We start from the raw sequence: 70,650 nt of genomic DNA, 5'->3' as shown, positions 1-70,650 counted from the left end.
GAGCAACGAGGTGTGAAGGGAGGGCAACCCGCCCCCCCCCCCGCCCGAGGGGGGTTCATCACTACGGCTTTTCAAGGGGAAACTACTGACGACTGAGGGAAGCTCAAACAATACGAAACCGCAGAAGGATCAAACGTGTGACGTCATCTTTATCTGTATCACATAAAAGTACTCAGCACGTTCCCCTGATGCCCAAAGATGAAGAGGTGGCTTCTTTTTAAAGCGTCCTGAATTAACCTTAACGCGGTTAATGACTCTTATTAGCCTGGATCTACTTTGGTTGAACAGTTTATTGTGGCAAAAGGACTGAAGTCACAGAGGACTGACATCCGCAGCGGTCGTGGGAAGATTCAAAGTGTCCAAATTTTGTTTTCGAAAAGATTTCGATGAAGCCCCAAAATGCCATTTGTTTGTCTGACAGCGCTCCGTGACGTCTTCATGTGGGAGACTTGACTTTGGGCTCGAGTGGACCAACTGGAGACTAACTTGTGTTGTGCATGACAACGACCTGGCGGTGAATAGGGAACGACGTTCCTCTGTCCAGCATCGCATCGTCCGTCCTTTCATATGAGAAGCCACTGACTCACAGATAAATACGGCTGCTGTCCGATTAAATGGGTGTTTCGAGCCCACAAAGTCGTAACAAAATGACCTCGGCGCCACCCGACGCGCTACCGCACTTCCTTTGTTTTCCCCGCTGCCTCCCGCGTGAACCCAACCCGGGAGGCCGGCCCTCATTACGTGTAAAATATCATTAATTAACTCCGTTGAGCGAGTCACAACGGGGTCTCCGACCACGTGGTTCCCTCGGGGGTCCCTCGCCCACGACCCCGCCTCGCCCCGCTCGTCCTTCACAGCGAGCCGCTGGTTGGAGGTGACTCTTCCCCCCCACCCCCCCCCCACCCCCTTGTCGCTGCCCGGTAATTTATAACGTTGGCAAATAAACACGGCCGCTGCCTGCCGGAGAGAGAAAAAGTCTTAAAAGCGCCCAATGCGGCGAGGAACGGGAGCAATCTGGGTGCGATCTGCTCCGGGCCCGGCTCATTTAAATCTGTTCAGGGCGACGGCTTACTGGGAGAGCGACATAATGAAGTCCATTATCATCAGTGGTGCAAATTCTAAAGAACGACAACTCTCATTATCAGCGCTTTGCTGTATACTAAGGAAATATGTTCCTCCGTTAGGGAATGTGCTGAGAGAACAAAAGGCGATTTGCCTCGGGGAAAAAAAGGCGAGCGAAGGAAGACGGGACGCGCCCCCGCTTCCGGTGTCTGATCCATGGACGGGGTGGCGGGGACGTCCCGCTCAGGGGACGAGGCCGCGCGTTGGATCGGCCCGATCGCTTCGATATCTCACAATGTGCTTCTTATTTACCGCGGTAATCTCACGTCCGGTCGAGCGGGGGCGGCGTCTCCCCCGAGCATTATCTCACAGAAACAGAGCCTCGATAGCGCCGCTCCGCTGGTCACTTTGGGCCAGAATGAACTGATAGACGGGGGAAATGAGGGAAGTGTCCAGATGTGTGACCCGCGATAACCGGAGCTCGACTAAACTCGGGACTTCAAGCCGCCTCCGTAATGTATTCACTTCAAATGTGCTGGCTGCCAAAATAATCACCAGGAGTGAGTTATGTGCCAGCGGAATGTGTTGTGGAATGAACTGGAGTGGAGGAATGGGGAAGCCAGGTGTTGTACACACACACACACACACACACACACACGCACACTAATGTGCTATTAAAAGTCAAGTGCACACACACAGGGACAGGAGACTGAATCAAACCCACAGCGCTCCGTCGTGTCCGTCTTTTTGTCCATTGTCTCGCTGTCTGATGTTACGCACCAACCGGCAAATCAAATTCCTCGTTTGTCCGACATGTTTTGGTGACAAATGTTCCTGGTTCCTGCAGCAACAATGACGGAACACCGATTTAAGAAATGCTCCGTCTGAAACAGTCAACATGTTTGGTGCCGCTGCGCCTCTCGCCATGGTAACGCAGGAATGGGACGCGCGTCAACGGGCGCCTCCGTGAGTCCACAGGTAGCAGACACGGAATGGACCAGAGCGCTTAACGTCGTACAGAGATCGGATCAAAGCGTCCGTGTCCCGCGAGCTCGTCCTGTTTTTGAAGCCTCCATTTTGCCGTGTTTTTTTTTTTTTTTGCAACCAATAAAAAGAAAGGGAAAAACATTTTCTTTTAAATGACAATTTCGTTTTTTCACAAGAGGTTAAGTGCTGTTCATCCTTATTGGACGGGAGCAGTGACTCCCTGCCATCGCCGCAGGTTGCCTGGCAACTCGGGGAGGCGGGTGTCGAGGTTTAAAAACCTTGACTCGGGCTTCCCCGGTCGCCTAAGTCACTGAAACACGTCAGGAGAAGTAGAAGATGGAGAAAAGGAAAGGGAGGTAGAGAATGTAGTAAGGAAACAGGCAAAGGGGATGAAGGCGGTACGAGCTAGCTGGAGCTAGCTGTTCGTTAGCACAGGGCCACGGTGGAAACAACCGGGCCCCCGAGAGCCGCGAGAGGTGATGAGATGTATTAAAGAAGAAGCATGAAGTCATTGTTGGTGGTTACCTCGGGCAACATTCATTTTAATATTTCATGACATTCCTGGGCCGGATTTGCCATTTGAAATGGTAGCAAACGTGTATTTGTGTCTATATCGGGCGCGGCGATGAAGCCATCCGCACACAGCCACGAATCCCACGAAAGGTGCTTGTTATTTTAACGGCTTTTGTGGTGAAATGTTTAAATATTTATGTGGAGCTCCTTGGTAGCGGCGCTGTGAAAACATTGTTAAAAAACTCGAAGGTGTCAAGATGTGCGTGTAAACAGAAGCACCAGGATAATAAAGGGCACTCGGGCCACACGTGTCCTCGCTGCTTCAGTGACGTTAGCGGCGGTTGTTAACCAGCGCTCCGTCCTTTTAGCCTTTCAATAATCTTTAATGTGATCCGGACGGCGGGCGGCAGAGGCGGGTGAGCGGGTGAGCGCCTGAAAGCCGCGAAAAGTCACCGGGACACAGGAGATGACATTTACCCCGCGAGGACACCCAGACCGCCGGATCCGAGGCCCCGCCCACATCGCCAATGCGCCGCGCCCGTTCAGCTGGTCACTCAAACTCAAGAGGCCAACAGAGCATCTCTGATGACATGATGTCACAAAGACACAAAGACATAAAGAATGAATGAAAGTGGGACAGCAAACAAAAAGTCTCCGATCCGAGTGAGAAAGACAAGAGACACGCGTGAGATGCGCTCGTCCTCTCACAGTCATTCCGTCCCGCTCCGTCTAGCTTCTGCCGCTCGATGCAATTTACCAAACCCGTAATAACGTGGAGTTAAAAGAACGCCCCCCCGTCCCCCCCCGTCCCCCCGGCTCTCTGCTTTTTGCTGTGCGGCACAAATAGGTCTTTAAACTGAGCCCCCGCCTGACTTTGAAAACATCGTAATTAGCGGCGACCCTCGCTGACATCGTGCGGCGTGCGGTCCAGCTCACTGCGGGGGGGCCGCCTGAGGTCGCCCACGGTTACCAGGTAAGAGCAGGATGACAGGACACACAAATGTACACCCAAGAAAGACAAAATGTATTTGATAAAAAATATATACAAATAAGTCGTGGAGCTGGGGAGGGGGGGGGGGGGGGGGGAGGGGGGGGCTACTTCCATTTCACCTCAAATACTATTTACTCTCAACAGATGATACCAACTCCATTACAGAAGGACAAATATAAGACAGCAGAGGACTGGGACAGGCGGTCAGAGAGGTGGGGGGGCGAGGTGTGGGGGGCGGGGGCGGGTCTCTGGGGGTCCATGGGGGAGTTGGGTATGATAAGGAATCACAGATAAAGCCTCGAGGGTGCAGACGTGTTCCAGAGAGAAGTGACCAATCAAGATAGAGTGAGAGGAGAGTGGTGGGGGGGGGGGGGGCTCTGTGATAAGAGTGATGACAGAGTGTAAAATGACTCAGAGGAGCAGTGCTGTTGGCTCTGGCCTCGCGTTCCTCATCCCTGGTCCAGCGGAGTCCGGGAGGGTTTTTGTGTGTGTGTGTGTGGGGGGGCAGCTGGTTGAGGGACATCCTCTAAACCTGCAGATTTGTGCTTTGAGTGGATCCAGTTCTCCTCTCAGGTCAGAAGAGCCCGAGGTCACGACGCTGAAGGCCCCTCGACCCAACGGAGCGCTTGTGAAACGCCGAGGAGCTCCGAGGTTCCATACACATCCGTCCCTCTCTGCAGACGTTGGGTCCAATGTCCTACAGGACGGGCCGGTACGGGGACGTGGTCCGTAACAAGGAGTGGGCGGAGTCTGAGCAGCCTGAAGAGCCCCGAAGGTGAAGGAAGCGTCCTCATTAGAACAATAAGCACAGTGTGAATCACAGGCAAACCAACTGAAGCTTTTTCTACCTGCATCATATATGATCACATGTGGGGGGGGGGCTGCTTTGGGAATACCTGACAGACATATCGAGGGGATTAGAACCTGAGGGGCTGAAGATGATTATTCACCAGCACCTGTTCTCTCAGATAGAGTCCTGAATTTCTGTTTAAATATCTGTATGTTTTTAATGTTCTAATGAATCAAAGTGCATCTTGAAAGATTCGTCCTACTTGATCATTTATTCTTATTCTCTCCTCTTAGACGGCGCCGACCTAAATTCTGCTCTCCCTGTGTCTGTGGTGCCGTTGAATGGGAGGAAACTTTTATTACAAAGCCGTTATGAAAGAACATGGAGGCAACTTGAGCTCTATACAATTGACCCGGACCGAGCAGGAGAAAATAAGGCAACCCCCCCCCCACCCCCCCCCCCCCCCCCCCCCCGTTTGGCGCAGCTTGCGATGAGTCACCGGAGCACCAAACAGGAACAGGCCAGACTGTGCCTGCGAAAACACAAAAACAGCCCAAAAACAAAAGCTCATCGGTGGAGGAGAATCACAGGCGGCGCCCCCCCCCCTCCAGGAGGAGGCGCACAGGACGCCGAGGGCTTCTCTCATTACGCAAGTTCAATTCCAAACGACTCATTTACGATGATACAAGCTGGTAAATATAGAGCCGTGTTTTGGATCCCCGCCTGACGCAGCCAGCTGCTTCAATTAAGTGTGCGGCGCTTCTCTGGCGGGCGCACAGCGGAGGAGCAGCTCTCGGGCTCCGGGGTGGATATCGCCGCGTTTGAGTAGACGTGGCGTTTGATAAACAAGGAGCGGGGCAAAACCAAAGTAAACTCCGGGGCATCGCATGTCCCATTTGTCGAGAGAATTACGTCTTACCACGTTGGGAAGGCGAGCGTTGGACCGCTGAGTGCATCAGCATCCGGACGCAGAGCATCTCTCTCGCAGCGCGCCCCGTAAATCAGATCATCATCAGCCCTCTGATGCAATTTAGCCGTTAACCACCATCATCTGGGGGGGGGTGCGGGGGCGGGGGGGCGGGGGGGGGCAGTGTTTTGTGTGAAGCCGCCGTAGAGGGGAGCTCTGTAACTATGGAAACAATAATGAGGTCACTGTGTTATTTTAGCAGGGTTTCATTCGGAGGCGTTGCTGACATGAAGTTTGTGGAAGTTCAGCGGCGTCGAGCCGGGGGGGGGGAGGGGGGGGCGGCGAGGGGGGGCTTGTCAGTCGGCTGTAACCTGGAGAGATCTCACACGGAGCTCATTAGTCAGTGCAAACGGTTCAATAAGCCGGAAAAACATCCACTCTTCTTGATTCGCGCTCGCAGCGCTTTTGTTTGGCCTTCGATCTTCTGAAGAACTCTTTCCTCCCCGATCGGCGTGAGGGATCACACCTGAGGGTGCTTTTTAATAAAGAAGGTTCCAATCAGCTTGCGTCGGCACTAAGAACCCTTAATCGAGATGTGAGCTCCCGACGGGCCGAGACGCGCCCCAGTTACTCCACGACATCACTCCAGACGGGCGAACCAGCCTCGCGCCGCTGACCGACGGGTTCACTGAACTTTGATGTCAAACACACGGCGGATTAAAGGTCGGGTGAGTACAAGGCCGGGTCACCGAGGGAGACGCCTTCTTCTAACAAGGCATTAAAAGGGTTACAGCATCAAAACGTCTGCTTGGCGTCGGTTGACTCTTTTCCGCTCGGTGTTTTCACAGCGCGGCACCGGTTGGACCGCCGGAGCTTTTCCCGTAGTCGCTCGTGCACTCGGTTAGATGTTAAAACAACGGACCGTTCGGTTTTGAGGACACACAGAATGAAGGAATGGGTTTAGTTCACACGCCTGCATTGACCTACATTCACATTTACCTGACGGGGACCTTGACGTTTACATGCAAATTGTGACGGATGGCGCTCCGGAGCTGAAGTGGAAGCGGAGGGCCGGGGCGGAGGGCCGGGGCGACGGTGGCGCCCCACCATTCGACGCGGTGTTTACGTTTATTAACCGTTTTCCCTTTTGAGGACGGACGTGTTGGACGTGATCACATTGTCTCTGCAAAGGACAGAAACGGCAAAGAGAGAAAAAGACCAGCGAAGAGCGACAGCAGTTACCCATAAATCAGAGTGCGCAGACACGTAGCTGTGAGTGGACGGCGGGCGCGAGGGCGAGAGGGCGCGAGGGTGAATAAAGAGGGACGAGGGGCTGTGTGGTGAGACGGGTAAATGGCCGCTGACTGGTTTGCACACATTCTCCCGTGTCTCCTCTCTGTCCTTAACCACTGGTACTCTGGTAATGACTCCAGCACGCTGTGTTCACCAGATCGAAAAGAACCCAGAGAAGATGAGGGGGGTTGTGTGTGCGCGGCGGCGGCGGAGAGGGGGGGGCGGTAAAGAGAGGAGGCTTATCGTACAGTTAAGCTGCAGCTGCAGTTTCCATAACAACTACCTGCAAAAAAGAGAAGCCCTGCTCCCTCGACCATCATTAGAATAACATTTTTCCCGGTAAAGCGAGCATTAGTGGAATCTACATGAGCAACGAGGAGGGAGTAACGCCGGGAAAGTGCCCGTGTCCGTCTGACAGCCCTGGCAGGCGGCTTCTTCTTCTCTCCGGTGTTTTTCTACTCTCGCGTCTAACCGTGTAATTGCAGAGTGGGAATCGTAAGTCGTGTGTCTTTCACCGCGGAGAACGTGCGCGGGTTGTAGTTGTTGCGCTCGGCGCGGGAGCGCGTGATTTATGCCCACGTCCCGGGCGCACCGAGGACGCGCGTGCGGCCCCCGGGGGCTCCGGAGGCCGGCTCTCCATCACGATCCGCCGCTTTCATTACGCTTCCCGGTTCCCGACGCGCGGCGAGGAGGGGGCTCGGCCTCCCCATGCGGTGGTGACCGGCGACGGGTTAAAACAACCACGAGTTTAAAGAAGAAGAAGAAGAAGAAGAACACATTAGGTGTTGGCTGGTACAGGGTATCATTTAGAATCAGCGCTGATGGCTCCATCGCTGCCAGGGCTGTATGGGCAGTAACCTTGACGAGGGCTGGTGGGGCCCTGGTGACCGGGGAGGGGACCGGGCGGGGGGGGCGGGGCAGGGGGGTCGGCTCTCTTCTGCATTCACATCCTGCTCGGCGGGCACCCGGGGGCTATAACCCTGAGAATCCGTATTAGGTGAGCCAAAGTCACCATTAATATAGAGCACTGGGCCGTGCTATGACCTTACACTTCACATCTCTGGGGTGTCCTGAACTGAGAGGCGGAGAAAAGAAATGGTGCTATCGAACAATCACCCGGGAGGACTTTTCAAAAGCGACCTCTTGCCAAAAGTCGATCCGTTTGCGCGTCCCGCTCGATTCTCCGGGCCGCGCGCTTTGTCCCTCCCGCCTCATCGCGGGCCTTCCGCGCGGCGCGCTGGAGGACGCCAATCGGCATCGGGGGATTTCGATGGTAAAATCTGAGCTGTGCTTCAGGAAATGAAGGGAAGGGGGGTCTGTATTTGGTGTCTTCAGAACGCACGAGGGCCGAGTAATCAATTCATGATAGCTGGAGAAATGCGTCATCTCAAATAACGGCACTTAAACTGATATAAATGTCGGCTGTGAAGCGGCGCGTCGTCACGGTGTTTAGGAACGAGTCACCGCCAATAACAGGTAGAAATACAACGAAACCTGCGCGTCCTGACCTTTTTAAAGGTTGTTTAATTCTTCATCCCCGGGAGAGAGAAGAAGAACTCTTTCTTTTATAAAGTGTGAGTCAGATTGTGTGTAAGTCATCTGTCACACAATGAAACACTGTTTTGTACCCGGCGCACGCCAAACCAGACCGAAATGTTCCATAAACTATTTGCAGAAATGAGGGGAAGCAAACGGAGCTGTGAAGCTGTAATGAGTCGTTTCCAACCTTCTGATGAAGCACAGGGATGAAACCGGCTGAGCGGAGGCTTCTCGTTCACCTTTAGGCATCAAACGGACTCGCTCTCCCGATAGGCGGACGGTCCCGGCGCTTCTGGAACGCGCGCCGGCGATTCGGGTCCCCTGGCGCCGGGAAGGTAGACGCAAAGCCTCCGCTGGCCTTCACAACACACCGTGTGGAATTTGGATCGAAAGCACCTGGATGTTTTTTTGGTTTTAGGCACACATAGAAAAGAAAGCAGAGGGAGAGGGGGGGGGGGTCTTCTGCTTTACAGCATAAAAACTGAGGATGATGCCAGGAAAAGCAGACTAAAGCTTTTTAGAGCTCCTGACAGTAGCAGATGGTAGTAGGGAAGTCTCCGGGGGGGGTAGAAACAGGCAAAGACTTTACCAGGAAGTAAAATGAATGTGATTGGACGTCACGGTCATGAAAGGGGAAGGAAGGACCTTCGGAGGACTCGTTTGTTTCAATGTTTTGATGTCTTGCTGTCCTACGGTGTCCTATAGGGCACAGCCGGGACATCGGACAACAGAGACGTCCATGAAATGTTTGTTTTTTTAGTGGGAGAGCGGCAAAGGTCTCAGGCTCTTGGTCTAAATTGGTCAATATTTAAAGGTGACTATGGTTCCATTGGTGAGATCCGGTCGGCTTGTCCGTGGCTCCATGAACTGAGAAGCCGCATGTACATTTCACGTGAACGAATACCTCATCCCGACTTTCTTGTATGGTTTGCTCATTGAAATACTTTCATATTTGCTGTTAAACAAAGGCTACTTTAAAGAGAAGGACGACTTTGTGACAGATAGTGGAAACCTTTCCCACGTTGCATGGAGAGTACAAGCCGAGCCATATGATGGGCAGCCCTGGGCAGCAATGAATACATGAATAAATAAATGAACAAGCAGTCCTCTGGTGATGTGATATGTTGTACATTGTGCATGGAATTCTGAGGGACCTGGTCCGGCTTGTTGCTACAGAACGTGTAGGCGTGGAGTTTAATATTTGAGAGGCTTCCCTGTCGCAGTGTTCACTGTGAAAAGGGCCGACTCGCCCCGCGTTCCTCTCGCCGTGCGGATGCCGCAGCCCCGCTTCGACGTGGCAGGCAGAGCGCGGCCGTGCACAGAAACATGAAAAGCAAATGTACTCGGCCTGATTCCGGCAGCCTTGAAGAAGTCAAAATTAACACAGTGTCCAGGACTGACTTTAAAACCTGTACCAACCTCTTAACAAGAGCTTTGAGTGAGAAAACCTTCCTCTTATAACACGGCAGGATTTTGGAAGAAAACCAGTGTGGGTGTTTTGTTAATAAGTTGTTGGGAACAACTCTGAGGGTTTGAGGTTTATTTCAGTGGTGTGTAAGTGCAATATTTGTTATAATAGAGAAGAGGAGACGACACACTAACGCGACACAGCGGCAACCTGACAACCCGACACGTGCAGCGCTGTGACCTCGCCAGCCGGCTGCGTTCCGTAATCTCGCCACTTCTTCTGAAACGCAAAAAAAAAAAAAAAAAAAAAAAGAGCAATCAGCTGGTCTGCAATTTTTCATTAAAGGTGAAGTTGCCTTTGGCGTCTGTTGCCTTGATTTGATCCCGAGTTCAATTTGATTTCTGTCCCGCTGTCATTGGTTTAACACTGACCGGCCCGTCGGGGGTGGGTGTGGGGGGGGGGGGGGCAATGAAGTTAGTAATTCATCTCAGAAAAGGGCAGTGTCAGACCCAGCCAATCGCCAAATATAATGTGCTGCCGGCAATTCATGGGATGTGGAAAGCCGGCTCACCTCTGACCTTTGGCCTTTTAGAAATGGGCAACCTTTACCTGGTGACCCGTTTGAATCTCGACACCTGGGAAATGTGTGCGGGGTACGTGAGCTGGGGGGGGGGGCATTAGCTGCTGCTGTCCCCATGCCCTTGCACAAAGCAGTTGCTTTAGGATGACAGCATCGGGTACCCAAGAAATATTCCACGGAGCAGAGAAATAACGGGAATGACCTCCGACCGAGGAAAAAATATACTTTTTGCATGGTTCTTGATGGCAGCCAATTGTCACCATTGACTCTTTTTTAAGCGTTTATCCTGCTCGGCGGTTGCAGGCGGGCGGGGCGGGCGTGGGGGGGGGGGGGGGCACTGGTTGCTATCCCAGTTGACAGTGGGGGAAGGACTGGTGCACCACGGACCACATTGCTGCCATGTAGAGACCAGTTAACGGCCACATCCACACCTACGGGCAAATGAAAAGCGATCAATGGACCTGAGCTGCCCGTCTTTGGCGGGTGGGGGGAAGCTACAGAACAGACCCCGGCTCGGGGCCCCCTCTTGCTGTGAATGGTGGGATTTGCACCTACGACCATAAAGACGTCTGATTCAGCAGCACTAATGGTACCAGCACCGGCACCGGTATCACACTAGAAGAAACGAGGGACTGTATTTTGAAGAAAGCTTTGAGAGTCCAACCGGTGTCAGCAAGGGTCAGAGAATACGGAACAGGGGGCAGATTAAACTCTCCTCTCCTTCAACGCACCCACCGTGACGCCACCGCGCGCCCTCTGGGGGGGAGTTGGTGTTCCGAGGCAGGGGGGCTTGACTGTAGTGATTGGCACCTGTGAAAGAGGGTTTGGGCAAGTGCACGGACCATATCAGAGAGGATCAGCCGGGCCACGGTGTGACCTGACTTTTATTAGGTGCCAAAATGAAATGGTCGCTCTATAGCCTTCGAGAAATCATTTAACCAGCCTCAGCCGGGAGAAACACACGCACACACGTGTTGTGGAATGAGGAGCAAAGCTTACTAGTATACTGTTAGCATGTATGCATTGATGAGTTGTGTTAATGTGGATCACGCTAAATCAAATCTGAATCCAGACATTTAAAATGATGTTCCATATGTTCTCGCTCGATGTGCTTTGTAAAACTAAGTGAGGAGGGATCAGCTCAGAGCAGCTGATGAAAAGGTAAAAGGTCAGATGGTTAAATATTAGGGGTGTAACGATTCATCCACTGAATCGATTAATCGATTTATGTTCCTGCGATCCAACTGAATCGATCTGTGCTCCGCAAATCGGCATTCCGGACGACATATATCGATTACAAATCGATTGAAATGGTACATAATCGATTGTATCGATACTTGGAAACTGCACATTGGATTTAAGCACAAACACGTTGTGGATGTGTGTTTGTTTGTTTGTTTTTTAGCACTTTAGACACGTTAAACGTTACTGGATTCAGGCTGCCTGTCTGTGACGTCATCAGTACGCAGCGGCAGAACAACAACAACACAAGGCGTGGAGGAGACGACTGCGAGCGAGACATTTACAAACCAACTCAACGATCCAGTGGAAATATTTTGGCTTTTGCAAACACGGAGGTGTTCTAAATAAGTCGCTCGCTGTTTGTAGAATATGTAGAAGACAAATAAAAACCACAGAGACACGGCGAATCTTTCCGGCCGTCTACTAAGGCGCCGTGGGATTAAACAACGGCGACAGTCAGGACCTCGAGCAGCGTCACCGCTGCAGCAGCAGCAGGTAACTCAGCTCTGCAGACGCTCAGGCCTCGCCAGCACCAAACTCATCACAGTAACAAGTTTATCTGTAACGACGTGCGACCCTACGATGTGGTTGAACATCCGGGGTTCTGTGAATTGATCCAAACATTGTGTAATTATTGTCTAATGTTTACATTGAAAATGGCACCTGATTCAAATAAAAGGTTCATACATTTGCCATTAATTGTTGTTTGCTTGTTTACAATTAATTTAAACCTGATTTCCTTACAAGAAACAACAGGGATCTCAGAAACTTTGCCTGCACTGTCTGAATCGATTTCAAGTCACTGAATCAAATCGAATCGAATCGTTCTAAATCAACCCAGATCGTCCATGAATCGAATCGGCGACCATGAATCGCGATTCGAATCGAATCGTTGTTAAAATGAATCCTTACACCCCTAATAAATATAAATAAGTAGCTGACAGTCGAGTCTCAAAGTTCCATACGTACATTAAATGTTCCCCTCCTCTCCTGGAGGAGATGGAACATGCCAACGCATTTCTCAGCATTTGGTCGATTGTCAATCTGGTTACAGGAAGTCTGGACTTCACAACAAACACTTCCTGTCACTTAGCAGCCCCCCCCCCCCCCCTCACCTGGCCATCTCTCTGAGCCGAGCCTCTCGAGGGACCGCTTCACTAGCGACTTCCACTGTAGTGTGTCGGCAGTCCTCCTTTCTGCACAAACATATCGACCCCCCCCCTCTTTGTCCTTTGTCACCTTTTCTCCGTCTTGGGCTACAAATACACTTTCTTGACCCCTTGGTGCCTTTGACGACCACCTCTAATCGCCCCCCCCCCCCCTCCATGCTTTGACCCGGCCTCCTTCAGGCTTCTGTCCTCTTCATATTTATGTTGCGGTGGTGAATGAGCAGCCCTCTAATAAATGCTGATTGCTGTGTTATTAGGTCCCTACAGCTCATAAAACCACGACAGCACCTCAATGTTTACAGAGCCGGGGACTTAAGAGGGGGGGGGGGGCAATAATAGGAAATTGCTGCTGAAAGCAGATGCGGGATTAAGACTCATGAGTATGGAGCAGGACTCGAGTATGAGACATAAACGGCGATCGACGACCTGATCAGGAACCGGCCCTTTGCCTTTGGGATGACGAGAGTCCATCCAGGCTCAGTCCTGCGCCCCAAAAGAGTCTGAGCCCCGCCCCACGTTTACCCCCCTGCCCCCCCCGTTGATGAAATCTCACATGTGATCCTCTTATCTCGTTGACAGGGCCGACAATAACAAGCGCCAAGGTCACCGCAAAGACGCGGGTTTACTCCCAAAATAACAGGTTGGGTTTCATAAGGCAGGAGAAGTGGCAATTAAGTTCAGACTGGTGGGAGGGGGGGGGGGGGGGGTCGAAAAACACCAAAGTGTCTCGATCAAAGGCCGCACAGAGGCGGGGTCATCCAGGGCGCATTCACCTGGGTTGTTTAAATAGCGCCCCCCATGGCCCCCCATGGCCCCCCATGAGCACGGAGGCTGCGGAGTTGCCAAGACAGAGAATGTGGGCGGAGTCAGGGGGCCGGACTGAAAGAAATACGTTTTTTTGTAAAATTTTCAAAGAATAATCCGAGAATTGCTCTGAAAAAACATGCATTAGAAAAAGAAAAAAATATATATATATATATTTCTATACGGGACAAGGTATTAAACGTGACGCGGCGTAACGAAAAGCGAGCAGTGATAATAACACGCTGTGATGGGGGGGCCTCTTATGGCCCATCGATTTCCAATAGTTGAGATCATAGAAAGCCGGCCGGGGTAATTACACCGTGCAAGCAGAGGTCGTCCTGAGCAAATATCATTATCATCAGATTAGAATGAAAGGCTGGAGGGGGGTGTTGGGGTTTTTTGTGGGGGGGCAGAGGAGAGGCCGCTCTGCACACGGCCCTGACCCTTCATCCGTCTCAATGTCCCCACCTTGCTCTGGCCCGACTCCACGGGTCAGCCCTACATCACCCTGACACAAACAGGGAGGGGGGGGGGGGCAGGTCACCCATTCATCAGCGAGGGACAAGGCGTATGATGAGAATGATGCTTCGGGGGGTCGGCGGCGGCGTTTTTTATTTCATTTGTGATAAAAAGTTATCAAGTGACATCTCTGTTACGGATGATGGTGAATGAGTGATTATTATAAGTGTGTGTATGATTATAACTGTGGTAATAAACGTTAACAAACTTCCCTTTGAATGATCATTTTATTGTTTAATAAAACCATAAACATTAAAACAATCACTAGATAGTTTGTGTTAAAGTAATACTTGATGATTCCAGCCTGTGTTATATTTCTATTGCTTCCATTAAAGAGAAGTTTCTTTTAAAGTTTCTTTTAAAGTCTGAAGCCCCCTGAAGGCATCAGCTTCCTGGAAGAGGTTTGGTACATCGGTGTCACTTTATGAATAACACAACACATGCATATTGAAAACAGGCATCATTTCAATATAGATGGAAACTGTGACGCTTCTGACCCGATCAGAACGAACAAAACAAGGAGGTGCCAAAGGAATGCAGGGAGGTCTGGGAGGGGGGGGTTAAAAGTCTCCCCCTCTCTCTGAGAAGTGACTGCTCAGCGGTGATGGGAGGGCATCGCCCAGCAGGCCTCAAGGCCGCCGCATGCGTCTGCGTCGACGCACTTGTTTCAATTCATGCTTCTAAAGTCTTGCGTGTGTTACAGGGACGTTTGTCCCGTATTTTCCTCCACAACTTTGTTCCTCTCGACCGGCAAACCGGCGATCTCCCTCCGTGGATCCAACCTCCTTCTGCAACCCGCCAATGACGGCTTGTAGAAGCGCTCATATTTACGCATTTCTTCCGACAAAAGTTCTTAAATCTGATCCGTTCTCTCGTTTTAATAATGGCGACGCTCTGAAAACGCAGAAGCATAAACTAGGCTTGAATAAACCCTCCAACAGGAATTCAATTTCTCCCTCAATAAACTTTTTGGTTAAATGCGAACACCGCGTTCAGCCGCGGCTTTTCAAAAGATTGTGAGAGAGCGCAAACGACTTTGAGAAACACAATGAACTCTCCTCAACAGAAAGCTACCAGAGGAACCTTGAGGAGAAGATTTGTTATCGTGGCCGAGGTCAGAGGTGAACTTTGGCACTCTGCATTGTGGAACTTTCTTTTGCTTCCCTGTTTACCCGACGGCGCCGCGAGCCGACAATAAATCACTAAATCACTTCTTCGACTTCGCTTCGCAGCGTGCAGACGTTTCCTTCCCCTCCACGGGCGCCGCCTCCTCCTCTTCCTCCTCCTCCTCCTCCTCCTCCTCCCTCTCCACGTCCCCGCTGTCCTCCGCTGTGCGAGGTAAAGAAGGCGCTTCTAGGCCGGTGGATGGATGTCTGCTTCACAAACAGCCCCCCCCCCCCCCCCCCCCCGGATCCATATCTCCAGACCTCGGGGCCTAATCAAACAGACTGACTGTACAACAGGGGGGGGGTCGATAGCTGCTTAATTACTAACGAGGGTACCGACAACAGCCATCGCACTGTTTCCCCGGCTGACGTGATTAAGGGCCCGCCCGAAGGGAGAGGGGGGCGGCAATTAGGGCGAGGAGGCGGGGAGGCGGGGAGCAAACCAGCTTCTTATTCTTCTCCTCTCTTTCTTCGTCCAACACTTTGTCCTCCGCTGAGGCATCAGGATCATCAGTCGGTGTCATGCGCTGACATCGCTGGGCTTCGTTATACCCCCTCCCCCCCCCTCCCGACTCGCACCCCCCTCGGCTTCGCTGGCGGCTGCCATGTTTAACGACCCTCCTCCTCTTCCTCCTCCTGGCGTATCCGGCGCTCAGTGGGCACAGCGTGAGGTGTGGGGAAACACTCAATTTCTGTAATGGCTTGAAATGGAGTAAATATCACTCCCCCCCCCCCCCTCACCCCCGCCTCCCCCCTGTGCATTTGTTACTCGTTCAAGCCCCGTTATCACTTGCTGCCTAATTTCCTGGTGCACTGACAAAGGCAGAGGGCGTTTCCATGGAGAGGGAACCCTTGCGGTTTTTCATGCTTCTCTCAACTTGGCACTCTTCATTTCACAGCAATTATACTGAGTCATTCCACACGTTCTGCCACAGGACTCCAGGGAAGGACCTTTCAGCTAATTGCTTTCAAATGGAAATAAAAAATAATCACACGGATACTTTGTCAGAACCACTCCTGCCCGTAGCAGAATTTGGAACGGGCAAATTGATGCGGGATTCCTTCTAATGCCCCATTTACGTCCTGACAACTTTCGCCCTAAACATCTGGATCTGTGACGTCTTCCTCCTGCTAACAGAGGTTTCTCTATTCAGGAGACGACATGAAGATCAGCCCCGAAGATAAGGTCAACAGGCTCACAATGCTAACGCGCTAATGTAGCAAGTGTTAAAAGCAAACGCCCGCCTGGCCGTAACCGAGGCGTAAAACACACTCGGCGACCATCGTGCGCCGAGCGGCTGTTCTCTTTATCCAGCGGCGGCGGTGGCGGGTTGACGTGCGGTGGGAGGACGGCGAGTGGAGAGGAGGCCTCTCAGAAGATCTCTGAGTCAGAGCGAGTGGGGTGGCTGTGGGATATTATTAGGGAGGTGCGCCTCCCGCGCTGCTACCACTGAAATAAACGCGGCCCGCCGCCGCCTCACCGCGAGGAAACCTGTTCGCCGCAGATTAACAAAGATTCACAAAAGTCAGGAATATGGACTTGAATCTTTGTTTGACATTCAATGCTGTGAATTCTATTCAGAGTTAAGTCACCTGAAGCGGCTACAATATAAAACAGAACGCGTTGTAAAAGAGGCCCAACGGGAGGTCTACTTTTCTATTCTCCTTAATTCCTCTTCTGACTCTGTATTATCTCATGTGAAACAGCCACGCTGCACTTAATCTCTGGTTTAAATGCACTTAAATAAATGATTGAATGTATGGAGCGGCAAGCGGAATGTCACTGATGAGCTCCTTTTTGAAGCTTTGTGTGAAAACAGAAAGGCGGAGAGGAAAATGTTAATGAATTGTCTGAGGAGTAGGAGATCAGAGGAGCCAAACGCATTTCATATCACACCTAAAGACCTGGCATTTAATTAAAGTGGCCTGAAAAATGGCTGCCTGGTTGGCTGACAACAGTTTCTCTTGAAGCAAATTAAAGAAATCAATTACTGCCGCGTGAAAAGTGTAATGCCAGCACACCGGACCCCCCCCCCCCCCGGCCTCACGTTGAGACAGCGCGCCGAGGGGGGATGAGGGGGGCGCCACATGTGACGGGCTCGGGCCACGCAGTTTATCGCCTCCACCTGTTACGGGCTGACGGACAAACGCTGGAATGAAGCCGCAAATCAGCCCGAGTCCTCCTCCTCCACTCGGCTTACTCATTCTCTGTCACCCACGCCCCCCCCCCCCCACCACCACGTTACCGTGGAGCCCACACCGTGACTAACTGCACGCCCTGAATATACATCCCATCCCGGGGAAAACTAAAAGATGGAGGGGGGGGGCTTCTTTTCACCACCATATCAAAGTAGAAATCAGTGGTAGAAGGTGAGAAAGAACGTTCGTCTGCTCTGCGAACACTCCTGTGCCCCCCCCCCCCCCCCCCCCCACACCAGTACAAGAGCTACTGGTAAGAATACGCTCTGACTTTTTAAGTCAACACATGTGAAACTTCCTCACTTTACAAACCGGACGAAATAGAAATACCGTATTATGAAAAGAGTCAGATTTGAATATTGCCACAAAAGGTTGATAACTTTGCAGGTTCAGATTGGAGGTAAAATCAACTTGTTTGTGCTCAGAGCCTGTATATATAATATATATATATATATATATATATATATATATATATATATATATAATCTACATTTATGGCATCTTCTACGCATCAGCCTTCAGCCGATCATTAACCGGATTCCCTTTTTTTTTCTGGTGTACCACTGACCAAAGGTCTGGTGAAGAGAAACCAGGGAAGAAGCGTGATATTTGGGGAAAGCTGGTACGCTGCAGGTTATCCGCTGTGGGAGCTGCTTTATTACAGCAACGTGTGCCGTCACAGTGCTGCCGCTCCGTGTTTGTGCGCTCAGCTACGTACACTGAGCCGCTCGGGCGGAACTGACTGCCACCCTCTCTAAATGTTAATCTCATTGTTATCAAATCAACGCGGGACTCATAACAGCTGCATTCACATATAGACTTTGTCCAAGGATACAGACAGACACTCAAGGTCGCTTTGGGTATAAATCTACTTTGATTAAGTGCTGACACGGACATTAGATAGTCAATAGCAATAGAGGTGAATGAAATTCATTTTTAAAAACATACCCCCCTCCCCACCCCTTGTGTGGGTTCACTTGACTCTGGATCTCTTTGGTGCTGCCGGCAGAACTTCTGAAGTACAAAGAGTCAGCGGTTCGTCCAACATAACTGCCGACGGTTTGGCAAAAAGAATTAATCATATCTCCGTTTAAAAAAGTAAAAGAAAGTTCACCGGGAATAAAACATGGTTCCAGGATGAAGTGTGAAAACACCTGAAACGTGAGTTTATTTCCAGTCCGATCGATATTACGATCCGTGTTTAATTTCTGCGCTGCTATCGGATAAGAAGAGGACAGAGGCTGATAATAAGCTGCTCGTTTTGTTTGCTCTCACAGACACAGTCGGGAGTTCACGAGTGGTTTCTGTGTCTGAAGCTTGCAGGTCTGTGATTAATGTTTAAAATCCAAAACTGCATTCAGAAAAACTAATAGACTTGTGTTCTGTCTTTTTGTTGTTGAGATTGTTGTTCTAAAAAGGCTATAGATCATCTGTAGAGATGGGTTCAAAAGTTGTCAGCATTGACTAACATCAGAAAAACTGTAAAACCTTAAATAAAAGGTGCTAGAAGAGAGAAATGTTTTTCCTTCAGTAATAATGCAGAGTGATGGAATGCTTCTGGCCTTGTGGTCCGGGGTTCCTGCAGTGGGCGCGTATGGGCAACAGGGGGTGCTAAAGGAAGACGCCCCCGTGGAGGCTCAGGGCCGGACTCAGAGGGTCACTGATGTCAGAAGTGTGTCTGAGTTCCTGGGAGCACAGATCGGTGACGGAGAACCGGTCCAGTCGTGCCGGTGGTGAGGATGGTGGGGAGGCCAATGAATATGAACGAGGTAAATGAAAGTTGATGAGTGTTATGCCTTATCTCCATAACGATTGGACCGTTCCCTTGAACTTCTGCCAAGGACGCACACACACAGAAGACATTTGAAGAGTTAGCTTGTGTAGCAACAGGGTGGACGTTGGTAAAGTTATATGACACGAACGAGGGGATGATCAGAGCTGGAACAGGGAGGGGGGTCATGGCAATATAAGAATACAAAACCCTAAATGCATATTTTAACAATATCCTGAAGCTAAAACACACAAAGCAGTTATTAAAATGAATCTGTCTATTAGGGGTCTCTTCTTCCCGGGAGATACGCACTCTCATTTTCCTCTTCATTTTCCAGTGTCAGATCCATCATGTGCCATCCCGACTCAAGGTGAAACCCATCAAAGTGTCATTCCTCCGGAGTGGGTGATTCACATGAATCTCCGGCACGCGGACGGCCGGGAGACAAACAGAAAGACGGTATCAACAAGCGACTTGGGGGGGGGGGGGGGGGGCAAACAAGCCCCGATGCCCGGAGAGATTAATCTGCTTTTACTGCCGGTCCTCAAGAGCAAAACGAACACAACAACTCCCAGTCGTAAAAAAGAATCTGCTCGTAAACACACCAGCCGGCCGGCCGAGATAGAGTCGCTCCAATCTGAGGGATAAGATACGCTGGGGAAGCGGGGGGTGGGCGGGGGGGGGGACTTTGCTCGGAGGCGGTTGGCCTCGGGAGCCCTCGGGCGGGATGCCGAGGGGGTGGATCGTTCCCCGTGAATGCAGTCGCGGGCCGAGTCCGGTTGCAGAGTCAGTCGAGATGTGGCGATTGCACGCGTCGGCCATCCTGTGGGCCGCCGGCCTGGGCCTCCTCGGGGCCCCCGCCGGCCTGGGAGCCCCAGCCAAAGCGCCGAGGCAGAAGGTGCTGCTAGTCTCCTTCGATGGGTTCCGGTGGGACTACGACCGGCGCGCGGACACGCCGAACCTGGACCGCATGGCCCAGGACGGGGTCAAAGCGCTGTACGTCACCCCGCCTTACCTCACCATCACCAGTCCCACGCACTTCACCCTCCTGACAGGTAAGGGGTGCATATTCTGATGGTCGGCGGCGGGGGGGGGGTCTGAGTGTCATGGCATGAAACTGCTCTTGAGTTTACTTTGCTGGGATTGAAAGAAGGCTAAAAAGCCGCCGTGGTGAAAAAGGAATTAGTTGTAATTGAATGTCTCAGGGTCCAACGGCTTTTATAGCGGAGTAAGATAATTACGCTTGGATGAGTGAGGGAAGAAGACGCTGCTCCCGCTTCTTATTTTAACTCTCAAATCATCAGTGGCAGCTAAAAGGAATTTAACTTCCTTGAAATTAAATTCCTCTAATCTCCAAAGTTGGTCATGAGACCTTGTCCAAAGGCGTCACGCCACTCAGCCCGTTGAGTTGATAGAATTTGTTTAAATGTGGACGTTGTCACGCTGCGGATGACAGTTCCTCCTCCGCGCAGGCCGCTACATTGAGAACCACGGCGTGGTCCACAACATGTGGTTCAACACCAGCACCCTGGAGAAGAGACCCTATTACCAGACCCAGTTTGTGAACGAGTGGTGGGACAACGGCAGCCTGCCGATCTGGATCACCGCGCAGAAACAGGTCTTCATGCTACTATTGCTGCAAATTGTCTTTTTGTTTTTTGCCGTTGTAACTGCATGCCGTTAAAACCCGTTCGGTTTCACCCGCATGCCGAACCGATCGACCCCTCGTGCGTGCTGCGTGACGACGGTGTGTCTCTTCCCCCGCCCCCCTCCAGGGCCTGAAAGCCGGCTCTCTTCACTTTCCCGGCACGGCCTCCAGTTACCAGGGCCAGGTTGCCATGGTGCAGGAGGTGGAGCCGCCGCTCTACAACTACAACAACGAGACGGCGTGGCGGGAGAACACGGACAAGGTGATGGGCTGGTTCCGAGACCAGGACCTGGACTTTGTGTCCCTGTACTTCGGCGAGCCGGACGGCACCGGCCACAGGTTTGGCCCGGACTCCCCGCAGATCCGGGCCGTGGTGGAGCAGGTGGACCGGACGGTGGGCTACCTGCGGCACTCGGCCGACCGCCACGGGCTGACCGGGCGCCTCAACATCATCATCACGTCCGACCACGGCATGAGCACGGTGTACCGGAACGGCCTGGTGGAGGACATCACCCTGTCCCGGATACCGGGCTTCTCCTTCAGCGACCTGGCCTTCCACCTGGTGGACTACGGCCCCTCCGGGATGCTGCTGCCCAAGCCGGGCCTCCTGGAGAAGGTGTACGGCGCCCTGAAGGGGGCCCACCCGCACCTCCACGTCTTCAAGAAGGAGGAGTTGCCGGAGCGCCTCCACTTTGCCAACAACGACCGGATCCTCCCCATCGTGCTTTGGGCCGACGCCGGATACGTGATAAACGGGGTGAGGCTTTAGTTGTAGTAGTAGTAGTAGTACCAGTAATAGTTGCAGTAGTACCAGTAATAGTAGTAGTAGTTGCAGTAGTAGTAGCAGTATTATTAGTACTAGGCCTCGTAGGGAGCCGGTTATGAAGGACGATTGACTCAAAGTTTACTTTGCCCATATATGTTCACACTTAGTCGACTTATCATTTTCTTTCTTTTCTTTATAATTATTATTTTCACTTTATGAAAACTATAAATTCCCGACAGCTGGCCACATAGACACAGCGTCACAGTGGTACAAATAGCATACTTGGCTACGCAGAGCTAACAATAGAGGACGGCCTTAATCCAGTCCCTTTGATCCCAGCCTGTGCTACAGAGCAATGCCTCCTGATTTAGAGTGGAATTTAAACCGTTGGGTTGAAGGAGGAATCCAGCAGTGACCGACAAGCTGGAGAGTTTGAAGCCACGAGCTTTATTCCCCCGTGCAGACCCCACCATCAGCTTCAAAGCATCAGTAAAATGAGGAAGCATTCAAAGGCAGTGAGTGGCATCCGGGGCCGTTTTTGGTTAGGAAACGGAAATATAACTACCGGGAAATAAGAATCGTTGTCCTTTATTCCGCCATCTTGCGACGGTAGCCTGGAATGGACAAACACCCACTGGCGTTTAGAGGGGGACGTACTTCTGATCGAGCTTCACTGCTACGTCCTCCACTTGGGACCTTTGCCCGCTGACATTGGGATTACGACCCAGCAAACTGATTAAAAGGAAATCAGATGACAAGCACTGATTCGCCGATATGGATAAACAGCCTTTACAAGCAGTCCAGTTTATTCTGGAAATGTCCCCGAGGCTCGACGGCAGAGAAGCTTAAACTGCAAGAAATGATGAAACCGGACTCTTTTCTGCCAGAAATAATGAGTTAAATTTGAATCTCAGTACATTAGAATTTCAATCAAGTGGATTTGCACGTCCTCGGGATAATCCCGGCCCGGCTGATGACATGCGCAGCTCTCCAATGTTCATTCATTCGTGCCTTGAAAAATCCTTAATTAGTGTTTTCACGTGCCTCCGCCGGGCCGGTACCTCTGCATCTGAACACCAGATCCCAGCTTCATTTATAGAATAAATAACTGAAATGCTAAACACCGAGGAACTAATCAGCCGCGTGAGTCCGCTGATAAAAACAGGTTATCTGAGGTTTATGGGATCACGACTGTGTTATCTGACGCGTTCTTCGCTCCCTTTACAGCCACTCAAACTCCTTTTAGTCGGATCTCAGAGCAGGATAAGCAAGCCGAGGCGTTACATAACCGCCACGACGAGGGTAGCCTGCACACGGATATTTTTAGCACTCCCTGCTGGCAATAAACCGAATATTTACCACAAAGTCATCAAAAGAACGTGTGCGTTCATGTGCTGTGAAGATGTTTATTTTGGAGCTGGGTAAACAATGTGGTGGATAGGAGCAACAAGGAGATTACACTCCTTCTCTTGGACGACACCTCCCTCTGCTGACAGAATGAGAGCAGGCCCGCGGGCTCGTGAACTTCACCACGCGACGGGACCTCGCAAAACCGGGTCACGCTCCACGTCTTCCCCTCTGTGTCTTCGCAGTACTTCCCCGTTCAGTTCAACAAGGGCGAGCACGGCTTCGACAACCAAGAGATGGACATGAAGCCCTTCTTCAGGGCGGTGGGCCCGGCGTTCCGCAGGAACCTGGAGGTGGGGCCCTTTGAGACGGTGAACATCTACCCCTTAATGTGTCACATCCTGGGCATCGAGCCGGAGGTCAACGACGGCCACCTGGACGCCACCAAGCACATGCTGGTCGCCAGCGCCACCTCTCAGCGTGAGTTTCCCCTGTGGCCATTCGTGTTTCCTTCATCTACTGGACGGGCCTACGCAGCAATGAAGTGACTCAAATAATCTGCGTACCGACCACGAAGAGAAGGGAACAAGTAAAGAAACTACAAAGATACACAAAATGAAAACAAAGGGACACAAAATAACCTCAAAGAGACAAAAAACAATTACAAGGAGACACATAAGAACCTTGAAGAGACATAAAATGACTACAAATTGACATCAAATAAGAGCCGGAAAGATGACAAATATGGCAAAACAACTTCAAAGAGACGATGAAGGATCTTAAAGAAACACAAAATAACATTAAAGAGACATAAATAAGAGACCCATAACCTCAAAGAGACACAAAATGACTATAAAGGGATGCAAAAAACTGACAGACACAAAATGTGTCCCCACATACATAAAACAAACAAAAAGGATAAATAATGACAGCTCAATTCCATATTACTGTAAATGAAACAACATACTAAATCACCTCAAAGAAACAAGAAGACAAAAAAGATCTCAAAGTGACACAAAACAGCCCCAAAAAAACACAGAAAGACACATGTATACAAATATTGTTTGTACTGAAAGAAATCATATTTTGGTGCTGTAGTGAGACTGAGAGATGAATCAGTAGTAAAGAAGTTATTGTATAGAACTTTAAAGCGGTTACAGCGCCACCGTGTGGTCACAAACCAGAATCAGAAAAACAACACAAGTCCTAATTTTTGGGTGGAACCATGGTTTGGACATTTCGGGGGACCGGGGGGGAGGTAGGGGGACGCTAGTGCATTAACTATGTATTAATGCACGGGATAATTTAATACAAGCTTTCTAAAAACAAACGTTTTTCGGTTGCAGGAGTGGACTACCTCCCAAACGTCTTCATTGGATTTGCTGCCGTCGCTGGATTTCTTGTTTTAGTTTTTATAGCAATGACGTCCTGCAAAATAATCCAGAAGCAACGCGGGAATAAAGGGTAACGGCTGAATAATGAAGGCTGTTCTTACATGTCATTACTGGTTCTATTTGAATGGATGTACATATTTTATTCAGATGCTAATTGTACTTTTTAGTCGCATGTCGATATTCCCACTATTCACACATGTAAAAACAAAAACCGCTGTTTGGCTGAGTTATTATTCTTTTGTGTTTCAGAAGTTCAGAACATCTTCCAGAAAAGGAAAAGACTCTACAGACCTCATTGTGATCATCAGGAGAACAAATGGCGCTAACTGATCTTTAGGGATTATCTTTCATATTTTAATGCACTCAATTTAAAAAATATATATTATTTGTTGTAAGAAACGTTGAAAACAAATTAACAGAATTTGATCATCAAAATAACTGAACAGTTAATTTGTGTTGTATATATAACATATGTATAATACTGTGTCTGTTTTAGTACATATTGTAATTACATTTTTTCTTATCCAGTGTCTGAATACTGTGACAACAGTGAAACTAGGTGTGTTTGCAGTGAGAATAAAGCATCGATTATCTGAACACGTGCACGACTCTACTTTCACTCATACATGAATAAAGCGCTTCGATCAGAGGACGGTGGCCGCCAAGGGACACGTTAATGAAACCGCGTTCACATTTGCCCGCCTCTCTTTGAGTAGTCTTCAAGAGCAAGACACTTCCGGTTTCAACTTTCAAAATAACACTGTCCAGGGCAGTGTTATTTCCCAAAGATGCTATGGTGTGGATTCCTGTAATATTATATATATTACTAAGAACGTTAGTTTAATAACGTTTACTTTTAACTATTATATTATGTTAATAACTATTTTTCATGCATGTTATACTGGCATTCACGTCAAGATGATTGAATGAGGCACAAATACCAAAACATTCAAATCAATCTGTGACAGCGGTCTTTCCTAAAACAGATAATTTCAGCTCAAAGGCATCATTAATATTTACTTTATAACATATACATACTCACATCAATATTACGATTTAAATAGAAGTTACTTGTCGAAATAGAGAGATGAGAGCGGAGTGTTTCTCAATTTGTATGTTTATAGTTAATAGTATTGAAGCTATTTCTCAAGGTTTATTGTAAAAAATATGCATTAAATAACGGTCTACAATAAGTTAAATACAAGATGTAAATGTATCTTAGTTAATCTACATTTGTTTTTTCTATTTCCAATCCTTCTGTCAAAACTATTTCAAAGAGTCAGAATGACTCTCAAATGATCGATGACACACATTAAACTATCACTTTTTTTTTCATTATAAAAAAATTGTGTGTAGCTTTACTTTGAAGGCCCCGGGCCGCGGACATCCGGTGCGCGCGGCGCGTGACTGCGGGAGGTGCACGCGCCTCCTCCCGCCGGATAAAGGAGAGCAGGTCGGGCAGGAGGCAGACATGGAGGAGCTGAGTGCCGTCGGAGAGCAGGTCTTTGATGCGGAATGCATCCTGAACAAGCGGCTGAAGAAGGTCAGACCGGGGACCGGGGACCGGGGACCGGGACCGGGACCGGGGGTGGGGGGGGGCGGCTTCTTCTTGTTGTTGTTTTCTCCTCTTCTTCTTCGTCTAACGGCCGCTTCCCGACGTCCCTTGTTTTTGTTTTGTTTTTCCTTTCAGGGAAAGTTGGAGTTTCTGGTGAAGTGGAGAGGCTGGTCGTCCAAGTGAGTACAAGAAAACAACAACAACCCCCCCGCCCTCGTCCTTGCCCCCCTCCCACTCTGTTTATTTATCAATAATCCGTCCGATCCACCAAGTCCGCACGACAACAACGACGCGACGTCGTCACGTCGCGTTTTTCTGGAGAACTGTTTTAATTCTTCTCTCTTTTGTTCGTGACGCTCACATTCTGGAAGTTTCCCCACGCGGAGGCGGATTTATTTTAAACCTGTTATTTATACAACATTTGATGCAACAATAGTTGTGTTTTATAGCCCCCCCCCTCCCCCCCGTAAACAAGTTAAACTCCTCCGTCTGATCAACCGGCGGTTTGCGCCGTTGATCGATCCGTTAAATGACGAAGTGGGTCTTTGCCTTTCTGCTGCACATTGTTGCTGTAATCCTCCATCAATGCCGCCGCTGCCTGCCAGCTCCTCGCTTTCTGCTGGAACCACATCCTTTGTGTGTGTGCGTGCGCGCGTGCGCGCGGGCGGAGGGCGGTGGGGGTCGGTTCAACCGCCCCGCTGATCAGAATGGGGCCTTTTCAACAAGTGATGAGGAGAAAAGAAGGTCCCTTACAAAAGGCCCGCGGTGGAGGACCAACTAAAACCGACCAGTTCAGCCAACAGCAAGGATCCTAACAGCACTTTATTTTGAAAGGGGAACCTCCCCTCACCTCTGGGTGTGATTTGTTGTGGTCACTTTCAGATAAGCTGCATACAGCCGATTTTAGTCCTCTTCCTCCTCTGATGCCTTCAAAGGTCTCAGCGAGTCCTTTAGCCACAGAACCACCAGGTGGACGTCGATCACTTACCTGGACGTCTCTCCGGCTTCAGTTTATAAAGCCTCGCTCCATAAAGTCACATAGGAATATTTAATTGTCCGGTTTAAACTGATTTATTTCTGCTTCGCTCTTATTAAATTCAGCCCTTTTATTCCAATACTTCAACGTGGAGGAACAACGTTTTATTTTGAAATCGTTTTTACATAAAAAGGACCACTGGCGGCTGAGAGGAGATTTAATGTGACGCGCTTCTTCCTTCTCGTGCTTTTTATTGCAGACACAACAGCTGGGAGCCCCAAGAGAACATCCTGGACCCCCGTCTGCTGGCTGCCTTCAACAGGAAGTGAGGATGAGCTTCACACCAATCTTCTCTTAATATTCCATGTTCTTCATGTAATAATCATACTGAACGCAGAACATTTGTAGGAGGAAAGCGTGTGAGAAGAACATTAGTTGATGAATATTACCTCCACTACTAATATTCCACACTTGTTCTTTGTTTGTTTCAAAGAGAGCAAGAGAAGGAGCTTCTGATACTTAAGAAGGGGAAGCGGCCGAGAGGACGGCCGCGGAAAATTCTAGTGAGTCGAACCCGAAGTCACTAAATGAATTCTGAATATAATGAATTCAGACCTCGGTGCTAATGTTGCTTTTTCATTCAGGAAAACGTTCCCGACGCCCCGAAGTCCAGCAGCTCTTCATCTGGCTCCTCATCGTCCTCAGACTCCTCCTCCTCATGCTCCTCAGACTCCTCCTCCTCGGATGAAGACGAGGACGACGACCGCATGGCTCTGGCGCCGCCGGGGGTCCGGACCCGAGACCTCCACCCCGTCCCCCAGAAGAAGGCGCAGATTCTCGTGGCCAAACCGGAGCTCGCCAAAAAGAGGAGCCGCAGGCCCCCGTCGCCCGAGGCCAGAGAGCTCCAGCAGGGGAGGGGCCCCCGCAAGGGGCCCAGAGACGCCGAGCTTCCCGGCGCCATCAAGAAGCCCGTTAACCCGGCGGGCTTCACCTTCATGGGGTTCCACCGGGGCACCCCCCGGGACGCGGCGGCCGGTCCGACCAGGGGCTCTCCGGGTCCGGGGGGGTCCGTTAAACACTGTGTGCGGTCGGTGCAGCCCGCCCCCCTTTCCCTGAGCAGGCCCGTCCCGAGCAGGAGCCTCGGCGAGGGCAAGCTGCCCGTCTCCGGCGGGACGGACACGGATCCGAAAGCGTCCGCAGGGAAATCGAAAGGGGTGGCCGCGTTGAATTTAAATACCCCCAAACACCCCGCTCAAGGAACCGCCTATCACTCGCCGAGCCCCCCCACGGGACAAAAAAAGCCCCCGCCCAACAACGCGCCTGCCGGTCAATGCCCCGGCCCTCCGCCGCTGAACCTCCAGGGCAGACGGGCGCAGAGCGGGGGCGTGGCCGGGGGCCCGAGGTCTGCCGCCCACCCGGCGAGGCAAACCCCCGTCTTGCAGAACCAGGAGTACAATCCCGCCAAAGGCCCGGCGGCGCCCGGCAGGCTTCAGACCAGGAAGAGCCAGCCGGGGGCCGACAAGGTCAAAGAGGCCACCGGGACCCCGACCCCCCGGGTCCAAGCCCGGCTGGAGCCCAGCGGCGCGCTGACGGAGGTCCCGACCCCGCTGGAGAGGTCGGAGGGCAAGAAGGCCAAGATGAACGACATGAGCACGGGCGAGGACGAGAGCTGCTCCGACTCTGACCAGGACCCCCCCTACGTGGTCGGGGGGGTTCGTGCCGTCGCCTCCCAGAACCTGAACCAGGACTGGAAGCCCACGCGGAGCCTCATAGAACACGTGTTCGTCACGGACGTCACCGCCAACCTGGTCACGGTCACGGTGAAGGAGTCGCCGACCAGCGTGGGCTTCTTCATGCACCACTACTGATGGGGGGGGGGCTTTAAAGCAGACATTGGGGTTCGGTTTCTGAAGGAATGGGTTAAATAAACGTGGGCTGGAGAATTCCTGAGCAATGAGTCCGGGGCGGCGGGGGGGGGGGGGGTCACATGTGCTTCATCTCTTCTATTTTTTTAGTAAAAAAAAAAAAAAAGTTTAGGTTTGAAAAAAAGAAAAAGGACAACGGTCAGTTATTGTGTTTAACTTATTACTCGTGCCTACAAGTTGTTGTAAATGGACGAGGAGGAATCTTCAGGTCCTGGAGATGAAATAACTTATTGATCTGTGTGCTTCCGATCGGAGGGATGTCGCTGTGAGCTTTTCTTCTCGTTTCTCTCGTAGCGTTTGGAGTCAGTACCTCGTTCTGTGTGTCTCCGGCGGCAGCAAACGCCGCCGCGCCGTTAACGCGCCTTAGAGGGGGAAAACGTTTCCTTCCACAGTGGTTTCCAGAAGGAGCATTTCGGGGGGGTCGGATACACACAAACACCTGGTGCTCGGATAAGACTCAAGGGGCAGAAGGACCCTCACAGGCGTCCTGGATCTTTATCCCACGTCGTTCCTGTTTGGCCACAAAGCACTTGGACTGAACTCTTCATCCTCGACCACACGGACGTTTCCTGAAGAGACGTCAGGGAGCTCATGAGAGTAGTGGACGCTTCTTCTTCCTGTCAGTCCAATCACAACGTCACACTGATGGAGCCTTAAGATGATCTTTTGTTTTTTATAAATGTGTTTCTCTTGTTTTTTAGCTCTACTAACCATCTCAATGAAACTTTCTACTTTACAATCTATTTATTTGAGCTCCAGAGCCTTTCAGGGTAGGACGTGTCAGCAATCCTTGTATTGTGCCAGTTGTCACGTCGACTAATAAATGGTGCAAAAAGCCTTTCGTCCAACTCCTCCTTTGGGTTTTTAAATATGAAATAAGTACAATGAATCCATTTTGTCACTAGAATGAACGAGCTTTATATGTATGATGTAACTTCATCCTGGTGGACGTTTGTGAGAAATGATCATAACGGAGTTTGAGCCCTTGTGAGGTCACAGTGAACCGTTCTAATCTAATCATGAAGAGTTGATGGAGAGGACTTTCATTGCAGCTGTTGCTGTGACATGTGGTGCTTGTGAGAATGGACCCCGAGGAAGATTCTCTGGTTCTTCAATGTGATGATCTGCTTTTCTCTTAATATGCCTATAAGTGCTGATGTGTGCCGATTAGAAGTTCCCTGTCAGATGCTGGATGTCATGTCTCCTCTGCATGAGTGTGGATCTCCTCCACGAGGTGGACGGGACGGGACAGGACGACCACCAGGTGGCGCTGCTGCTCTGGAAGCCTCTCAATTAGCCAGACGCATAGAATCTGTTGGTCCCCACAGAGGACTCGTTCTGAGAGCTGTTCTACCTCCTCAGCTTCCGTTCTGTGTTCCTCACAGCTCACAGGAGGAATGCCCATGTCCAACGTTTCCTGCCCGTCACACACGTTACATTCCTTTTGATTTGAGGGGGGGGGGCTAAGGTGTCGGAGTGCAGAACACGCACTTTGGTCCACCAGTTTTCCCATCATGCGTTTCGCTGCCAGCACCAAACCGCTGGCTTGTATCGATCTTTTAACAGCTGCTTCCTCACTGGTGCAGTGATGCATGACGCGTAACCACGGCGACCAGAAAAGTCGCTGTTTACACACTGAATCACTTTAGGTGTTTTCAACTGTTTGGACTAAAACCGTTTAATTTTATTGGCAGCTCGAGGCCAAAAATGTGTTCAATTTACTGTGTGATGGCATTTAACCGTAGTAGTACTACTACAATATTATTCTGACATAATCTACACAGGGAGTACTTAGTACCTAGTTTATTTTGATGCCGTTATTTTTGCACATTTCTCTTTTTCTATTTTGAATGCAGGACTTAAACAGCTGCTTTTTAACGTTGACGTTTTAGCCACTGATGCTGAAGCTGTGAACACCGACTCCACTATTTATGCGAATTCAAATATTGGATCTGATGCGTAAAAGCTGAATCAGCAGACCGGGTGCTCAGGAGAATGATGAGGAAAGTACTCAGCTGAAGTGTGAAAACTCTCACTAGATCTTAAGTACACTACTCGAGTGTGTCTATAATCAGCTGCAATGCATTCTGGGTCTCCAAGTCATAAAAGTGGAGGGAAAGTGGTGCAAGAAGCTCATTTCACAGCATTGTTATTGTTCCTCTGCAGAGACCAAATGAAGGAGGGAGTCTGCAGCCCCTCAAAGCCCCCCCGTATTTACACACTCCTAAAAACACTGTCAGGCCAACCACCGAGTGACAGAAGTTATCATTACACAAAGCGCACAATTCCATAAATTATAAAGATCCCCGTCCCCCGGTCGCGAGGAATTCTCCCAAAATAAATTCAAGTAAACACTTAGGCGACAAAGAGGCACTCACAGTGGGCTGGTATGCATAAACACTGTGAACAGTGTGACAGTGTAATCCCCCCCCCCCCCCCCCAACACACACAGACCCAACAACCCAGCCCTCACTTCAGGCTGGGGTGTTTGGAAACAAGCCCAACTCTCACCTGACTCCTGGCCAAATGAGCCAGACTCCAAACCATCTTCCATCTTTCCCCCCCCCCAGCCCCCCTAAACCACGTTGTCTCCACGATGCTTTTTCTTTTGCTCGTTTCAGAAAAACACGTGATGCCTTAAATCAGTCGACCCGTAAAATTGGCTTTTTCCCATGATGCATCGTTGGAAGGTAAAGCAGCAGACACAAGCGGTTGCAGGGAAAAGTGTTTTTAAGCATTCCTTCATGTGCAGGTCAACAACAACAGAATGCAGAAAATATGATCACAAAAGAGGCATTTTACTCAGATCAGTGCACAGCGGCGCTGCTAATAAAACGTATAATTCCAGTTTTTTATTGGGCCGCCTCCAGGCCCGATGCAGACTAATATGGGTGTTTCAAGGCCAATACTGCTATTGATTTTCCATCCGCTCGGTTTGTATTTGTGTTTGGAAGAACCCAAACAGGGTTTGCTGCTTGAGTTTTATAATAAAGAAAAGACAAAAAGCTGGAGACGGTTTGCTGCTCGATTTCAAAGGGAATGTTTAGAAACCCGATCCGGCCCTCCAGCGAGCATACCTCCTCCGCCCGCGGCTCCCTCGCCCCTCGTTCTAAATCACTCCGCCGGAGCCGTGTAAACAAACTTCAGTTTGCTCTCTGATATTGAGAGGTTAAGACAAGCGGCAATCCTCCACTATGACAACACGGCCTCAGACAGACGATGTCATCCGTCTTACCTCACTCTCCATCCATCACTACGCCGGAGTCGACATGTCTGACAGTCCCCGCTCTCGCTTTTTCTCGCTGGCACGGGGGCCTCTGCACATCTGTCACATTTTCCTCCTTTTTTTTTTTTTTTTTACTACGCCAGATGAACTCCGCCTTCTTCCCCTTGTGGATTAACGGACACCTGAAGGGCGAGAGAGAGAGAGAGAGAGAGAGAGAAAAGCTATTGATTAGTCGAGGAGCTGATGTCGTCCTGGCTCCACAAACACTTCTTCAGTTGCCACTTAGCTACCTGCAGAAACAATAGATATATATCATTATTATTATTCATATGTAGGGTTTCGCAGGTCTGTTCGTTCTGTTGGATACAATCTGTTCCATGAACATTTTACATTCACGATGTTTAATTGTCATATCTGAGCTTGAAAAAGCAGAAAAGAATCGATTAAAAAAATAAGAAATAAATTAACAATAAATAAATAAATAATAAGTAATAATAATAATAGAATAAATAATTGATTGAAAAGGTTGTTTGGGTTTGAAATATAAAGTTCAATGAGGATGCTTTTTGAAAAAAGATAAGCTGGTTTAAGGTGATTAAAAAAGTCTTAAGCCTTATGGTGATGGCGAGCAGGACGAGTTATATATAACATGCTCACAACTTTAAAACAACAGTGTACAGTTTGACTTCCTCCAGGTCTCGTCAGCTGTTCCCTCAGTACTGAAAAATAAAATACCACAATCAAGTTTCAGATTTCTATACAAAAAAGAAATGTCATAAAACCAAAAAGTAGCAGCTTATGTAAAAGTCAAGCGGGTGACATCATCGTCCAGAGATGAAATAAAGAAACTAAAAAGGACCCTAAACCTGAGCCTTGAGGCACACCCAACAACGCGTCACAGCTGCACGCAGAGTGTAGGGCTAAACATTATACAATGAAACTCCCGTGGGCCCAGTCTCCACTAATTAGCATTATGCTACAGAGTGCTAACAGGCCAAACTAAAACTGATTTAGCATGCCGGCGGTTAGCATTTTTCTCCAATCACCACCTTTCACTGACGTTTTTTTGTGGTCACAAAAGAAACGAAAAGCGGTTTCTGCCTCGGGACCCCTGGGGGAGGAACCTCCCTCCGGCGGGGAGCGGGGGGGGTAACAAGGTCAAACTGAATCCAGCAGACTGATCTCTGCATAAAACTCGGCTCGTTCACTCCTTCACTGCTGGTGAAGGGGTGAAGGTGGCCAACCCACATGAAGCCAACGGCAGTAGCGACCGAACGGAGGCCGGCGGTGGGCGCCGTGCGACGGGACAACCCTCCCGTCGGTGAATTTCACAGGTCATTACTCCGGCTCCAGCCTCCAGCGGCTCTGGAGACGGCCCGGCTCCTCCCCCTCAGAGGCGACAGCTCGCCGGGCTTTGTGCGGCCTAAACAAGCGCGTCTGTCTCACAGCGGTAGATCGATGTCGAGATAGAAGGGTCCTCCTCCTGGAGGAGACCCATCCTTCAACCCTCCGGAGGCCATTACACAGCAACAAAACGAGTCCAAGAGAGAGAGACACCGACCCCCCCCCCCAGCCCCCCCGGTCCTATGGGGCCACAGAGAGAGATAGAAAGAGGATTTTGACTTAAGGCGTAACAAAGAGAGGAGGGAGGAAAATCAACAACATTTTCTGTATAAGAGCGCAAAAGATGAAAATCAGCCGCTGCTGGATGTTAACGAGAGACGGCAAAAAAGGCTCAAAGTGAGGATCAGCTTCAAGAACCATGAATGTTCTCTCAAATAATGTGCCTGCAGGTTTTGTCTGTAGCAGCAGTGACGAACAAAGATGAAAGAGCCAAATGGCTAAAAAGTCCTGTTTGCTGTTCGGCCGATCACGCAGCTTTAAGAGCATTTTCACTGATGTCATGTGTGAGGGGTTTGTGTGGTAAACACAAACCATCGGCACTTCACATGAATGGCAGTAAACAACACAGGATCTCTGGCTGCCCCCCCCAGTACCCCCCAGAGGGGAGAGGGGTCACACAAGCACGGCATCTGAATGGCTCTTAATTTGTTTAAAGCGGCCCATTCAACGTGCCCCCCCCCCCCCACCCCCCAAAGAAACCGTGGCCGATCAACGTAGAGAAAGCCTCTTGCGTGTGTGTGTGTGTGTGTGTGTGTGTGTGTGTGTGTGTGTGTGTGTGTGTGTGTGTGTGTGAGGGAGGGGGGGGGGGGGGGGTGAAAGAGGGTGAGGGGGGCGACTTCACTGAGGCGCCACGTTGTAATTAACACTTTGCAGATTACGTTTACAGGACCAACATGGTCTGCCTGAGTTTTATTACCGCCTGGGTCGAACTCCTGCCCCCCCCCGACCGGGGAGGGTACAAAACCCCCTCTGTTTGACGTGGGCCTATCCTGTGTGACGGCGTTTGCCGGGGGTCTGGATCGGCAGTCTCCTGTTCTCGGTTCTCCAGAGATAACGGGGAAAGTTTGTCGCAGGCCGCACAATATTAATACCCCCCTCCTTCCCCCCCCCCACACTATCTGCAGCTCTTTTCATTTACTGTTGGCCTGCAACAATCGTATTAGAGGAGAAAAACTAATCGCCGTGATCACTCTGGTGCAGAGGAGAGCTTCAGGTTAGCACGCTACGCTAATAAAGCAGCCGAGCCTCACAGATGGAAATGCATCCTGTTGAATAATAACTTCTCTCTTTTTGGGGGGTGTAAATGCTTTGAGAGTGTTGGATTTAGTGCTTAGTGTGAAGCAGATTCCTTTGTGTTGGTCTTAAAGCTAAATACAGTGTATCAGATTAAAGCTGAGCTAATATTAGTCCTAGTTAGCATGCTGCAAACTTTTTAATCAAGGGGACGTTTGCATGCTGCAGCCATCGTCACCGAGACAGGCAGAGGGGGGGGGGGGGGGGGTTGGCGTACACACTTTAAGTGCAGAAACATCTGCGCACATCTGTGCCACTAGATGGCAGATATCCCCTGAAATAGTCCAGTGCTGTTGAGCAGCTGTCATCAATATTCCTTCGATGAACAATTCTAAACGGACGGATTCCAGTCGTGAGAGAAAAAAAAACAAAAGGGAAAAAAAAGAGGAAGAATCTTCTAAATATAAATCAGTAGGAATACCAAAACAAGACACGCTTCAAGCACTGAGTCAACACACAGCAAATTACCAGTGGAAAGCCTGTCAACAAGTAACCGTGCAAACACTCCTTGGAGGGTTCACTGTGGATCACAGCACCGAGAGGTGTCGGTGGGACGGAAAAAAAAAGCCCGGCTTTCCCATTTATCTCCCCGAACCGCACTGCTGTGTCTTAAACACTTCACACTGAATTAAGCTGAAGTGGAAACCCACCGTCCAGACTCCCTTCTTTCCACTCCGCGGCCGCAGTGATAAATCTGTACGCTTCTAAACTCCGCCAGCTTCTTTCCTTTTTTCATATCAGCGTCCTCCACTACCTTAAGGCCTATTTCACTCTAAATGGATCATTTACTCAATGAACTTGAATACGTGAAACTAGAGATGGAGACCATAAACTCATGTTTACAATTTTTACTGAGGGAATAAATTAAAGGGACATATTATGAAAATGACTTTGGGTATCTGGCTCCCTCTGTGGAGGGCTGTTTCAGACAGGGTAAAGACCCCAAGGAACCAACTTGTGGTAAAATGGGCATACGATGGGTCCTTTAAGAGACAAGTAGTCATTTTCTCATAGACGTCGATGGGACGAGAGGAGTCGCCCCCTGGTGGAAAGTAGGTAGAATGCAGCTTTAAAACTTAAAGGTTGTAATGCTAAACTTTACAAATGACCAATCTAAGTGTTATTTCTATAAAATGATATTACCTGTGACATCTGTCCAAGTTAGAGTTGTACCAACACCTAAAGCTCACTAATTAACGATTACATCTTGTTTCATCGACGCCTACACAAACAGAAATCTGAAAAGGGCAATTTGTGGTTTTAGGAGGAGCTACTAGCCGTAACAATTTCGTGACAAGCAATAACTATGGAAATCCCTGTCAAATCTATAATACAGAGCATCAGACCCTGCAGGTCAATGGTGAGGCACTTGTCAGACAGGAGTTCCTGAACATGAACCATGAAGAAATCTCTGCTGAAATCTGGGATTACAGCTCAAGTAGGCACCCATCCTGCTCATGAAACACAGCATTTATGTGACATGTTTGTGCAGCGCCTCAACAATATGCAATTATATCAGCAACCCACAGGCGTGTTAATGAGGGCGCCCTGTCATCAGGATGGAGACGTGAGGTTGGTTTAGTCTCAGATTCTGCTGCTGGAGGCCTTTTTGCTCCCGATAACGTTTCAGTTTTACAAACATTCAGCTACCCGGCTTTCAAACTGCCAAAACGTCGTCGTCAGCGGATCTCGGGTCGTCCTCATGCACACGTTCTCGTTCGTACTTTGGGAAATGCACGCTAGCAAAAGGCACGTCATGTCACGTTTGAGTACAAGACCCTTCCAGGGTCTGGAGAGGGGAACGCATGCCTTCTTTATACAGCATCCAAACCTACAAAGCAGGACTATTGGCAAAGGGGCTGGTCTTTTCTTCTTCTTCTTTTTTGTTGCGGTTCATTTTTGCAAATGTTATTTCTGCAATTTCACTTGTTTTAAGGATGAAAAGCTGACAGAGATCTTGTAGACTCCAGTAACAAAAAGACGTGGTTCAATACTTTCATCGACCTGGATCAGACCAAACTGGAGGAGGCGTTGCACCTTATGGGGGGGGGGGGGGGTAAAGCCAGCTGCACAGTGTGTTCAGTTTGTATTTTTGAACCGCAGCTGCGACCGATTATAAAACAGTATCTTTAGCCTTAAGTGATAAATGCAAACAATAAAAATAAACTGGGACCAGGGCCAAGAACGACCTGCATAGTGGTCCCTCCGCTGTGGAATTGGACAGAGTCTGTTCTGTGTCTTTGTTTACCTCCGGAGGCTCTCTCGCTTCTTCAGAGAGCAGTTTCCTTCTGTATCACAAATATCGGAATAGTGCGAACACAAACCAAACTCAGGCATATATCCTGCATTATTTTCATAACACAGAAGTAATTCCTCAGACCACTTCTGTGTGTCATCTTTGATCTATTTATATCTGAACTTATATCTGAACTTGATAAATCCCACCTGTAACTGTCGGGTTGATTCTTCAATCTGAGCCTCCGATCAGAAGGTATCGGTGGGAACGGACAAGTCATCGGCGACTCACCCGTGTCACTGGTGAGCTAGCTGAATTTGAGCTTTTATACCTTCATAACTGAGGTTTCCCAGGAAGGATCTGTAATGACTAGATTCATATTTTCAGATGTACCTCTAACAGCAGTTAGAGCAACATGTTTTCTTTGAAACCCCCAAATTCTGAACGTCATCCTAAACTGAGATAGGTAAATATGATTTTGGACTCCGTAATGAGGTTCCAGAGCAGCATTCTGTGGCGTAGCCCTCTGAAGTTATTGCAGGCGAGAGCATAAAACAAAAAGGGGCGGACCTGGAAAACTGTTGTGCATAAATCCTGGAGTGCATCTGAGGATCTCACGGACCTCCAGAAGCGTGAAGCGCTTTGATTATAAATATCTTCAGGAGGCTTGTGTTGCAAGATAACAGGCCGATGGCACTTGGGGAACAGGCAGACCTAAATATGATCGAAGGCTTGAGAGGTGCCAATGGAAAGCCGGGGAGGGGGGGGGGGGGGGGTGAAGGGAGAAAAATGATGGACAGCTCACACGCCAGCCATTGTGAGAAAATTATAGCCAAGTGGCGACAACTGAGGTGGTGTGGCGCAAGGCCAAAGCCCCTCGAGAACAAAGGCAGAGGATCCCACCCCCCACCCCCTCTTGTGTGCAAGGGGAACCGCCCCCCCCCCCCCCCCCCCCCACCACCACCGACCTTCATATTTACATGTGACGCTCAAGAGTTAATTGCAGCGAATTCCTGCGCTGGGTGCAAAGTGGGGGCTCGTTGTTGCTTTATTTTACATAACAAACACTGGGGATCCCGTCATTCCTCTCCGGTTTCCAGGGAACTGGGACCAAAGATGCAAGAAAGAGAGAAAAAGGGTTTTGAGCCGGCGCGAATCAACGGGAGCTTACGAGACAAAAGTCTCAGATGAATAAACCATTCAGTGTGGTTTGTTCGTTGTAATCCGGGTCGGGGCGGCTGAGGTAAAAAGCGTTTTTAGTTTCCCCCACTGGGAGCTTTCTATGCTGAGAACTAGTGGTTATTAACGTCTTATTACCATAGCCGGTTCCACACATTCCGCCGATTGGGAAACAATGTGTATGCCGTTCGTTGGGGGAGTCGTGGTAGAACCGAGAGCCCCCCCCCTCCCTTTCTAACAAACTAGACTTGGTCTTCACAGTAGCCGGGACGCGTCGGGGTCACCTCGGCTCCCGATCTCCGGTAAACAAAACGGTGCCCTTCGACTCGGATTTGGCAGAGCCGGGGGGGGGGGGGGCGTGCACATCAAAGTAAGGCCTGACCTTGCATACCAGATGAGGTTTGGATTAACGAGCTCTGGACATCAAACGGTAGGATCACTCCCCCACGAGTCATCGAAACCCCCCCCACACCATCGGTGAAATTTACAGCGCAGCGTAAAAAAGAAAGTTCTGGAAACATCAACATCGACCTCGCTGCGCATCTCAGTTTGAAACGATGTGACGGAAAGGGGGGAGGGGGGGGGGGGGGGTTAAAAATCCCTCCAATTATGTGATGTGTGGGAGAGCACAATGAACCGGGCCGCATGCCAAACAGCATCCTTTACCAAACAAATAGAGGACTGCACACTGACAGCATCTATCTGTGGAGACTTAGGAAGCCAAGAGGACGTCCCGGCCGAGGTGGTTAGCTGGTCCCTCAGACGCTTCACCGGGACACGATCCTCCTTTCAAAGAGGACGCTGCTGCTTTGAAGAGCGATAAAAGCACTTGTTTTAAGGGGGATGAGAGCGGCCCTGTCTGAAGCACACGCCGCCTTGTTTAAGTGTGAATATTTATTAATAATGTTAATCTGCAAATAAAACAATTCTCCAAGCGGTGTGATAAAAACACCACGCGCTATCCACATTTAACCATCTATATTTATACAACCTTTTCTTCCAGCCTCGTCTCTCTGCTCGGTGTTCAGCAGCGTTTTAAAGAGATGAACGCAAAATGTAATGCTTTTTATGGTAAAAACCAAAGCTTATTTGTGGCAAGATTTTAAATATAGACATTTAAAGCTGTTTTGGACGTTTTAATATGATAGAGGCATGCGACACAACTGTGTAACTGATCAATTATTACCCGAGTACACTAAATATAATCAGCTTATATTACATCTTGGGAGTTGATGAAGTGAAAGAAAAAGGTTGATATCTGTGTGACGGACAAAAACTGCTTTTCCTCTTGGGGAGGTCACACGCATTCATTGAGGGGCCGAGCCGGACATCTGGACAAAGACAAATGGAAATGTTCGATGATACTGACAGGTCACACAGGTCATCGGCGCTTCATTGGCACAATAATATGGGTCCGAATGAGGCAGCGAGTCCAACATGGTCCACTTTTCAGATGTTATCAATGCAGGAACATCATGTGAATACATTTGAAGCCAGAATGTTCTGATAATGTCTATACGTTCGTCCGCTAATGAAAAAAGGTCAAAGACAGAAAATAAACATAATTCTGGCCTGGATTTGGGACGCTTCATGAATTAAAAACATTTTCTTCTGCGTCAGTTGTTGGGTAACTTTGAACTTAATTACGTTTTTATTATTTAGGTCTGCCTTCTCATAATGAGGAAACGGTGTCATGTCTGGATTAGTTTGATGTAGTTGATGTAATACAGTAACGAAGCAGCACATGGTATCTTCTGATGGAGAACAATCATCTCTCTCCAGTCCGGCTCTCACACACTCGCTCTGCCTGTTACTGTTTGGTTAATGGAGGTCCCCCCCGTAAGGCTCCACCTCTGGCCTATTAACGAGCCAAAGTTATTCAAACAAATTGTATCGTCTGTAATGTGACCCGTGTTTGATATTTTTGGCAAAAACCAACTGGGAGAAGTTTCGCTTTGATCAGGAAAATATCTGAACCCTGCAGGAGAGTTTAATCAGCAACAAGGTTTCTGGCTTTGGAATTTCTCAGTGGAACAAAAATAATAAAGTTGATTAGGTCAGGAAGGTGGGGGGGAGGGGGGGGGGGGGGGGCATCACCAAAGAGATCATTAAGTTAATGGATCGCCGGGGGGCCGAGGACCTGGACCTGGGGGGGCCGAGGGCCTGGACACGGGGACCCGTAGAGGAACAACGGGGGTTCCTCACACCTGGGGAGAAGCTAAGAAGAACATTCGATGGGAAACAGGAACGCGGCGTTTACCTCGGCACAGCAGAAAGCCGCAGGTACACAGAAGCATTATGACGTGGATTTTTAACGGGGCAGCTGCTTAATCCTTTAACGCGCCCCCCCTCCCACCGCCACCCGGACTGTGACACCGAGCCTGAAATAGGCGGATGTCCGTGGAGTTTCTTCTCCACTGTGAAGCCATCACAAGCATCACAAGCTTTGTGCAATGGGACCAACGTATCATGGAAAAGACCCAAAGGATCACGGTGAGACGCAGAGGAATCCAACGTACACACAGACACACGCACACACGCGCACACACATCAAAGGCCGTGGGTTGTGGGCGAGCGGCGTGCTGGAGATCTTCGCCCTCGCGCTGCTATCCGGTGATAAGCGCGGGGGATTTGTCCGCTGCGCGTGGAGCTGAATCCGAGGCTGAGGAGGAGCATCATCACGGACTAAACACCAGTGAAACAAAACACAGGCCCTCTGGTGCCCCACAGTCTGCCCCACCGAGGGAGGGGGAGGGGGGGGGGGGGGGGGGGGGCAGGGCGAGAGCAGCAGCTACGTTACACTGTGACGATTAGAGCGACTCACTTATTGTTTTACTGCTGGACCCCACAGGACACCTACGACGCTTCCCTCTGACGTTTACTTTTCTCTAAACCTTTAAGGACCTTGAGGCAGTTTAGATTGTTTACCTGTGTACTTTTACATTATGAATTTACATTATCATTTTAATGAAACTTTCCCCATCGACTTTAATCATTAGCCGTTTAGCATCTTAAATTTCACATATATTTCTACTACTTCTTCTTTATCTATATATATATATATATTATTTGTGATATATTGTGTTCATTGTCTAATCTGAACCATATATAAGATATATGGTTCATCCTTATAAGCAGTTTTTTGTTCGTATCCCTTCTGGATTCCATCTCAATGGATCACTCGTTGGTCTTGTTGATCATAGTTTCCCTTTGTGACCTTCTACTGAGGCACACGTTGTCTTTATACTGATCCATACGAGCTGTGGATGGACGCGGAGACTCTTCTCCTCAGATCAGCTCCTGCTGGGCTGCTAATGGGGAGGAGGAGGTGGAGCAGATGAGAAGAATAAGCGCTGTTAGCAGCTGCTGATTCCCTCAATCACAGAATCGGTGCTGCTCGCTTTATCCGCGATGGAACGGGGTCTGACGTATGACTGACGCTCTCAGGGAGATAAGATAGTGCTGCTTATCTGGAGGCCAGGAGAGAACTAACGGCCGCGTTCTCTCTTTAAATCCAATATCCATCGGAGATATCTACAGTTCATCACCAAATCCGCCTTTGGGCCAGGAAATAAATCTCTTACCACACACAACATGAAAGTGGGCTAAAAAATAGCAAAGACACCACCGTGTTTTAGTGCTTTAAGCGTAAACTGGAGGACGTTCATTGTGAAGATATCCAACCACGTAGAAATGATCAAGAGAAGAAAGAGAAAAACATTTAAAAGTCATTTCAGTGTTGTTTTATTGTACGAATATAAAGAATAAATAGCACATTTCCTTAATTTACAGGATAAAACAAGTATCAATAATCCACGCTTAACTTTGAGGTCGATCCCCTTCTTCCAAATATGGAAAAAACAGCAAGTCCTTACGTGGCTCTATGCGCCATATCTCATAAATACAAAATATATAACCAATATTCTCCACGAATAAAGTAGGCTCTGGTTACAAATAATACTGACTCTGTACAGGGAGCCAAATAGAACTGCATGGCACCGCAGATACAGAAATACATTCCTACACTCAGTAGTGCACGTGAACAAAAAAAAAAAAGAATCACAAAAATAATGAGCGTATAATTTATTATTCGGAGTGTCTCTTTCTTTTAACTGGAACAGGAGCATTTGCAGTCTGTGATGATCGGGTACTGCACCGGTATCCACGCGCATTTCAGCCCCCCTTTCCTCGGCACGCACCTCCACCGCAGTATCGTCAGGTGGGTCGAGTTGGCGGGTTTGCACACCATCCCCTCCGGAACCGAACACGACCTCTTGCTGAGGCAGCCGCCGACGCGCACGAACCGCGGCCAGAACCGGTTCCCCAAGTCGGTCCACGTGTACGCGACCGGGCAGAACGAGTACGCCCACAGCCACTGCTGCAGCCGCCTCTTCAGCTTCTTACTGGGCTTGTGCTTCTTGCCGAACTGGACGTCGAAGTCCACCGCCCGGATGTCTTTGGGAAGCACCCCCCCGGGCTTCTGCACCTCAAAGTCATCCAGCTCGTCGTTCCCGGTGTACTTGTCCTCCGCGGGCGGCGCCACGGACAAATAGCGGCTGTCAAAGTCCCCCAGGACGCCCTTCAGCTCCGTCTCGTTAAGGTCCCGCTCCTTGGGGTCGAAGACGGGATCCGGGTCCTCTTTTAATTCCACCAGCGGCAGACTGTCACTCGGGATGGGGCGCAGAAGGTAGTAGTGCTGACCGACCCCTCTTTCCGTGAGGAGTCCGAGGGACAGAGCCAGCAGATACATGGCCACGCACTGCCGGGTCCGATTCATGGCACTGAGGTCGCTGCTAAACAAGGGGACACTTTCTTGCGCGTAATTACGCGTGAGCCGTATCCAAAAACCTGCGTCTTCGAGCGTCCTTGAGGATTTCAGTTGCCCATGATCAAATATCCGTCACACAAATACAAAGTTCATCCGTGGCAGCATCGGCGGGAAGCTATTTATTTATGACCAACTGTGTGACAAAGCTCAGATGTGTCCTCGGGCTCCGTGCGCGCGGGCTCGGCATGATGCTCGCGCCCTCTCTCGTCTCTTCTGGGGCGCCGAGCGCCACCTCCGTTATATCCTCCACGCGGGGCGTGACGTCATTGGCGTGCCTCTCGTTGAATGTGGGTTTGTTGTCTAGGAGGAGATCCCCAATTCCTCCTTCTCCCGCCGCACTGAAAGGGGGGGGGGGGTCAACAGAAAGTGGAGTCGCCCCCTGTCGGTTTTCCAGACGTCCTTCAATCCGCCCACAGTGGGAATCATTGTCTCTCCTCTGGGGAATGCTTCTGCTGGAGCTTCAGTAGAAGCTCTGCGAGGAGCCAGTCTTCAGGATGAGGATTTACTTCACACACAGGTTGGCTTCTCTTCCCGGGATCAAGTCTTTCTCGGGGGAATTGGGAACGTTTCTGGCCATTTAAAGTGCAATTTCACTTAAAGATTAAGATTAAATCAGCCTGAGTGTCACCATGATGCATTTGACTTTCTGATTGTTAAATATTTTTAAACGGGAACATTTGCTCAAAGATAGTCATCTTTTATTTTCACTCACTTTATTAACAAGCAGCAGAGATTCAAAAGCTTACAAAGAAACCAAATACGTCTGGTGTATTTTTGTAGAAATAGTATGTGCAAAGTATAGTATTTGTATAGTATTTCCAATGAATGAAACAACGCCTTTAAAAAATGCTGAAGCGTGATTTAGTTTCCTTAAAGTAGAGAAATCTGCCTTGTAATGTTTATTAAAGACGGCCTCATAAAACAAGCTAAATCATATCACCCAATTAGCAGAACTTTGGCGTGTTTCTTTTCCAGCAAATACTCATTTTACAGCTTGAATATGACATGAAATCACCCATAAAGTGCATATCTCCAACTAACATGCGACCACATTTCAGCCTGTCGCGCGTCCACAGCGGGCTTCTCAATGAAGCCAAATTAGCTCACAAATAAACATCGCTCGCTAAGCAGCAGCGTGGAAAGTATCACTTTTTTTTTTTTTTTTAACCTGTCTAAACTCGCTCTTAGAGAATCACTCTTTGAGACGTTAATTTAGTGGAAGAACTTAGCCGGCTGCAGCATCAGCCGTAAACCATATGCTTTGAGATAAATGCATCTCTGTTTTATTTTTCAATGAGCTAATTCACACAAGACTGAGCGACTCACTTGGTTCACCAGTTAAGTGATGGCGAAAAGTCTGGAAAATGTCACCCGTCTATTTTTCATCCGAGCAGCACCTATCATAAAGCATCGCTGCCCCGAGAGCGCCGGACAATCAATCCAGCGCATTCAGGTGTAAGCAAAACACGCGCACACACACACACACACACACACACACACACACACACACACACACACACACACACACACACACACACACACCTCTTCAAGAAAATAAAGATTGAATCATTTTTTCTCTTTTTTTAAAAATGAAGCCGTTGAACTCACTCCTGAGGGTTTTTTTATTTCCAAAATAAAAGCTGGAATATTTCATCTCCAACCGTGGCCGCTGCCGCAGTGAAATCCAAACATGGTTCTTGTTAAGCGGCATCAGGATTTGCCAAGCTTATTTAACGGCGAGTTGTTTTGGTTTCTTCTAATCCCTTCCTACTGTTTTAAAACAGGAGCATTATGATAGTAAATCTTTCCTCTTTAAAAAGACAGACGCTTGTTTAAATTCAGAATGTCTTTTGTCTTCTTGAGTTAAAAAAAAAACAGTTCTCTACAATGACCGTTTTCTGAGCAGGGTCTGGTTCGTTGAGAAGACATTTAAACACCGCGCTTAAGGACATGCATTATAAAATAGGACTAGGACTCCATGGGTCCTTTTTGTGGGGACTAGGACTCCATGGGTCCTTTCCGTGGTGGCTAGGACTCCATGAGTCCTTTTTGTGGGGGCTAGGACTCCATGGGTCCTTTTTGTGGGGCTAGGACTCCATGGGTCCTTTCCGTGGGGGCTAGGACTCCATGAGTCCTTTCCGTGGGGGCTAGGACTCCATGGGTTCTTTTTGTGGGTGCTAGGACTCCATGAGTCCTTTCCGTGGGGGCTAGGACTCCACTAGTGGAGGCTAGGTCTCCATGAGTCCTTTTTGTGGGGGCTAGGACTCCATGGGTCCTTTTTGTGGGGGCTAGGACTCCATGGGTCCTTTCCGTGGTGGCTAGGACTCCATGAGTCCTTTTTGTGGGGGCTAGGACTCCATGGGTCCTTTTTGTGGGGCTAGGACTCCATGGGTCCTTTCCGTGGGGGCTAGGACTCCATGAGTCCTTTCTGTGGGGGCTAGGACTCCATGGGTTCTTTTTGTGGGTGCTAGGACTCCATGGGTCCTTTCTGTGGGGGCTAGGACTCCATGAGTCCTTTCCGTGGGGGCTAGGACTCCACTAGTGGAGGCTAGGTCTCCATGAGTCCTTTTTGTGGGGGCTAGGACTCCATGGGTCCTTTTTGTGGGGCTAAGACTCCATGGGTCCTTTCCGTGGGTGCTAGGACTCCATGAGTCCTTTCTGTGGGGGCTAAGACTCCACTAGTGGAGGCTAGGTCTCCATGAGTCCTTTCTGTGGGGGCTAGGACTCCACTAGTGGAGGCTAGGTCTCCATGAGTCCTTTCCGTGGGGGCTAGGACTCCACTAGTGGAGGCTAGGTCTCCATGAGTCCTTTTTTGTGGGGGCTAGGACTCCATGGGTCCTTTTTGTGGGGCTAAGACTCCATGGGTCCTTTCCGTGGGTGCTAGGACTCCATGAGTCCTTTCTGTGGGGGCTAGGACTCCACTAGTGGAGGCTAGGTCTCCATGAGTCCTTTCTGTGGGGGCTAGGTCTCCATGAGTCCTTTCTGTGGGGGCTAGGACTCCACTAGTGGAGGCTAGGACTCCATGAGTCCTTTCTGTGGGGGTTAGGTCTCCATGAGTCCTTTCTGTGGGGGCCAGGACTCCACTAGTGGAGGCTAGGACTCCATGAGTCCTTTGTGCCGTGTCTGTTACCCTTCCTGAGATGTTGAGGATCCAAGCAGCCTCCATGCAGACGCCTGAGGGCTCGGGGACGGTGTCGTTCTGGGGGGAAACACGCAGCTGCTCTCAGGCGCTCTACGTCCCCCCGTGCGCGGGGTCACACCTCCAGCTAATTGAGGCCGCATCGGCAAGCTGAACACACACAGACATGAAGCGGGTGCTGCTCTGTTGACTCTGGCACTCGGGGAGGTGTGCAATTTGCTAGTTTGTCTAGCGCTATTTTCCCCTATTCCTCCGCGATCCAAGAGCACACAGTCACAACAGCCCCCCCCGCTGTGAGCTTAATTACGGTGCATGCTGCGTCTCACCGGCGGCCATGAGACGGCACATTTGCATTCCTGCAAGTCACTTTGTTGCCTGCTTGCTCTCAGTGAGGGGGGAATTAAAGCTGTGGATTGTCATTATAGACTGACAGAATTTCACTCTAGTAAAATACAAATAAACCGACAACTTACTATCTAATGAAGAAATGAAGAAAATTAAGCAAAGTTGCCGCACTTTACCAAAACAATTCACACTGATCGGGATTCTACAACTAGAGCTTTTGTGAAATTGACCAACAGGAGTGAATCTATGAGGTCTGTACTGCCTTTTCTGAATACATTGTGAAAAAATTAAACAACAACAAACTTATTTCCCCAAAATACTGCGTCATATTCTTAGTGTGTGTAAAAGCATTCATGGTGATGAATGAATCAGCCTTGAAGGTTTGATTTATTTATGCATAAGAAGGCAGATAAATCTCAATAGCAGGATGACTATTGGACCTCTGTGCATTGTCCTCATTAAAGTCTGACTTATATAACCTCACAGATGCCTTCAGTCGGGTCTTCTATCACCATCAGTCTGTAGAGTGAATATCTGTGGCTTTTAAAGGGAGCTATAATTAGCACATTTAGCTTGTTTTTTCCCGCTGATCCACAAGGCTCCCAGAAGCCCGGTGTGTGTGTGTGTGTGTGTGCGCGCGATCCTTCCACTTCCCCATAAAAGTTTTCAGACAGAATTTCTGCATCCAAACAAAGTCGTTAAAACCAAAAAGTCAGAACAAAGTAGTCAGTGATTATTTGAGGGCTGTCTTTGTATTCACGCGTACAGGCAGACACAGTTGTTTCATCCAAATTGATCTAAAATCAGTTGGACAAACTATAGACTTTCTGCAGATAACAACTGATGAAACACAATGTGAACAATCCATTTTGTTGATTGATTTTTACAGGAGCACAACCTTCAAGTTCTTTAAGCAGCATTTTCTCTACCAACCACCAGGGGGCGACGACTCTGGTGCCATAGGAGTCTATGAGAAAATGACTACTCTCTTGATTTATTCCCTCTGTAAAAATATTAGTAGTTTCTTCAAGTCTTCTTCAAACCGAACATAAAGCAGCGGATGCTTTAGGGTGGGGCTTACTGTGATTGACATGTCTTCCTCTGTCCAGATATGGTCATTTTGATTCATCGGTTAAAAAAAATTCGAGATTGCGACTGCCGTCATGACGAGTAGCAACCTTCTCTCTTGCCGAATGATCCACATCCCATGTTGCCCTGGAGACGAGGGTCCAGGCTGAACGGGTAGAGGGTGAATTTGGTCCGCCGGTGTCTCAGTGACTGACGGCTCAGTATTCAGGAAGAAACGTTGCAGACGACCAGCCGCTGAACCTGCTGTAACGTTATCTGCAGCTCCTCACCGGCGGTGAATGTCCCCTAAAGACCTTGTTTTTATTGTTTTCATAAGCTACTGAACGGAAAGCTGATGCGGCCAGTTTGTCTTAGTATGGAGAGTAGAGGTGCGACGGGTCCAAAAACAGATCACATTAAGACGAAAGACAAATTAAGCAAATATAACTTTTACATATAGATCCCTGCTGATCATCAATAAGCCATGTTGGCAGATGGACTTGTGTCCATGACTGTAATAAATGTGTAAAGTGTCATTTGAAACTGATCTTTAGATTGAAGTCGCACTGTTTTGCCGTAGACGTGGAGCCACGAGAGGCCACCTTCAGGTATGAGCAGCATCGATGCCTCATGAGCTTGTACTAATACTCACAAGTACACAACCGCCGTGTACTTGAACACGCCGGCCCATTTTTATTACTCTTCTGGAATCAAAGTAAACACTTTGTGATGGATGATTCAGCCCCCCATCAACCGGCCGCAGGGTATAAATAAAGCATGACGAGCAGCACGGACACAGGGCATTGGCGTCTGGCTGCGGGGGGGCCGAGGCGTTGATCCCCACATGGCGATCTGTGCAAGGTCTCTCCTCAGATCATCAGAAACCAAAAGCGGCAGCTCAAATGAATGAGCGAACAGGCCGGGGGTCAGAGCGTGGTGCTGGTGGTGCTGGTGGTGCTGGTGGCGGTAGTGAGGTGGGGGAGCAGGGGGTGGGGGGAGGGGGGGGGAGGTCTCGGTGTCTCCAGCCCCTGAAACACAGACGGCTGTTTGTGCCACGCAACCCCCACCGACCCCACCTTGGTCTCAAAACTTGGCTCCTAATTCACACTCCATAAATCAAGATGACCTGTCCTCGTGTGAATCCGTGTGTGTGTGTGTGTGTGTGTGTGTGTGTGTGTGTGTGTGCGTGTGTGTGTGCGCGCGTGCTGGATAATAGTGGCGCTATTGTTCCAGCACGAGGATTCATTTTCAGAGACATAAACCATCCCCGATAGCCCCTCGCTGGCCGTCCACGCGGGAGACGTCCTCCCCGTGTCCGTCTGCTCGCTTATGTTTTCAACTTCTCTGGCAGCTAAAATAGTTCCAAAAATAAGATCCCTAATTGGCCGGTGTTTATTTCTGCATGGGAGAAATACGCTAAGTGTTTTGAGCAGGTTGTTTGTGGCGCGATGGTTTAACAGTCGCGGCTCTCTGGGAGGTACGGCTCGGTCTTGCAGCATGGAAAAAAGCCTGACTCTCTCCTCCTTTTAAAAAAAATAAATAAGGTCTTTTATACTGAAAATTGGTAATACAGTATAGTTGTGTGTGTGAGGCTGGCAGGGCAACAGTGTGACATCATGAGTGTTGACTCATGAGCAGATGAGTGATGCACACTGAGCTTTTTGCCTCCTCTCAAACTGTTTAGTGCCACAGAAACAGCAGTAAAGCCTCTCTCTACTTCTGTCTGTCTGTCTCCCTCTACAGCTCAGGGGAGGGGCGGCGGTGGTGGGGGGGTGGGGGTGAGGGGGGGAGGTCTGGTAATGAAGCAAGTGTTCCCATGCAAGGGGGCTGTCAGCTCTACACACAGCAGACCGCTGTTGCAACCAGCGGGAGTTGCAACCAGCGGGAGAGCTCGGGCGACGGGCGTGGAGCCAAAAGGCCTGGCGGGCAAGTAGCGGTGGGGGGGTGGGGGTGGTCTGGCTCCACCTAGAGAGAGCAGGAGGGGGGATTTACTCCGCCTGCATGCGGCGGTGTCCACGGCGGTGCACACAGTTACGGCAGCGTGATACAAAAAGATTGATGCGTTCGGCTGGTTTTGTTTTTCTTACGCAGATAGAAAGTTTGGAAAAGAACAAAGTGAACCACACACGCACACACACACACACACACACACACACACACACACACTGAAGCTCTTCTTTCCTTCAAAAGCCTTTTTAAGTTTAAAATGTTCTCTCATCGTACACAATCTGCTGCGTATCCAATCAATCGCTTTCTAAATCATAACATCGCCCACCAGGGGGCGATCCGGATGTTTTGGCTCCACTTGGGGGGGCCGCAACGTAACGGGAGGTGGCGGCACAATGTGGAGGTGGAAGCATTAACAATTCAGATGTTAGGTCCCTAAAAGCAATGAATAATTGTTACATAAAAAGAACGGTGAGAATCGTTTGCCAAAAAGTGTGCAGCACTTCCTCCACAGCATAGTGGACACATTCCTGTCTCTTCATGGCCGTTAATAAAAGGACGCTCCATATCCATCATTTGAGACAGAAGCAACACGTCGACGTGAAGCTGCTCAGGTGAGCGGAGACTCAAACAGGGGAACTGCAGCAGTGGAGGAGACGCAGAAGGGGGGGGCTGAACGCGAGACGGTAAAGTGAATCCAGATGTGCAGTTATTATTAATATCTCCGGCTGATGAATGTGAAGGTAAAATTACAGGCGCCAGCCAGGGAGGCCCCGGCGTGCTGCGCTGCCACCCAGGCTCCTCACCTCCACGGCTCCGGGGGGAACGGGGGGAGTGGGGGGACGTGCCCAAAACCAGTGAATTATTCTTTCACATCCCGCGTATCCAGTCGCTCTTCAAAGTGGGCGCTGATTGATTTGGAATCAATGCTTGACAGACGGAATATTGACGCTCACAGAGAAGTAGTGCGTCCACCCGGGCGTCCCGTTTCCATCACTGGAGACGCCGATGAATTCCTGTGACCACGGCACAGTTGTTTCTCCTGATTTTAACTTTTCCCCCTGAATTCAAAAGACAGATGTTAGCGGGTGTTTTGGTTTTCAGCGACCGTAATAATTTGGAATCAGACCAGAAGAAAGTACTTTAAAAAGCCTCTCAGACATTTGTGGAGATAAAATCAACAAGTCCGTTAAGCTATCAGCTGCTCCTGACTGGAAGCGTTTGATAGGAAGGAGCCTATAATCACTTTATTGGCTCTGTAAGCTCCTCACACCCCCCCACCGCAGTTCACACCTCAGTCGGCTCAACATGGGACAGTGTTGTTGCTGTGAATGCAAACAGACGGGATTTCATACGGCTTTCTGCCAGGCGGCAACGGGTTTTCTCTCTCTCTCTCTTTTTCCCCTCTCATCATAAAAGGTGACAGCCGGGCGGTGAAGCTTCGGGCTTCTGTTACTAAACAGAAGCTCTGCTGCTTCACGTCACCGACGAGAGTCACAAGTAGAGGCTTCCGATGCAGAGCGGAGGGATCGCTGCCGCCGGCATCGCTCCTTCTCGTGGTGCACAGCAACAGGCGCCACGATAGGACGGAAAGAGTGAAAAGGACGACGGCGTGGTAATGACCTGTCAATCACAAGTTGGCTCCGCCCTTAAGCATACCCTGCTTTATGGTCTGTTTGACTCTAAATGGACCTTAAGTTACTGAATAAACACCATGATGAAGACTTAAAACTAGAGATTGAGACCATGAACTCATGTTTATAATGTTTAATGAGGGAATAAATCAAGAGAGAAGTAGAGTAATTTTCTCATAGACTTCTATGGGACCAGAGGAGTCGCCCCCTGCTGGTCAGGAGAGAGAATGCAGCTATAACTCGTGAAGCATCATCTTCTCTTTCCAGAAGCGAGATGACGAAGGTCAATTCATGTTGTATCGTCGTCATCGTGGCAATCAGTCTGGAGGCCAATAAGGCAGTGCCCGTAGATCGCCGACCATCGATAAAAAAAATCATGTCACGCATGCCCGGATGACCAAAACTAATGCTAATGCTAATTAGCGATCCTTGCTTACTGACGGACGCATTTAATTTCATTCCAAAGCAACCCAGGCTGACTCCAATCAGTGCGAGTCATCCAGTAAGGTCATGATCAAGAATGTGTGGGATGGTTGTGACGGTTCCCTCACAGACTCAATTCAACACCAGTCCTTACCGGGAAATCCTGTTAAAGGGTCGCAGCATGACACGAGTCTTTCCCTGCGTGAAATGATGAGACAATAGTATTTCTACACTACAACTAAAAAGCTCCAAACTCTTATTCAAAATGAAAAGTTCTGCCTCCGGTGTGAAAGTGGAACTAGATCCCCAGATGTCCTCACAGTTCAGGCCGGGGGCCTCCTAACGGCCCTGGCTCCCTGGGGTCAATGTGTCAAATACATAAGTGGATACCAGCAGAATCAATCAGCTCTGATCCCTATCTGACTCCAATAGTGTCCACTCCAGAAGCTCTGTGGCAGAGAGAGGAAGAGGAGTAGGAGTAAGGAGGGGGGATGGAGCCTGGCTGGCCTGGGGAAGGGATGGAAGGGGGGATTGCTGCTGTCCCCAAGAAGTCCTGTGGGAGCCGCCCCCCCCCCCCCCACCCAGAGACAGCCTCACGCTGGCTTTCCTCGCCATCCTTTGTGCGTTTTCAACACTGGGAGACCAGACAAATTACACTTAACGACCACCGGTGGTTGCCTGGGGAACGGCTGTGCAACCAGCCACCGAGCTGATGCCCCGGACCGGGTTTGGGTCTGAACCCCCTCCCCAGAGTGCATGTCTCTGACTTAGCGGTGTAACCGGGTGGAGTGCAAATGAAGAGGCGGTGCGTTCAGGGTCTCTGCTGCAGTGACCAGCTAGAGCTTTAAGAGTCTTCTTTCGTGTAAATTAAACTTTTCATTTGGTCCCAAACGATGAAAACGAGGTGAGGCATCGGCGTGTTGCAGAGAAGGCTCCGAGCTGTGGCTCCTCTGCGACAGACTCGAGTTACAAAGCGACACTGGGAACAGGAAGAAGTTTGGCGATTTCTCATCAACGTAACCAAGCCGTGCGAAGCTTTGATTTCCACTGATTCCAGGAGTCTGCAGAAGGAGGAGTGGCGGAGAGAGGAGCCTGGAGTCAGTCTGATTGCTCCCCAGGGGGACGTTTCCACAAATGACATGTTTGCATGTAACGTAATATGCTTTTCTTAAAGACGAGACGCATTCTTCACGAGGGCCCTGCAGTCAAACACTAAAAACGGGGACGCTCGGTCTGCTTCGTCTTCCTTTTGTCAAACATAGGAACACGGGTGAGAAATCATACCTGCTCAGGTGGCTGATTAACGGGGATTCATTGTGAGCACGGCGGATTCACAGAATCCTCGGCCTGTGAGAGCTGTCACTTAGTGGTTGGCTGATGTGTACGCACTGCGTGCAGCGGAAAGGAGGAAATGAAATATTTAAATAGCAGGATTTGTACAATTCTGGTAGCATTTTAGCATTATCAGTATAAATACGATAATAAAGTGTGGCTTGTTGTAGAAGCTGTACAAACAAGGAATACTAGATACAGAACTGAGATGTAATGTTGTAATTGTAGAAGAATACACTAAATGGCCTTTATAATGTGATACAAGCATTGAATGAAAGGCTTGTGTACTATACTAATGCTAAATAGGAGGTCACACATTTCATCATCATTGGACGATGAAATGAAACATCTGGCTGCACACAAGGAAATAAACAAGCAATTTGTACCAAGGAGATCTGTTTTAGTTTGAATTAGACCATCAAACAAACACGGGGAGAAGAGACGTCTCCTGGTTTGTTTTCTGGAGCATTTTTCTCACGCAGAAGGAAACAAAGACTTCCTCTGAAGCAGAGAGCCGGAGGAAGGTTTGATACAGAACGTGACAAATAATTAGAATCTATTAATAAAGAAAAGGAGAAATACGGATTATTCACCAAGCAAAGAATGAAATGGATGGATGCATTAAAATATTAATGTCAGACATAATTAATGCAATGTTTTTTTTTCGGTTTGAAGATTCTATGGATGTAATATTTCTAAATAAGATTATTCCAATTATAACCTTTACACAGTAACAGATATAAAAGTACCATGAACTCATAAACTGTTTCATCAGTATTGGCATTATTCTTATATGCTCTAGATTGATAGACGGCTGATCAAAGGAGTCACTGGAGGTCAGGCGGGAGTCTCACACCCGAAATCCAGCTCGTCCCTCAGCATCTCTGCATTTACCCCCCGTGAAGCCACTGCTTTAAAAGGACCAATTATACTAAGTGTGGTGAGTAAACATATTAGATATTACATAATATAACACAGGTGTAGGAGCAGTTATAACTGTGTTATAAAGCATTAATTAAGCGATCAAAGAAATTCCCGTTTGGCTGTGAAGACTCCCCCCCCCCCCCCCCCCCCCCCTCGACTAGAGGGTATAGAGATAGAGACAAAGAGGGGATCAGCGAGGGAGGGGGGTTGAAAGCAAACAGCCCCGCTGCCAGTGTGATATATGTTTAAGCCCACTGGGTGCAGAGCAGAGACACACGGCTTAAGATCTTTAACTCGTCTCAGCCAACCGGGGGAGGGAGGGGGGAGGGAGGGGGGAGGGAGGGGGGCTGTGACCCAAAGCCGCCGCTTTATTAAAGAAAAACAGATACGGAAGCGAGAGACGTCGTTGTAGACGTCTACAAGTTGTATTGTGGGACACTTGAATTGATTGAAATAAATTGATTAGCAGGCGGTGATCAGGGGTGAACACCATCTAGGAGAACGCACAACCAGTTAAGAGGATTTTCAGAATGAATATGGAAGTGTTGGTAAGTGTTTGTTCTGTGGACCAAAATATAAAACATATACAATATAAATGTAACTTGAACGGAACCGGAGGGTTGAAATCCACTGGAACGATGACGCGTCTCATCTTTAAAACCAACATGGCAAACGTGTGGCTATTTGCCACGTTGTAACAATTAATTAGGAGTCGCTCGATTCACCGGAGACGTCCAGAGACCGCTGACCATGAAGCAGAGAGAAAGAGGAGCAGCTCGGACCACCCACATGCGTCTGTGTCAATCATCTTTAAACACCAATAACAGGGTCCATTAGGACGGAGCGAGCAGATTCAATGTAAAGACGGCAGCTTCTCAGGTAATTTCAGCTCTTACAGCAGCGATGAAATGCCCCCCCCCGCCCCCCGAGGGGTTTCTTAGAAAGCACCGACGGTTCTGAAGCTTCGGCAGCGCTGGAGACCCGAGTTGTGACGGATACAGCAGAGTTATTTAATATTGTAACCCGTGTCCCAGGATTCTCTGCAGCAACAAACAGCCTGAACTGGTGAGGACAGACAGGAGCCTGTGGTTGGCTTGTTGTAGTGTGTGTGTGTGTGTGTGTGTGTGGGGGGGGGTTGTGCGATGTAGAGTGTGCACTCACTCTTAAAGCCATTTGGACGCTTGATTAAATGTGCGCAACATTACCTTCTATTAGTCTTAAGTAGCTCTCAGTTACCTTCAGTCTGAACTGGATTTTATTCAGGAGTTCATTTGTGAAAGTTCATTTTTAAAAAGTTCAACATTTTCCTACACTTCCCATCTGTGCCACCCACCAACTGCTTAGTAACTGCTTTTCTTCAAGATCCCTTTAATTTTGACTAATTAAGATTTAAAAATATTAAAACAAAATTTTGTTGTATACAACAATGACAATAAAACTTTAACCGTTCTAATATCCAGTTGCTAAAATGTGACGTACAATAATCAGGGCTTTATTAAAGCAACGGAACAAATGTCCCTATTCTGTAGAGGCTAAAATGTCCAAGAATTGGTTGCCGTTGGCTACGAGGCGACCCTCACCGCGGAGCCCTGCCCTCAATCTTGTGAAGAGTGATGGAAGTTTCATTTTAGTCAAGGAAGAGCAAAGCGTTTCAGCTTTCAGGCCGTTGGGATAAATAAATGTGGATGCATCCATAACTCAACTGGTCCGTCCCGCAGGACGAGTCACCTTTGTTCCCTCGCGTGGTCCCGCCCAATCGCTCTACTAGTTTGATTATCAGGATCGCTTGCTATAAACACTTCTTGCTGATGAGCAATTTGAGCATTTGTGAGGATATTTTTCTCCCGCTCAATGCTAGACAATGAAAGCGCTAATTACAGTGAGATGCAATGCAATTTGAACACAATTTTCAATTCCAATGACAAACAGAACCAGATGGCGTTCCCATGAGAGGGGGGGTCCATCCGTCGCTGTCGATTACGGGAAGCTGAGGTAAAGCAGCGGGCGAGGCGACAGTGAATGATGTGCTGCCGCTCATTCAGACGCTGAGATTGGCGTCTCCAAAGGCTTAAGGAGCAGGAGAAGCACGGAGAGGGTCAGACTAAACAAAGCCCCGTCCACTACAAAGGACTGCAGAGGTTAAAAGCCACCCGCCCCCCCGCCCTGTCAATCCACCGTGAGTCCAGACCAGCACCCGGAGAGGTGGGCAGGTAAACCACTTAAAGGGTTCACATAGTACAACGTGATCATGGCGCTGAATCCTCAGAGGAAACAAAAGATGTTAACGTCTGTCGGATTGATGCTCGTTGGAAAATGAATAATTACAAGGGATTGACCCCAAAAACAGAAAAGTGGCCGATAAGAGTCACAAAAGGAAAAATATTAAAGATGCCAAAAAGGTATCAAAATGATGGCATTTAAATGACACCAATCAACGATGAAAATGATTGACATATCATTAAAGAAGATCCTGTGTTTGTTGGACTCGTCCACCCACTACGAACACCTCCCTACGCAGACTAGTGGTTGGTCACATTTACATTTGCACAAATATACATTTATTTTAACCGAGGCAAAGGTTTTGCTTTAATCTCAACTGGAGCTTTCTCTTTCACAATATCGTGTCCGAAACATTGTAATATTAAACCGTAAAGAAAACAATGTGTTAAAACTTCCAGATGAAGGTCTTGTTTTATACAGACTCAAGTATTTCAATAGCGTATAGTATACTTTAAACTTGTTCCTTTCTTCTTTGTTTTATTAATCCGGTATTCATCTTTTGCTAAAATGAAGAAATGAATATAACATTTGAAACTGTTGGCAACTTTTGTTTTAAAAAATGTTTTTGTGGGTAATAAAATCCATAAAGGTACGGTAGAGAAAGGACTAATATTATGTGTGCTACGTCCAGCAATACGCACGTGGAGATAAATGAGCTGGTTTTCATCTTTGACACCGAAACAACAGAAAGCAAGAAAAGAGACTTCAGTCTCCACCCAAAGTTTATTAAATATTCTTTAGACAAACTCAGGTTCTTGTGAGGCTCAAGCGTAGCATTTTATTACATAATATAAAGCTTCGCACTTTGAGATTTAAGAAGCTAAACTAAAAAGGGCGGGTGGGGATTTGGACATTCTTCTTGCGCATGAATTCTATCCATCACCAGTGATCCGCAGATGTAGTGGAATTATAATAACTGATATTGTCTGTGAAAGGCGGCTCGGCCTTCCACTGAGAACCAGTCCGCCATGAGACGTCTCACGTGAGGAGTTTGTGTATTTTGGGTTTAATGGTCAGAAATACCTCCCCCCCCCCTTCGCCCCCCCACATCCATCTCGGACCAGCGCAGCGCAGCGTTTTTTTTTTTTTTTTTTTTTTACAAGGGAATACACTGTGGAGGTTTATAGAAGAGCACTTTAGTTCACAGACGGGTTTACTGCTGGCTCCGTGCGCTCGGCGTGAAACAACAAACATTTCTCTTAAAGCGGTTTCACTGGCCAATAGAGTGTGTGTGTGTGTGTGTGTGTGTGTGTTGGGGGGGGGACTAAATCTATCTACAACACTTTCCTTCTGTGGTGTCCCCAGACACAATGACATTCTCGATGGATAATGATGGTGTAAGGATGCAGCGACAAACCGCAGGGTGATGCCCCCCCCCTCCCACCCTCGAGGTCGAGAGAGGCATTTGAAGAAAATAGGGTAATAAATGACATTTACATCTCGTGATTATACGGATAGTCTGCAGAAAGGAACAGCTGTTTCTCATGTCGAGTTTCCTCAGGGCATTGATTCATATTAGAACATTTACTAAATGTCTGGCTAGTAAAAGTTAAAAAACAAAATGGAGAACTCTGACTACCTTGACAGCAACATCGGTACTTCTTTAATTGTATCTAAAAATAATGAGTCAGTATGCTGACTTATCATAATATAAGTATCTAATAAGGACTTATTATATGATAATAAGGACTGAGTATCTCAGAATGATGACAAACCTTATGAATATGAGCAAACCCACCGTCTGATGTTTTGTGATGAAAAACCCACTGAGCCAATCAAAGCTCTTTAGGCTGGATGGGTAACGGTGATGTCATCAGCCTGTGTCAAGAACATCATAACCACCAGGACGGTTCAAGCGTGGATGTTTCTAGTGACGCAGTGGTCGACGCAACACAACAAATGTTTGATAAATGCTTAATTCTTCAACCAAGTCCGGCTACTGAGGGGTCTCTCAGCCATACTGCTGACTGCTATGCTACCTAAAGTAAAAACATAAATGTTGAGTTGGTCGTGAAGCGTCAGGCTTCAAGGTCATTCCACAGAGACTGCTCTCCTTGCTGTCTCAGAGGAACTCTACACTGCTGGAGCTCCTCTCTCTCCTCTGTCCTCGTCCTTCTGGACCTCTCTGCTGCATTTGATACAGTAACCCACCAGATCCTTGTCTCCTCCCTTCAGGAACTTGGTGTCTCAGACTCTGCTCTCTCCCTTCTCTCGTCCTACCTTGATGTCCGCACCTACCGGGTAACCTGGCGAGGATCTGTGTCCTGTCCTTGTCCTCTTACTACTGGAGTTCCTCAGGGTTCCGTCCTGGGTCCCCTCCTCTTCTCGCTCTACACAAACTCTCTCGGCGCTGTCGTTCACTCGCATGGCTTCTCCTACCACAGCTATGCTGATGACACCCAACTAATTCTCTCCTTCCCTCACTCGGATCTCTGCCTGTCTGACTGACATCTCTCAGTGGATGTCCGCCCACCATCTGAAAATCAACCCCGACAAGACTGAACTACTTCTCTTTCCGGGAAAAGGTTCTCCTACACAGGACCTGACGTTTGGCAACTCCGTGCTAACGCCCACTTTGACTGCAGGAACCTCGGCGTGACACTCGACTCTCCCTGACTCCCAACATCACAGCGACAACACGATCCTGTAGATACACGCTCTACAACATCAGGAGAATACGTTCTCTTCTCACTCAGAAGCCAGCGCAGGTACTGATTCAGGCTCTTGTCATCTCCCGCCTGGACTACTGTAACTCCCTCCTGCAGGTCTCCTGCTACCACCATTCCACCTCTGCAGCTCATCCAGAATGCAGCAGCTCAACTGGTCTTTAACCCTCCTAAGTTCTCCCACACTACTCCACTCCTCCGCTCTCATCACTGGTACCGGTGGCTCATCCAGTTCTATACATTGGTGCTCACGTACCATGCTGTGAATGGATCGGGTCCAGCTTACATCCAGGACCTGGTCAAACCCGACATCCTGACCCGGACTCTCCGCTCTGCATCTGCTAGAGCTATAGAATGTTGTTGTAAATAGGCTTATTTAATAAAGTTGCAATTTCTTGTTCTTTTGAGTTTGTATCCTTATGGTTGAAATTCACTTATTGCAAGTTGCTTTGGCCAAAAGCGTCAGCTGAATGATATATAATGTAATATAAAAGCTACGTTTAGAATCCAGTACGTGGTTGTACGTGTTTAAACGGCACAGAGGGATTAAAGAGCTGATTGCACTCTTTGATTGTTTCACTTGTCCACAACCAAGGAGGTACATCATCAGAATCATGTGAAAGACGCTGTAATCCCTAAAATGGTCAATTATGATCTACTGCAAAGGGATTTGACAGCTTCAGTGCAGACAAAGTAAAAACCAGCCTAGTAAACCAGGCTGCTCGGTAAAACGACACCCCTTTACTGCGGGTCTAGTATTCCTCTGCGGCTTCTTCAGGGGTATTAGCGTGATTTAGTCCAATCCAAATAATCACCGAAGGCAAATCTGTGCTCCAAGAAAAGCACTTCCACGGTGCCAGCGCAAATCGTGCTATTTATCATTCCTCGGTAAACATGTCTCTGCATTACATGCATTTTTAACCCACACACTTATTTTCTGGCTGCTTTACACCTTCTGCCACATAAATAAGGCATTTAGCATATCAGCACATGCACTCCGCTTTTACGTGCACGGTTAAGAGAAAAAATAATCATCGGCTGGCGGGATAATGACTTAATTCGAGATGTGGATCTCAGAGGTTTGATTCAGTCAGAGTGATGAATGGGCCCAAAACGACCACCGATCGCCGAGAAAACACGTTGAGGTTTTAAAAAAAAGACAACCGAGGCATTAAAACGCACCGTGGGACATGTTGTCCCCCAGCACCCTGTCACGGGAGAAGCCGAGAGAGACAGAGACAGAGAGACAAAGCCCAGATCCTCCCGCTCAGCCGCTCACGCTGCTTTGTTTCAAGCTGCTTGGCCGACTGCGGGTCTGGCTCGCTGATTGCAGTGATAGACACGGAGGAATCTGGCGCTGGCTGCCAGAAACCACAGAAGAAGAAAAAAAAGGAGAAGACCCTCAGTCTGCCGGGGAGGAGGGGGGGGGGGGGTTAAACGCCGGCGGTCCCCTTCCTCGGCGTGCAGGGCTCACGTTGGCGCAGGAGGAGCTGCGACTCAGTGGAATGCCGGGTAGCAAACACAATTATCTTTAATGAACGCAAACCCAGGAGAACAAACCGGGAGTATTTACAGTGCAGTCTGACCCGGTGCTGCCGCTGCTGTTGAGCAAACAAATCCACACCAGCAGACTGGCAGCAGGGTTTAAACTTTTGTTTTTGAATACATTGAGAAATGCATTCCCTGTCCTGGCTGAAGCGTACCTTCAGAAACCTGGTTTCAACATCACCGGGTTGATTATCCACACAAAAAAGACGGCAAACTGAAATGAATGTCCAACTCCTTCCTTGTGTCTTTAGTGAGGAGGAAAAGAGCAGCGCGAGTCCAACGAATAATATGGTTGCCGTGTCGGAATGAAACAAATGGTGGAAGTAGAGAAGGAAAGATGGGCCCCCTCCCTCTCTGAGGAGGTTTAAATCATCCTGGGAGCCGTTCAGTCGGGTGAAAGGCCGAGAATCACGTTTCCCTTTGTTGAATGATTAGCATCAAATAACAACAAAGATCTGTCAAAATATAGATTGGACGTGTAAATATTCCGCTAACAGATCAGATCAATCTCAGTTCTTATTTGATCATTTTTAATAAATACAACTATTTCTGAAAACTGACTTCAGGTGTGTTTATTTCTGAAGACATTTACGTATAATGTATCAACTTCAAGGTACTGAACGATGATTTGTGAGCAAAGATCAACTTGGATTCAACCATTTACCTGTTGTCCAGGTATATAAAGGGTAAAGGTCAAACATTATCTCACACCTGCAGTTTAGCTTATTTGGGAATAAATGACTCCACCTTGGTTCTGGTTCCTGTTCACACAGACTTTTGTCACGGTGTGGTTTCACTTCCTGTCTTATTTTGTAGTTTTCTGCCACTCATGTCCCCGGGTAACTTCACTTCCTGCCTTGTCTCGTCATCCCCTGTGTTCGTCTAATAGTTTCCACCTGTGTCCAATCACCTGCACCTCCCTTGTGTATTTAAGCAGTGTGTCTCCTGTGTCACTTGTCGCGTCACTGTCATTTCCCACGTATGTCCTGTCCTTGTCTTGGATGCCCATAGTTTCATGCCTGAGTGTTTTTGCCCCTTGGATTTTGGACCTTTTGACTATTAAAGTCTTTTGTATTGGACAACTCTGCGTTTGAGTCCTGCCTCCCACCCGCAACCCTGACAGAATGACGCGACCAAAAAAGGACTCAGCGGAGTTTTTTCCCCTGGAAGACTTCAGGGGAACCCGTCTGGCAATGGGCGGTCCACGGAGTCTCCAGCGGGCTGCTCGTAATGGGGGAAAGGTCCTCCCGGGGGTTCCAGCTGGGTACCTATACTACTCTGTCTCCCTTTCTGGAGCCCTCAGTAGGCATCTGGGTCACCATCCGCCGCCCCCCACATGGTCCCCAGAGGAGGAGACCATTTCGTGGTCGTCTGGCGGCGATTCACACTGGGAGCGGGTAATGGACCTTGCGGTCCGACTACAGGCCACCTATGCTCCCCACGCTCGGCTGCAGCGCACAATGTCCAGCGCTGGGCCGCAGCGACTTCCCGACCCCGCTCGGTCGCAGCGCACAATGTCCAGCGCTGGACCGCAGCGACGTTCCGACCCCGCTCGGTCGCAGCGCAAGATGTCCCGCGCTGGGCCGCAGCAGATTCCCGTCCCGGCCTCCAGACCCAAGCCCATGACCCCTGAGCCAGTGCCACGATCCATGCCCCCGACTCCCGAGCCAGTGCCACGATCCATGCCCCCGACTCCCGAGCCAGTGCCACGATCCATGCCCCCGACTCCCGAGCCAGTGCCACGATCCATGCCCCCGACTCCCGAGCCAGTGCCACGATCCATGCCCCCGACCCCCGAGCCAGTGCCACGATCCATGCCCCCGACCCCCGAGCCAGTGCCACGATCCATGCCCCCGACCCCCGAGCCAGTGCCACGATCCATGCCCCCGACCCCCGAGCCAGTGCCACGATCCATGCCCCCGACCCCCGAGCCAGCGCCACGATCCATGCCCCCGGTACCAGCACCACGTTCCATGCCCCCGACCCGACCAGTTCCGGCGCCACGCTCCATGCCCCCGACCCGACCAGTTCCGGCCCCACGCTCCATGCCCCCGACCCGACCAGTTCCGGCCCCACGCTCCATGCCCCCGACCCGACCAGTTCCGGCCCCACGCTCCATGCCCCCGACCCGACCTGTTCCGGCCCCACGCTCCACGCCCCCGACCCGACCTGTTCCGGCCCCACGCTCCACGCCCCCGACCCGACCTGTTCCGGCCCCACGCTCCACGCCCCCGACCCGACCTGTTCCGGCCCCACGCTCCACGCCCCCGACCCGACCAGTTCCGGCCCCACGCTCCACGCCCCCGACCCGACCAGTACCGGTCCCACGCTCCATGCCCCCAACTCGGCCAGTCCCCGCTCCGAGACTCAGGCTCCCTCCCTCCCATCCCATGGTCCTCTCCCACCCTCCCGTTGGTGATTTGAGGGCCGTCTGGGATCCGGCCCTTGAGGGGGGGGCTACGGGGTGGGTTATGGGGGGGGCTGAGCCGCTGCCGACTGCGGAGGTGTTCCGTGTCCCCGAGCTAGAGCCGACTACGGAGGTGTTCCGTGTCCCCGAGCTGGAGCCGACTACGGAGGTGTTCCGTGTCCCCGAGCTGGAGCCGACTACGGAGGTGTTCCGTGTCCCCGAGCTGGAGCAGACTACGGAGGTGTTCCGTGTCCCCGAGCTGGAGCCGACTACGGAGGTGTTCCCTGTCCCCGAGCTGGAGCCGACTACGGAGGTGTTCCCTGTCCCCGAGCTGGAGCCGACTACGGAGGTGTTCCCTGTCCCCGAGCTGGAGCCGACTACGGAGGTGTTCCCTGTCCCCGAGCTGGAGCCGACTACGGAGGTGTTCCGTGTCCCCGAGCTGGAGCCGACTGCGGAGGTGTTCCGTGTCCCCGAGCTGGAGCCGACTGCGGAGGTGTTCCGTGTCCCCGAGCTGGAGCCGACCGCGGAGGTGTTCCGTGTCCCCGAGCCGACGGCGACAACCGCGGAGGTGTTCCGTGTCCCCGAGCCGACGGCGACAACCGCGGAGGTGTTCCGTGTCCCCGAGCCGACGGCGACAACCGCGGAGGTGTTCCGTGTCCCCGAGCTGCCGACGGCGACAACCGCGGAGGTGTTCCGTGTCCCCGAGCTGCCGACGGCGACAACCGCGGAGGTGTTCCGTGTCCCCGAGCTGCCGACGGCGACAACCGCGGAGGTGTTCCGTGTCCCCGAGCTGCCGACGGCGACAACCGCGGAGGTGTTCCGTGTCCCCGAGCTGCCGACGGCGACCCCGGAGGTTTCCCGTGTCCCCGAGCTGCCGCCGCCGACCCCGGAGGTTTCCCGTGTCTCCGAGCCCGCCATTCTAGAGACGTTCCGTGCCCTGCAGTCGCCGCTCCGGAGCCGGCTTGGGGACCGCCCGCCGGGCCGACCCCCAGAGGCTCCCCGCTCGTCTGGCCTCCCGCCGGGCCGCCCGCCAGAGTTTCCCGGGTGGTCCGACCAACGTCTCTGGTTTCCCTGCCACCCCCACCCCTTGTTTTGCTCTAGTGTGAGCCGCCTGGAAGTCGGTCCTTGAGGGGGGGGTACTGTCACGGTGTGGTTTCACTTCCTGTCTTATTTTGTAGTTTTCTGCCACTCATGTCCCCGGGTAACTTCACTTCCTGCCTTGTCTCGTCATCCCCTGTGTTCGTCTAATAGTTTCCACCTGTGTCCAATCACCTGCACCTCCCTTGTGTATTTAAGCAGTGTGTCTCCTGTGTCACTTGTCGCGTCACTGTCATTTCCCACGTATGTCCTGTCCTTGTCTTGGATGCCCATAGTTTCATGCCTGAGTGTTTTTGCCCCTTGGATTTTGGACCTTTTGACTATTAAAGTCTTTTGTATTGGACAACTCTGCGTTTGAGTCCTGCCTCCCACCCGCAACCCTGACAACTTTTGACCATTCACCTTTTGTTTTGTATATGCAGCACTTTCATACCACCGAGAGTCAGGTGTTAACCAGCTACGGAACACTGCACAACTATAAGAACATTTCTCTGCCAAGAAAGATGACGGAAAAAACGCTCCGGAGACAAGGAACAAATCTTACAGTATCAGATGACCAAGTGACAGGCGAACCACATAAAGTCACGTGACCTTCTTTGGTCCCTAAGCACCCACATAAATCAAATCTAAATTGCCACGCCTGAAGACAACTCCTTTTTGTAGCAAGCTCCTCATCTGAACAACCACTTAAACCGTATCATGCGGTCAGAAGGCTCGGCTCTGATCCACTGGACCGGCTCACGCGGAGAGAAATGCAGCAGGGCTTCAGTTGCTAACGTTGACGGCCAGCAGTAGCTGGTTGACTGCATGGAAAAGTGCGTTATGCAACTTGTGCAGCCTCTAAAGATTAATGCGAGGCAAACATCAGAACGCGGTGAACCAGTGTCTATATCTTTTGTTTGTTACCAGTGAGATCTAGTAAAGAAATTCCACTAATAGAAAAGTTATGGTTCTCTTTTTGCCAAAAAGGCCATAGAGGTGAACACAGGCACTCATAACTATTGTTAAATCTACTTTATATAATGTTTCCATGACTAGGGAGGTAACACTTGGTCATATTTATTCATCGTGTAATTTAAATTCCCAAATCACGGAACATATCTAACTTAAGATTTTTATTAACTTATTCCTTCATACCGGGACTAAATCGCACGTTTCTGAGTGGAGCCAATTGGGAAATAAAATTATTCCATCGGTTGTGTGTGACGCCATGAAATATTGTTAATTAGCCTCAGAGGGTCATATAATCTGTGCACTTTACGACATCTTCGATCTTTGTCTCGAAAATAAAATTTTAATGGGGGAAAAATACTTTTTCAAATCCCCAAACCCCTTTTGTTTTACTAGAAACCAGTAGAAACCTTTTTGTTTGAAGCACACCTCTGCCTTAATAGTACCGGCAAAAACAATATTCATTCATTAGGGATATAATTATGCCAAACAGACCTTATTCCTTCCTGAGGTCCGGATGTCACAGGAAATAACAGGATTGTCTTTCACTCTGTGATGAGAGGAGAGAGAAGGAGTTTGAGCAGTGAAATAAAGAAAAGCGTTACCTCCCCTCTCTTTATAACATGGGCTCACGTTGATCTTTCATGTGAGTCGGCATGCATAATGCAGCAGAAGGCCCATTCGGGGTCAACGAGTCCCTCGAGGGCACCGATATCTCTAATCGTAATCTTTTAAAAATCACTTCAAGAAAAAACACGTTTGAAAAACAGTCTTCCAAATGGAGACCATTACTTTGTTACCTCGGACAGACAGAGAGGCACCTGGGAAATCTGAGCCGACGCGAAGGGGGGGGGGGGGGGGCGCGGACGGGACGGGGCGGGGGTCCGGCAGAGAAACTATATCACTGTCTTAAGCTAATTAGCTCTGTATATTACTAATCAAAAGAACCTCGCAGTGAAGCACGGCGGCCGGCCAACGAATATATTTGTCTTCCATTTGTGAAAAGAGCGGCGGTGGAAAGACTGCGGGGCCGCGTATTATTCACAAGACATTCCAGGGGATGAAATGTTGCATCGAGGAGCGGATTCAAGCGTCTGATTTGTGTCTCTCTGTTATTCCCAAACAAACCAACGAGAGCTTTGTTGAAACTCCATCAGATCCAATCGGTCCGTTCTCACAGGGTTTCATCAATAACTAATTGTCTGCCGGCTGTTTTAGAAAAAGGAGATTAGTACCATTTATTTCATCTAATCTATGTACAAGCTTTATAGAACTGTTTACTTGGATGAATAATTCTACTTTTCCACCTGGCGTGGTTATAGGCCTTTATCCTGGATAGGGCTTTATATGAAACTAAGACAGGACGTTCTATCATTACTGTGCGTTGTTTAAATTATCCAATAGATACGAGTAGTGAATAAATCTGAAATGAGGTGAAGCTCAGAGGGCTTGGCCCTGGGTCTCCTACTTTAAGTATATTTGCCTTTGTAGAGTCAAAGTCGTAACGTGCTCTCAAAAGGAGAAAATGATCATTTCCCATGTATGAACTTATATAATCTTTTTCTACCATGGATGTAGTGAACTATTATAAAAGTAAATAGCATATTGTCAACTTCAAAATTCTACTTCAAGACCGTCTTAATAACTGCATGCATTGTTCTTACTTCCCGCACTAAATAAATAAAACTGTCGCTGATACTTGGTGGTCTTCAGAGTGTTGAGACAAAGGCAACACTTCAGTCACTTTACAACCTCCACCAGCAGAGGGGGTGAAAACATCACACATCTCCGCTGCAAATGTATCCTCACTCAGACAATAAGGCTTTTTTGTATCTATTTGTATGTAAAACAGATATAAATGTCACCTTCATTTACCGCTGCCCCAAAACACTAAGCGGTTCACATATATTAAACCCAATACGTGGGGCATAATATACCTTTAAGTATTAATTAGAATTTAACTTAGCTTACACCAAAGGGCTCTTTTCTCAATGTGACATGTTGAAGTAGTTAAGAAACATTTTGGTTTAATACGAACGCATTATGGAGACACCGCTTTCATCCACAGGGTACACCAACAATTTTGCATGTACAATTTAAGCCTGTTTTCATCAACATCATTATTATCTCCATATCCAACCACATCATATATTCAATTCAACACGTCCAAGACAAGCTAAAGACAAAACTATCAATGAGAATAAAAGTGCTTCTTTATCTGAATAAAGCATTTCACCTTCCATTTCATTTTTTTTTGCCAATCACAAACCTCTGCCCTTAAAAAGTTTGTTCCTAGTTTCCGAAATCATTTAGTTAATTTGAATTGTCTTCTTTATACCAAAGGACTATAGACTTGGCCAGGAGCTCAGATCTTCACAGGATACCCAGAGAATCCTGTCCATGTTCATCTGTCACTTAAAGATTTACTACTTCATCTCCATTTCAAAACACAATATTTAGATTTTAAATAGAACCACAGGAAACCAGGATCCATTGACTCCATTAAGTGAGACAGACATAATAGCAAACCCCCGAGAAACCCGCCACACAGTGACCTCATAGGAAACCGTGACCACACTCTTCCCTCAGGAAACATCTGGGCCAACACTTCAGTTCACATCTGCCCAGCAGGGAGTAGAAACGGGGCCATGGGTGAGAGGGCGTTGTCGCAGCCGGGTTTTCACTTTTAACTCCGTGGCAGAGGAGCGATTATAGGGGCAGCGAGGAAATGACCCCGCCATTCATTGTTTCCACTGAAGATCCTGCAAGGCAGAAACAAGTGGGCTCGCGCTGTATAACCAGCAGGGCCTCTTAATGGTCTTCTATGTGTATTTGACTCGGGGGGGTGTTTGCGGTTCACCTTCAAAGCCGCAGGAGGGAACTTTTATTCTCATAAGTGAGGCCTAAATTCAAGCCAATTAATGCATCCTCATAACAACGGTTATGTTTTAACTTACGGTTAGAAAAGACTCACTTATAACTGGTGACGGGTTAAAAGTGATTTACTTCCATACATTACGGTCATGACAGTATTTTGCAAGTTTTTTACCTTGAAAACTGTTTTTAGTTTAAACTCTGGTCAGATTTTTTAAAGCGTGTCAAGCATTTATATTCCATTAGGAAAACTATTTTCTCCTTTAATAATACAAGATTAGCCCAAACTGCTGCTAACGTACCAGAGAAACACTAATAATGTTAAAATGTTTTTAAGTAAAGAGAGATAACACATGTATTCAAACCCAACATAATGTGTCAAGTAAATCCTTAACTGTTAAAACATTGGCTGTAACCGATGAAGCCTTGTAATTTAAGCTAACGTCGACATGGTTTCAGCTTTAAGCTAACGTTAGTGCTATGGAAAGCTAGCCGGGACAGCGTTAGCTGCCTGTGGTTTTACACATTCTGAGCTGCTTGTAAAGTCGGCTTGTCCCTTCAGCCTTCACTAGGAAGAGTATTTATCTCTAAACTATGTGAATACTTCTGCCACCAACAGCCACCGGCATACACACTGGAGTTACACTAGCTAGCACATGTTAGCTAGCGCGCTAACGTTTTAGCTAGCTAGCTAAGGTCCTAAAAACTCACTCTATCACTCTTAAAATGGACGTAGACCGTGACTCCCTCCATTCAAATACTGTAGCTAAACATTACCTCGCCTACTTTGGGGTTTTACCTGCAGCAGCGCCTCCACCTGGTCAGGTTTTTTGCCCATTAAACCGCATAGAGGGCGGGGCTTAGAATGCGCATGGAATTGACAGGCATCGTGAACGCGCTCCTCAAAGACACCAGGCTGCTTTGACATAAGTGGGATTTTGACGTGCAGAACACAACAGTTACCCTCCTACTGTTCCCTTGATCGGTTCATTGGTTTGTGTTAATGTGTGGCTTTGGTGTTTAAATGTTGAGTTCAATACTATGAAAGTCACACATATATTCTGTGTAGAAGGAAAGTTTATTATTTTCAATAACACAGGAATATTACACAGTAATAGTTAGGTTTTTTTTATCATGACCTGAGTAAAAATGTACAGCCTGAATCAATACAGTACATCTCAGACAAGCGGCACCTTTGACCATTTTCACCCATAATAAATCAGCATTGAGTATCATAAAGCAATGAACACATGAAAATTGATCATAAGAAATTCATCAGGCAACATTCCTCCCCAAGTACAGATTTGTCTTTTTCCCTTAATTAAAACTAATTGATTAATTCTGTGAATTGAAATGAACAGTGAGGAAGATTCCACTGATCAAAACATACAGTAGCATACATAAACGTCTATGACATGAATCAATTAAAAGAAAGCCCTGAGAGGCAAGTGAGAAAAAATAAAGTGAACAATGATGAATAGTTTTCTTTCCGCTGTTGATTTTCTGCTGAAAAATCGTCTTTAAAACAGACGGGGACTACATTTGTATTTACTCTCTCTTTTTCCATCCGTGGAAATTGGTGAAATACATCTTTTGGAGTACATATATTTAGAGTTTGTTGTAGTACTCAGAGAAGACAATTTAAATCAAGACTTAGAAAATAGATCCCCAGCTGTTTTTTTTAAACAAATCATTGTTCTGACGTAGTAATAATAATATAATATATTCATTGATTTGTATTTTTATTAAAAAGGCTCAAGACAAAGAGTGACGCCACTGTATTGATTGATACGGTACAATGAAACCAAATTGATTCCACAGCAGCCTGGTGGTGAGGGAGTCATGCACGTCATGCCCGAGTCAACGGCGTGCTGCGAGGACAAAGTAGCAGCCTACGCCATCCTCCACGCCCCCCGTACCTCCCTCCCTGTACGGAGGGGTGGAATGAGCTCACGCAGCATCGAGGGGTCACTTCTTCTCGCAGTAGTCGCCGTATTTGCTGCAGGCCTTCTGCATCTCTGTCAAGAAACCAGGAACCCCGGTCTGGTGGAGACGAAACACACACATTTCTGTCACACAAAACACCACCCAACAGCGCCATTGGTTCAACGTTGATGACATTCAATGGTGATTCACAGATAACTAGGTCGTGGTTGGACTCGTATGTATATTTTCACAAAATTCTAAATGGCGGTTTGGGAGGCGGAGCTTAGGGGTCTGATTGACTTTTTTCTGGAGCAGAGGGAACTGTATGAACGCGTTGAATTTCCTCTTAATCCGACATACGGGTCGAGAGGGTCAAAGTTCAAATGAACTCTGGGGGGCGCTATAGAGCCATTTATTCAAACCCAAGTGTGAGACCCCCCCCCCCCCCCCCCCCCCATCACCTTATCCCCCAACACATCTGCTTTCAATAACATGTGAAAGCTCTCCAAGGCCCCGGGGTGAACCCGCCCACCTCCTCAGCGGGTCAACCACACACACGTGCAGTTTTGAAGGATTTAAAAGATGGCCGCCGGAGGGGAAACGGTTTGTGTGTGTGGAGGCAAAGTTATTTTGCCGGTTGATCTACGTTATGTCATTTGAGTGTTTTGCTGTCTCGGTGGGGTTTTTCCTTTCCTTCCTTTATTAAGCCTGAACATCCGTCCAGCAGTCAGACACTAACACGTTTAAAGCCACACTTAAAGAGTGCGCCTGATTTATTTCTGCCTGGTAGCCAGGAAAGGAATCAAGGAGGCACAAAAGCCGTGAACTGAGGAGGACCCCTGTAGTAGGGCTGTGCGATATGGCCCAAAATCCATATCACAGTATTAAGAAAGATTCTGACGGTATCGCTGTTTCAAGTAAACACATTAGTTCATTGACCCCGAAAAGGACCGCCGCCAGCTACCCGAACAGCTGTTCGCCGCTAGATGGTCAATTTGCACGTAACTGGCCCGGCGAGTTAGCGCGTTAGCTAGTTAGCTTCTTGTGGCTGCTCGTGTTGCCACCTCAGACTCGACAGACTTTGCAAATTTTCCGATGTAAATTAGGTTGGATTCTACAAAACCAAAAACCCCCCAAACAGACGCAGCTCCTCTGTTGGGCACAAGTTGCGTTGGTGCATCTCTGGTCTCTCGTTGTTCCTCCTGTGTCGCTCTTATCCGTGTTTTCACGTAGCAAGTTACTTCTTGCTGTGAGCTTTTACCCAGCATGCGGTTCGGTGGGGTCATTTTTTCTGAATGTACAATTAATAGTGTTACAAATAGTGTCACAAGCTGTTGTGTTGCACACGGAAGGCAAGTAGCTCCGGCCGCT

General features: G+C 49.0%; 4 protein-coding genes across 5 annotated transcripts in view; 2 read left to right on the top strand and 2 right to left on the bottom strand.

The window, feature by feature from the left end:
* The first annotated feature begins 19,638 nt into the window (after positions 1-19,638).
* Positions 19,639-24,692, top strand: LOC120828337 (ectonucleotide pyrophosphatase/phosphodiesterase family member 7). The gene is made up of 6 exons (XM_040191869.2): positions 19,639-19,995; positions 20,413-20,558; positions 20,716-21,345; positions 22,947-23,181; positions 24,048-24,165; positions 24,345-24,692. Exons 1-6 carry the CDS (start codon positions 19,668-19,670, stop codon positions 24,394-24,396), a joined length of 1,509 nt encoding a protein of 502 aa, XP_040047803.2. The 5' UTR covers positions 19,639-19,667; the 3' UTR covers positions 24,397-24,692.
* A 770-nt stretch (positions 24,693-25,462) lies between these two features.
* On the top strand, positions 25,463-29,389 carry cbx2 (chromobox homolog 2 (Drosophila Pc class)). Of its 2 annotated transcripts, none has more exons than XM_040191868.2 (5): positions 25,463-25,638; positions 25,786-25,829; positions 26,886-26,951; positions 27,120-27,189; positions 27,271-29,389. In XM_040191868.2, exons 1-5 carry the CDS (start codon positions 25,567-25,569, stop codon positions 28,492-28,494), a joined length of 1,476 nt encoding a protein of 491 aa, XP_040047802.2. In that variant the 5' UTR covers positions 25,463-25,566; the 3' UTR covers positions 28,495-29,389. The 2 variants fall into 2 exon arrangements, with proteins under 2 accessions (XP_040047802.2, XP_077940306.1); XM_078084180.1 differs by having other exon boundaries at positions 25,533-25,638; positions 26,886-27,001.
* A 12,227-nt stretch (positions 29,390-41,616) lies between these two features.
* On the bottom strand, positions 41,617-42,944 carry nog1 (noggin 1). The gene has a single exon (XM_040192099.2). The coding sequence runs from the start codon at positions 42,664-42,666 to the stop codon at positions 41,998-42,000; it is 669 nt and encodes a 222-aa protein (XP_040048033.1). The 5' UTR covers positions 42,667-42,944; the 3' UTR covers positions 41,617-41,997.
* A 25,468-nt stretch (positions 42,945-68,412) lies between these two features.
* The window catches only part of pctp (phosphatidylcholine transfer protein), a 4,906-nt gene continuing 2,668 nt past the window's right edge, over positions 68,413-70,650 (bottom strand). The window contains exon 6 of the mRNA XM_040191848.2: positions 68,413-69,396. Coding sequence (XP_040047782.2) covers positions 69,322-69,396 — 75 coding nt within the window. The 3' untranslated portion in view covers positions 68,413-69,321. The remainder of the gene's footprint in view (positions 69,397-70,650) is intronic.

Source organism: Gasterosteus aculeatus, chromosome 11 (genome assembly GCF_964276395.1).
Source record: "Gasterosteus aculeatus chromosome 11, fGasAcu3.hap1.1, whole genome shotgun sequence".
Classification (NCBI taxonomy): Eukaryota; Metazoa; Chordata; class Actinopteri; order Perciformes; family Gasterosteidae; genus Gasterosteus; species Gasterosteus aculeatus.
Note: the sequence above shows the minus strand (reverse complement) of the source record. Positions and strands in the feature narration are given on the sequence as shown.

What these genes read in the sequence shown, in the direction of transcription:
- LOC120828337 (XM_040191869.2), top strand. Translation starts at nt 19,668, where the DNA reads ATGCCGAGGGGGTGGATCGTTCCCCGTGAATGCAGTCGCGGGCCGAGT. An exon ending in GGATCACCGCGCAGAAACAG is followed by an intron (nt 20,559 to 20,715) that starts GTCTTCATGCTA and finishes GCCCCCCTCCAG; the next exon opens with GGCCTGAAAGCCGGCTCTCT. An exon ending in AAGCAACGCGGGAATAAAGG is followed by an intron (nt 24,166 to 24,344) that starts GTAACGGCTGAA and finishes TTTGTGTTTCAG; the next exon opens with AAGTTCAGAACATCTTCCAG.
- cbx2 (XM_040191868.2), top strand. Translation starts at nt 25,567, where the DNA reads ATGGAGGAGCTGAGTGCCGTCGGAGAGCAGGTCTTTGATGCGGAATGC. An exon ending in TGAACAAGCGGCTGAAGAAG is followed by an intron (nt 25,639 to 25,785) that starts GTCAGACCGGGG and finishes TTTTCCTTTCAG; the next exon opens with GGAAAGTTGGAGTTTCTGGT. An exon ending in CTGGCTGCCTTCAACAGGAA is followed by an intron (nt 26,952 to 27,119) that starts GTGAGGATGAGC and finishes TTTGTTTCAAAG; the next exon opens with AGAGCAAGAGAAGGAGCTTC.
- nog1 (XM_040192099.2), bottom strand. Translation starts at nt 42,666, where the DNA reads ATGAATCGGACCCGGCAGTGCGTGGCCATGTATCTGCTGGCTCTGTCC.